Source organism: Quercus lobata, chromosome 5, assembly GCF_001633185.2.
Source record: "Quercus lobata isolate SW786 chromosome 5, ValleyOak3.0 Primary Assembly, whole genome shotgun sequence".
NCBI classification, from domain to species: Eukaryota; Viridiplantae; Streptophyta; class Magnoliopsida; order Fagales; family Fagaceae; genus Quercus; species Quercus lobata.
In genome coordinates this window covers 28,574,624-28,646,712 of record NC_044908.1, presented here as the reverse complement: position 1 = coordinate 28,646,712, position 72,089 = coordinate 28,574,624, and the positions used below count along the sequence as shown (strand labels likewise).

General features: G+C 33.0%; 1 protein-coding gene across 1 annotated transcript; it reads right to left on the bottom strand.

Annotated features, from left to right (window-relative positions):
• Window positions 1-43,982: 43,982 nt before the first annotated feature.
• LOC115990288 (wall-associated receptor kinase-like 1) lies at window positions 43,983-55,962 on the bottom strand. Its single transcript, XM_031114136.1, has 2 exons — window positions 54,883-55,962; window positions 43,983-44,249 (listed from the first exon to the last, which is right to left on the bottom strand). Exons 1-2 carry the CDS (start codon window positions 55,903-55,905, stop codon window positions 43,983-43,985), a joined length of 1,290 nt encoding a protein of 429 aa, XP_030969996.1. The 5' UTR covers window positions 55,906-55,962.
• Between the last annotated feature and the right edge of the window lie 16,127 nt (window positions 55,963-72,089).

The window sequence follows — 72,089 nt, the reverse complement described above, 5'->3', positions numbered from 1 at the left end:
ACTGCTAAGCAATCAGCTCTTTACAAGTCAAAAAAAAAAAAAAAATTAAAAGTGCCAATAGTCTTAGGAATAGTGTGTGTTGGTTTAGTCAAGTTTATTGAGTCATTCTAATGCTACCAAAAAAACTTTCATTGTTATTCAAGGCATTTCGCCAATCTGGTGAGATGGATTTTTTCTTTTCTCAAGTACAAAAATTTGTTTTTGTTTCATTTAATATTATGTTTTCTGTATATAAACAGAGCGAATGCCTTGAAGCAACAATAATTTTGGTTTGTTCAACTTGCATTTTTTCCCCAGCCACTTATTTTTTTGAATGTGCAAAGTTATAGTAGTTTCGCTACATTATTTTTGGTTTGTTCAATTTGCAATGTTGCACAAAATAATAAAATATTGACACAACAAATTGGTACAATATTTTCACAATTGTTGAGGTGTTAATTTCCTATAGGTCAAAATAAAATAACAAAATATCATATTGGAAACAACTACAAGTAAAAATAAAGTTATTTTGTAAAAAAAGTGCTACATCCACAACATTTTTTACAACACTTTTATAACAAACTATAGGTGGTAAATTGTTATTGGTTCTAATTTAAATTTCTAATAAAATTTAATTTTTGCCCACTAGTAACAACGTACTACTTATAATTTGTGATGCAAATGTCGTCGGCTTAACTTTTCTATTGTGAAAAGTTTAAGACATCTTGTTGTCATAACAATATTTTCAAAACTACAGAGCTATCAATTCTTTACAAGTCAAAATAAAATAGAAAAGGGCCATTACACTTAGGAATAGTGTTTTTGTTTAGTCAAATTTTTGGACTCATTCTAATGCTACTAAAAAAGCTTTCATACTTATGCAAGGCATTTGGCCAATCTGGTGAGATTGATTTTTTTCTTTTCAAGTACACCAATTTGTTTTTATTTTCTTTTATATTATATTATCTATATATAAAAAGTGCGAATGCCTTGAAGTTACAGTATTTTTGATTTGTTCACGTTCCACTGTTTCACCAGCCAATTTTTTTTTCTTTAATTGCATAAAGTTCTAGTAGATTTGCTACATTTTTTTTTTTTTGGGTTCAATTTGCAATGCTTCTCAAAATAATAAAATATTAACACAACAAATTGGCACAATATTTTCACAATTTTTGTGGTGTTAATTTCTTATAGGTCAAAATAAAATAATAAAATATCATACTGGAAACAATCACAACTAAAAATAAAGTTATTATGCAAAAAAAAGTTCTACATCCACAAAATTTTTCATAACACCTTCATAACAAACCATAGGTGGTAAATTGTTATTGGTTCTAATCTAAACTTGCTAATGAAATTACTTTTTTTCTCATCAATAACAACCTACTACTTAAAATATGTTATGGAAATGTCGTGCACATAACATTTCTTTTGTGAAAATTTTAAAACATCTTGTTGTCGTCACAATATTTTCAAAACTGCTATGCAATCAGTTCTTTACATGTCAAAATAAAATATTAAAAGTGCCAATAGGCTTAGGAATAGTGTAATCAAGTTTATGGACTCATTCTAATGCTACCTAAAAAACATTCATACTTATTCAAGGCATTTTGCCAATTTGGTGAGATGGATTTTTTCTCTTCTCAATTACAACAATTTATTTTTTGTTTCATTTAATATTATATTATCTATATATAAAGAAAGCAAATGCCTTGAAGCAACAATAATTTTGGTTTGTTCAACTTACATTGTTTCACCAGCTACTTATTTTTTTGAACGTGTAAAATTACAATGGTTTCAGTACATTATTTTTGGTTTGTTCAATTTGCAATGTTTCACAAAATAATAAAATATTAACACAACAAATTGATGCAATGTTTTCACAATTGTTGAGGTGTTAATTTCCTATAGGTCAAAATAAAATAAAATAAATATCATATTGGAACCAGCTACAATTAAAAATAAAGTTATTAGGTAAAAAAAGTGCTACATCCACAACATTTTTTACAACACTTTTTTAAGAAACTATAGGTGGTAAATTGTTATTGGTTCTAATTTAAATTTCTAATAAAATTTAATTTGTGCCCACGAATAACAACCTACTACTTATAATTTGTGATGAAAATGTCATCAACATAACTTTTCTATTATAAAAAGTTTAAGACATCTTGTTGTCATAACAATATTTCCAAAACTACTGAGCTATAAATTCTTTACAAGTCAAAATAGAATGTAAAAGAGCCAATATGCTTAAAAATAGTGTTTTGGTTTAATCAAGTTTTTGGACTCATTATGTTAGGTTCTAAATGTTTAGAATAATTGGCAAATCGTGAACACAAACTTGTCTAGATATAGATCTTAGAGTCTATAGGTATTATTAGACAATGCTCAAGGTGATTCAAGTCAAGATTCAAGAACATACAAGCTGCAGGAAGAAGATTTCATAATCTGTCTGGTTCAATTGATCAAAAGACAGACTCGATCGATCGAAAGTCGTATCTGCAGAATTTTAAATAAGCCTAAACAATAATTCAAGCCCATTAAGGATTAGGGTTTCTAATGTACTTCTCCCAGTATATAAAGGAAACCCTAAGCAGGTTTTTATGTGGCTTTTCAGAGAGAAAAGAGGGTGCATCTTTTGTATTTAGGGTTTTGTTCCTAAAAAGCTCTTTTATGTCTTCTACCGGTGCTATTCCTTGAAGAATCTCAAGATCCGATATTGTAGAAGTTGCTGCCTTCTCTTGTCATCAAAGGTGTTGATGATCTAAACCTTCAAGGGTGGTCTTGGAGTCACAAACAGGAGAGTTTGTATTGCTAAACCTTTGAGTGGGATCTCGAAGTCACAAATGGGGGTGTTTGTGTTTTGCAAAGGCCAAAGAAAGAAGGATTTCGTGGATTTGGAGCTTGCACGTGGTCATGTCAGTAAGTTCTACTGGTAGGTAGCAATAAGAAGTCGAGCGTGGGGGATTGTAAGTCTTATTGTATGAGTTTTGATTCTTTCTAGTGGATTTGCTTTTTACCTTGAGGATAGCTAGGTTATATCCTCCCCAGATTTTTTACCGGTTTGGTTTTCCTGGGTTATCATATCGTTGTATTATTTATCTTTTCGCTGCTATGCATGATATGATTGTTTGATTGTGATAACCTAGACTTGTAATTTGGACTAAGTAATCACTTGGCTAATTACCTAGGTTAATCTAATTGTGTTTTTAAGGAGTTCAAAAACTAACAAGTGGTATCAGAGCTAGTAGCTCCCTTGTTTTAGATCTTTTGATCTAAGAGTTGATCCTTGACCCCTGTTGTCATGGATAATTTGAAATGTCTTTTTGATCATGTTTCTGCTCATGCTTCTGTTGATTTTATTGATGCCTATGAAACTCTTCATAAGGAATTATTGAAATCTTTGAAAATTGCTAAGAAATTCAAGGAAGAGTTAAAATTGGCTAATCTTGAAAAAGAAGAATTGGTTGTTAGATTAGATGAATCTAATAAAAAAATGAATTTTTGAGAAATCAAATTTCCACTCAAGATGAGAAGATGAAAAGCTTGGAACAAGAGTTAGTTGAATCTAAAGCTAAAATTGAAAATTTGGCTAGTACCGAGTTTGTTGTTGATAATAGAAGTGTTTCTATTTCTTTTAAGCCTAAAACTGAGAAAGTTTATATTCCTCCTTTTAAGAGGAATAATAAAGAAAAGGCTTATTTTGCTAGGTTAGACAAAGGTAAAAGTTCTACTGTAGACGCTAAAGTTTCTAAATCTAAGTCTAAACCTACTGTTAGAGAGCATAATAAATCAGTTTTTGTGCCTACCTGTCACCTTTGTGGTGTTGTTGGTCATATTAGACCAAATTGTTCTTTGTTGAGGCAAGAACCAATGCTTGTGATCGGAAACCCCACTAGGAATACTAATGTTCCTAAATTTGTACTTGTCTGCCACTTTTGTGGTATCCATGGTCACATTCGTCCTAATTGTCATAAACTGAAATTTAAGCATTCTATGTTTCAGTGTAGGATTTGTGATGATATTTCTCCTACCATAAGTCCATATAAATTGTTTCATATTATTTTGAAAAATTTAAGCTTGTTGGCTTGTGAAAGGAATTTGCAGGATTTCAGTCTTTCTCAGAAGATTTGTGTAATCCCTCAAATACACTCTGCTTCTCATGGATTTTCACCTACAAAGCCGAAGACTCATGCTATATGAGTGAGAAAAGATTCGCTAAGGTGAGTGTTGCTGACTTGTCCCTAATTTAATTCTTTCAATCATTTGTGGACATGTCTTGTTTTTGTTTTTGGTTGTTTTGTTTCTTTTCGAATTTTTTTATTTAATAAAAAAAAATCCAAAAAAATTGAAAATTTTTCAAAAAGACAAAAATATTTTATTTTGAGTCTTGTTTTATTTTTCTTGAGGATTACATGAGTTATGATATCTCTCTCTTGATTTAGAACATGCTTGACATTGTGGAGAAACTTGAATAGTTTGTGTTATATAAGTGCTAAGCTTTTTCTAATTTTGTGTGAGTATGTATTAGTTTGTACATGTACTCAAGGGTTAATTAAGAAATTGATATTTCTTGTTTGTGTACCTTCTATAGCTTAGTTAAGCACTATCATGCATTGCATTTGCATTGTTCATTTAGCATAATATGTGTTTTTTGTTTTTGGTCATAATTTTTTGAAAACCAAAAAGATTTTTGTGTTTTGTATTTCACATCTTGGATTTATAATCAAGGATTGGCCATATTATCTTTACATAACATGTTTATGTACCTTGTTTAGCTTGGATGAGCTTCTTTTATTGCACTTTACTAGTTTGAGCTTTGTAGTGCATGTTGTGTGGGAGATGTTTATAGTTTTTGATCACTTTGTCTTGATCTTGAAGTCACATGTATTTGATTGTCGGACTTGAATCTTTTGAGAAAGGCATAACTAACATCTCACCACTGTTTACGAGCCAATCATGAACACCTTAGTGCATATCGTAAGATTTTGTGCTCGAGAAAGTGTAGCACATGCACAAAAAGAACATAAGGTGTAGCCTCGGTTTAAATGTTAAAATTGGTGTGTACATTATTTGGCTATAATTAAATCAATCAAATAAAAATTTGTGTGTACAATATGAGGCAAATCAAGAAACTTACATGATTGCAAGCTTGTTTTCTAGGAGATATGAGAGTTATATGATGTAACTCTTTAGGTGGTAGTCTCTTTCAAATTCTATGTGATGAATTTTGTAGACTTTGTGATTGATTTCTATTTACATATCACCTCACATATATCTCAAGCTTTTGCTGGTTGCACACACTACACAAATTACTCTTTGATAAACTTGGTACATTATATTGTGTGTGATCTTGTTGTGGCCATCCAAGATTTTATGTTCCTTGATTTTGATGCAAAATGTGTTTAATGTTTGAGTTTTAAGAACAAATTGATTAAAATTTTTTTGCATAATTTATGTTTAGGGTTCACATGCATTGCACTGTTTTTGTATCCATCTTACAGTTTTGCAATCATATCTCTCATTGTTTTCACACATAACATGCATACGCTTTGCTAAAATGGGTACTCAACTTGATTTAAAAATTGATTGATTAATTTTTGAGTCCTTTTTGTACATTCTAGTATATGCCTTTTTTATGTGTGAACTGTAGAAAATATTTTTCTTAAGAGATATGATGGATAATCAATGTGCAAATATTTTCTCTACTCATGCAACTGTTTGTGGGTCACATAGTGCCATGTTTGCATTTTATTGAAAGAGAGAATATTCTTTTTCATGTGTATCCTCAACTTAGTTTCTTTTTTAAAAAAGCTTGGTTTGTGTCTTTTTATTTATCCCCACCCCCTTTATTTTTCCCTAAAACTGTTTTTCCCAAAACTTGTTTTGTTTTTCCTATTTTTATAGGGGGAGAATTTTTTTTTAACCTTTATGGTTCTTAGGGGGAGTTGTTGCTCTTCATAGGGGGAGTTGTCTCTATTTTCTCTTACTCTGTTACGTATGTTTTCTGTTTACCTTCTGATTATGTAGACTTTGTCAATACGTGACAAAAAGGGGGAGACATAGATGACCTGTTTGTTTTGTTTAGAGGGAGAATATAAAAAAAATTTTGTTGTATCTAACTTAGGGGGAGAGTTAGTTTATTTTTTTTTATATATTCTGTTTCATATTATTGTTTATGTCTTTCTTTCCACACATGTGGTGATGTGTTTGTTGAGTGTTTCAAGAAAGACAGGTGCATTCTGATTAAGACCTTCTACCTCTTCTTGCAACTTCTAGGTTAGGAGTCTTAGATTGGGAATTGTGATGTAATTGGGCATTTTATTGTATTGGGTTGTTCTTATATTTGAGCATTTCATTTTGTATGAAAGTTTTGTCACGAATTGCCAAAGGGGGAGTTTGTTGGGTTCTAAATGTTTAGAACAATTGGCAAATCGTGAACACAAACTCGTCTAAATATAGATCTTAGAGTCTATAGGTATTATTAGACAATGCTCAAGGTGATTCAAGTCAAGATTCAAGAACATACAAGCTGCAGGAAGAAGATTTCATAATCTGTCTGGTTCAATTAATCGAAAGACAGACTCAATCGATTGAAAGTCGTACTTGCAGAATTTTAATTAAGCCCAAACAGCAGTTCAAGCCCATTAAGGATTAGGGTTTCTAATTTACTTCTCCTAGTGTATAAAGGAAACCCTAAGCATGTTTTTATGTGGCCTTTCAGAGAGAAAAGAGGGTGCCTCTTTTGTATTTAGGGTTTTGTTCCTAAAAAGCACTCTTATGTCTTCTACTGGTGCTATTTCTTGAAGAATCTCAAAATCAGGTATTGTAGAAGTTACTGCCTTCTCTTGTCATCAAAGGTGTTGATGATCTAAACCTTTAAGGGTGGTCTTGGAGTCATAAACAGGAGAGTTTGTGTTGCTAAACCTTTGAGTGGGATCTCAAAGTCACAAATGGGGATGTTTGTGTTTTGCAAAGGCCAAAGAAAGAAGGAGTCCGTCGATTCGGAGCTTGCACGTGGTCATGTCAGTAAGTTCTACTGGTAGGTAGCAATAAAAAGTCGAGCGTGGGGGCTTGTAAGTCTTATTGTATGAACTTCGATTCTTTCTAGTGGATTTGCTTTTTACCTTGAGGATAGCTAGGTTAAATCCTTCCCAGGTTTTTTACTGGTTTGGTTTTCCTGGGTTATCATATCGTTGTGTTATTTATCTTTCCGCTGCTATACATGATATGATTGTTTGATTGTGATAACCTAGACTTGTAATTTGGACTAAGTAATCACATGGCTAATTACCTAGGTTAACCTAATTGTGTTTTTAAGGGGTCTAAAAACTAACACATTCTAATGCTACTAAAAAAGCTTTCATACTTATTCAAGGCATTTGGCCATTCTGGTGAGATGTATTTTTTTTCTTCTCAAGTACACCAAATTTTTTTTTTGTTTATATTATATTATCTATATATAAAAAGAGTGAATGCCCAGAAGCTATAGTATTTTTGGTATGTTCAACTTGCACTGTTTCCCCAGCCATTTTATTTTCTTTAAATGCATAAAGTTACAGTAGTTTTTCTACATTATTTTTGGTTTGTTCAATTTGTAGTCCTTCACAAAATAATAAAATATTAACACAACAAATTGGCACAATATTTTTACAATTTTTGTAATGTTAATTTCTTATAGGTCAAAATAAAATAATAAAATATCATATTGGAAACAATCACAACTAAAAATAAAGTTATTATGCAAAAAAAGTGCTACATCTACAACATTTTTCACAACACCTTCATAGCAAACCATAGGTGGAAAATTGTTATTGGTTCTAATCTAAACTTGCTAATGAAATTACTTTTTTGCTCACCAATAACAACCTACTACTAATAATTTGTTATAGAAATGTCGTGGGCATAACATTTCTTTTGTGTAAAGTTGAAGACATGTTGTTGTCATCACAATATTTTAAAAATTCCTGAGCAATCAATTCTTTACAAGTCAAAAAAAAATATTAAAAATGCCAATAGGCTTAGGAATAGTGTTTTGGTTTAGTTAAGTTTTTGGACTCATTCTATAATGCTACTAAATAATCTTTCAAACATGTTCAAGGCATTTGGCCAATTTGGTGAGATGGATTTTTTTTCTTCTCAAGTACGCCAACTTGTTTTTATTATTTTTTTTATATAATATTATTTATATATTAAAAGAGCAAATGCCTAAAAGTTACAATATTTTTGGTTTGTTCAACTTATACTATTTCACCAGCCACTTTTTTTTTCTTCAAATGTGTAAAGTTACAGTAGTTTTGGTACATTATTTCTAGTTTGTTCAATTTGCAACGTTTCATAAAATTATAAAATATTAACACAACAAATTGGTAGAATATTTTAACAATTGTTGAGAAGTTAATTCTTATAGGTTAAAATAAAATAATAAAATATCATATTGGAACCAACTACAACTATAAATAAAGTTATTATGCAAAAAAAGTGCTACATCCACAACATTTTTCACAACACCTTCATAACAAATCATAGGTGGTAAATTGTTATTGGTTCTAATCTAAACTTGCTAATGAAATTGCTTTTTTGATCACCAATAACAACCTACTACTTATAATTTGTTATGAAAATGTCATGGACATAATATTACTTCTATGAAAATTTGTAAACATGTTGTTGTCATCACAATATTTTCAAAATTGATTTACAATTAGTTCTTTACAAGTCAAATAAAATATTAAAAGTTCCAATAGGCTTAGGAATTGTGTTTTGGTTTAGTCAATTTTTTGGACTCATTCTAATGCTACTAAATAATCTTTCAAACATGTTCAAGGCATTTGGCCAATTTGGTGAGATGGATTTTTTTTCTTCTCAAGTACACCAAATTGTTTTTATTTTGTTTTATATAATATTATCTATATATTAAAAGAGCAAATGCCTTGAAGTTACAGTATTTTTGGTTTGTTCAACTTTTAATGTTTCACAAGCCACTTTTTTTTTCTTTAAATGTGTAAAGTTACAGTAGTTTTGGTACATTATTTCTAGGTTGTTCAATTTGCAACGTTTCATAAAATTATAAAATATTAACACAACAAATTGGTAGAATATTTTAACAATTTTTGAGATGTTAATTTCTTATAGGTTAAAATAAAATAATAAAATATCATATTAGAACCAACTACAATTATAAATAAAGCTATTATGCAAAAAAAGTGCTACATCCACAACATTTTTCACAACACCTTCATAACAAACCATAGGTGGTAAATTGTTATTGGTTCTAATCTAAACTTGCTAATGAAATTACTTTTTTGATCACCTATAATAACCTACTACTTATAATTTGTTATGAAAATGTCGTGAGCATAACATTACTTCTGTGAAAATTTGTAAACATGTTGTTGTCATCACAATATTTTCAAAATTGATTTGCAATCAGTTCTTTACAAGTCAAAATAAAAAATTAAAAGTGCCAATAGGATTAGGAATAGTTTGTTGGTTTAGTCAAGTTTACTCATTCTAATGCTACCAAAAAACCTTTCATACTTATTAAAGGCATTTCGCCAATCTGGTGAGATGGATTTTTTCTCTTCACAAGTACAACAATTTGTTTTTATTGCATTTTATATTATATTATCTATATATAAAGAGTGCGAATGCTTTGAAGCAACTGTAATTTTGGTCTGTTCAACTTGCATTGTTTCACCAGCCACTTATTTTTTTGAATGTGTAAAGTTACTGTAGTTTCGCTACATTATTTTTGGTTTGTTCAATTTGCAATGTTTCACAAAATAATAAAATATTAACACAAAAAATTGGTACAATATTTTCGCAATTGTTGAGGTGTTAATTTCCTATAGTTCGAAATCATATTATATATAATAAAAGTTGGGCTTAGACGCTGTGGTTGCGCCACGTGGCTTCACCAAATTGCAGAAATTTTAATAAATTTTTAGATTTTAAGAATAGATATATACATATATTTTGGATAAATATGACAAATCAAGTAATGAAAGAAAAGTAGTATTTGATTTACAACTATAACAGTTGTGTCTATCTAAAGTATTATCAACAAACCCTAAAATTAATAGAATAAAATTACGTAAGGATAGAATTTAAATAAAAAAGAGATTTTTCATCATGATGCTTTTTTGGTGGTTCTAAGCTTTGCTCATTTCAAAAGAATCACAACACAATGACATGGCATCATCCATGGGGCTGGGTTCTATATTCGAAGCATTTCATCGTGAAGGCTAAGCATTGAATATTTTAATCCATTCCACCCCATATATTTTCTATTTTGGTTTTCACTTTCAGTTAGTTTAATCAATCCCTTTTTCCAACATTTCTTAAAAAAATGTAAAAGGAAAAAAAAAATAGAACTTGCATTTTTTTTTTCCTACTTTTTTTTTTTGGATAAATTTACATCTTAAGTCATCTTTTTCCTAATAATAAAGTATAAAAAAAAAAAAAGTATTTGAGTTTCATCTAAACTACTTCTTTTTGTTTATATTATCTTCTTCACAATCTAAAATTCTCACTATATATACAAACAATTTTTTGGTGTTTATTATTTTTACTACGTACTTTACAATTATTTGTTATATACTTCTTTTCTCCTCTCTGCCCTACCTACAACCTTACAGGTAATTTTTTTTTTTTTATTTCATCAAATTGAATAGATTTTGTGTATTTGTTGCCTTTTTATTATATATAATATGATTTTGTGTATTTGTTGCTGAAATTCTATATTTGATCACACCTTTAAGTGTTTTTTTTTTTAGAAGTCAATATAGCAAGCAATATATTTGTATTTTTTAATTTCTTATTACATGATTATTTGTTGTTGGCATCAATATTTTATAATGGAATTAATAATTTTGAATTAATTCTTTTTTCATTTTATTTTTTATTAAATTTAATTATATTATCAAAATATTTTTTATTAGGCCGTGCATCGCATGGGCATATTTATTAAATTTTTAGATTTTTAAAGAATTAAAAAGGAATAGTATTCTATCAAGACTCTAATTCATTCTTATCATTAAATAAAATTAGATTAACTTTTTTTTTTGTTAGGATATATTTCTTAAATGAAGGGATAATATTTAACATACAAAAATTTAATTTAGATAATATTTATCATCTAAATTTTCAAAATTTTAATATTATTAAATTAATATTATTTTATCAGAATATCAAGGTACAAAACTTGATTATTAAGGGATAAGCACAATCCACATTCTTCAAGAGCTGATTAATATAAATTAATCCCAAGAAATAGTATATATCTCCAATAATTTGATAATTTCTATCTATTCCAAAAAACAGTACATATCTCCATTAATTTGATAATTTCTACATTGATGACTTTTAAAAAAAAAAAATATATATATATATATATATATCAAAATTCCTTATAGCTATCAACCACGTTCTCTTTCTCTCCCTTTTTTTCAATTTTTTTTTTTAATTTTTAATTTTTTATATGTTACGTTATGTTGAATCAGCTTTTTTTTTTTTTTTAATTCTATTCATATGACCTTTTTTTAATTCCAATTTTTATGGGATAAAAACAAACACATTGATTAGATATCTTTAATTTCAATAAGATTTAAATGAATTATATTTCAAATGGAACTCTACCAATATATATAACCCTATATATCCTTTTTGGAGTGAAACTTATTTCAATATGTACGTAAATGCCTAAATCCCATGACAATGCAGGTATGTATTCTTTCTTCTTTTATTATTATTATTTTCATTTTTTTTTTAATTTTCTTTAGTGTTATTATTGATTTTTTGTCTTCATGTGATTTTAATTAATGAATTCAAAACATTTGAAAACATTGTCAAGTTTCTAAAGGCTCCTTCTTTATTTTTTTATTTTGTTTTTATTAAATTGATTAGGTTTTGTGTATTGGTTGCCTTTTGTTTAAACTAATTTTCTTAACTTTGATCTAATTTATATGCTTAGGGTTAGGGTCTTAGAATTAATGATTAAATATGGTTAGAATTAATAGATTGATTTTAACAATTTTCTTATTTGATTTTTATGTTACATCAAATTATCAAAATGCTCTACACGTGTATTCTTGAATTATCAACTTTAATTTTAATTTATAATATTATCAAAATTATATTTGTGGGGCCCAATAATTTAAGGGTCAAGCCCAATTGCTCCTGGGAAATCCGAAGGCCCAATCCGAGGAGAGCTGTGGCCCAAGCTCTACAATACAGAGCACAAAACAATTTTTGAAGGCAGCCGAGGACAGTTTGGTCCTCGGTAGATCCAGAACCCCACCAGAATAAAGGGGTAAAACTGGTATAGGGACGAATTTGTAAGGAGATCCAAAATATCTTGGAGAAGTTATCCTTACTACCCTTCCAGATAAGACCCAGCGCCTGACAGAGCCGTACCTTGCAGCTTTATCAAACCATCCCCAACAATTCCGGGATTAGACTGATGGGACAAATATCAGTCTTGTAAAGATTGACCCTACACGTGGACGAAGGACAGTGAACGCAGACGAGTATAAAAGAAGAAAGTAAGTAACTCTATGGGGGGACTCTCAGTCCACCTCCAAAAAAGGGAGACGATCTGGGTGAGAACATCTCAACAACACCGGACTTCACTGAAGAAAGTCCGTCGTTGGATAACCGGGGTAAGGCCTCAATGGTCCTCGGATCAACTCCGAGGAGTCCCATCCCATAGGGTGCGACGTCTTAGGGCTTAAACGTTCAAACCCAACTCCTTTTTTCTACCTGAATTCCTCTAAAACCAGGATCGGGCACCGCCCCGTGACCAGCGGCTAGCTTTTCAAGCCCACTCTCTACAAATCATATTGTGAGGGATCTTTCATGCGCGAGCCCAACATCCTAATTGGCCCGCCAGAGAATTGTGTCCTTACGATTGGCGCCGTCTGTGGGGAAACTTGCGCGTTGGCGTAGGTGGCGGTGGAATTAACTCATTGGCAAGCAGAAATTTCTGGGATCTCCTCCGTCTCCGGCAACATATAGTTGTCGCTCCGACGAAAACTTCTACTAGGGGCTACGCCTCGCAGTACTAAGGGCGCGGGCATCTCTAGGGGCTTCCGGCCTCGAGCCAACTTTCCCCGCCCTGGTGTAGGGGCTTATGGTCGAAAAAATAAATCAAGTAAAAAAAAAAAGAAAAATCTCATAAGTCTTGGACAGAACCAAGGCCTTGCATGGTCCTCGGACTCAAGCCTATGGGGAAACCAAGTACATAAAAAGATCATAAGTTTTGGACAGAACCAAGGCCTTGCATGGTCCTCGGACTCAAGTCTATGGGGAAACCAAGTACATAAAAAGATCACAAGTTTTGGACAGAACCAAGGCCTTGCATGGTCCTCGGACTCAAGCCTATGGGGAAACCAAGTACATAAAAAGATCATAAGTTTTGGACAGAACCAAGGCCTTGCATGGTCCACGGACTCAAGCCTATGGGGAAACCAAGTACATAAAAAGATCACAAGTTTGGACAGAACCAAGGCCTTGCATGGTCCTCGGACTCAAGCCTATGGGGAAACCAAGTACATAAAAAGATCACAAGTTTTGGACAGAACCAAGGCCTTGCATGGTCCACGGACTCAAGCCTATGGGGAAACCAAGTACATAAAAAGATCACAAGTTTTGGATAGAACCAAGGCCTTGCATGGTCCTCAGACTCAAGCCTATGGGGAAACCAAGTACATAAAAAGATCACAAGTTTTGGACAGAACCAAGGCCTTGCATGGTCCTCGGACTCAAGCCTATGGGGAAACCAAGTACATAAAAAGATCATAAGTTTTGGACAGAACCAAGGCCTTGCATGGTCCTCGGACTCAAGCCTATGGGGAAACCAAGTACATAAAAAGATCATAAGTTTTGGACAGAACCAAGGCCTTGCATGGTCCTCGAACTCAAGCCTATGGGGAAACCAAGTACATAAAAAGATCACAAGTTTTGGACAGAACCAAGGCCTTGCATGGTCCTCGGACTCAAGCCTATGGGGAAACCAAGTACATAAAAAGATCACAAGTTTTGGACAGAACCAAGGCCTTGCATGGTCCTCGGACTCAAGCCTATGGGGAAACCAAGTACATAAAAAGATCACAAGTTTTGGACAGAACCAAGGCCTTGCATGGTCCTCGGACTCAAGCCTATGGGGAAACCAAGTACATGAAAAGATCACAAGTTTTGGACAGAACCAAGGCCTTGCATGGTCCACGGACTCAAGCCTATGAGGAAACCAACTATAAAAAAAAAAGAAAGAAACTACTATGGCATATAAACCTCAAAATCCATCCGAAGAGAACTTCTCGTTAACAGTTGGGTCAATCCTTTAATTGCACGGGTTCCCCGATCTACCCTCAGATCCCCAGTGCCAAAGGGGCTGATACGATACGGCACAGTATGTTACCCCAAGGGCACGATCCAAGTCCATCGCTGCTCGGCTGCTCTCTCGGATATTCGTCTAGCGTGCATCACGTAGCGCTGAGCAGCTATCTCGGTTAGTTCCATGAATTCAATCTATTGAGGATTACCATTGTTATACTTGATAATATTTGAGAGTTTAAACTAATAAGGGTTTGTATTAAAGTATTCTTCCGCCCAGAATATTGTTAAAGGCAGGCTTAGACTTAATATTCAGACCCAAAGTGGTTGTTGCAAAAAAAAAAGTATGTATAAAGAAATAAACACATCTTTTATTAAGACAAAATAACAGTACAGTGTACAATAAAAGCTGAAACCAGCTTACATTAGAGTTAACTGCGTAAGCAAAAGAAAAGTACAAAAGAGTGAAGATGATGCCGAGGAGATATCTCAGAGGAGAGGTTGGCTACTGTTCCAAGATGTCGTCTAAGGAAACTATTCCTCGACGCTTCTACATGCCCATAACTCAGGCAGCCAAAGAACCTGACCTCAGGCTAACACCATCTACAGAAAAGATGCAGGGAGCCGGAAGTTGGGAAGCCCCCGCAGAAATTTGCCTGCTACAAGGCAGACGGCGCTGATGGCGGAAATTCCTTCTTCGGGCATACCAAAAATCTGGCATGACCAGAACCTGCTTCGGATTTTGACTAAAAGAGGGAGAAACATCCTTTCCCCTCTCTCGAACTGAAATATTCTCTTGAGTCTACGCCTCCTTGGCCCGTACCTCACTATCTGGAGTCTCAGGAAGACACGGCGCTTTCGTGGTGGAGAGAGCTCCTTTGCCTCAATCCTCGCCTCAAACATGATGTACTAAGAGAGGAGACTGAAGAATTCGTGCGAAGGTAAAGCAACTTTCTCTCCTATTTATTTAAAAGATGAGGTGATGGCATTTAATTCACGCAGCGTCCCAAGGAACGCTACAGACAAAATGACTCCGGCTCGATTTCCAATGCCGTCTGCAACCCTGAGATTAAAGGAGCCTCGTGAAGGCGCACCTCGAATACTGGGACGCCAAAAAGTACCGCGTGACCAAAGACTACGGAAATGCCTCTAAATCTATGGGCCTAATAAATTCGCGGCCCAGGCCCGTTCTGCATGGAAGCCCACGGACTATGGCCCACACCAAGGAGTAACCGTTGCCGAGGACAACTTCCTGCTCGGCAACTTATGAGACACCTGAAGAAAGACAGGTGCAAAAAGAAAAAGGGAGGGCATAAAGTTTTGGACAGAACCAAGGCCTTATATGGTCCTCGGACTCAAGCCTATGGGGAAACCAAGTACAAATTATTATTATTACAAGTTTTGGACAGAACCAAGGCCTTGTATGGTCTTCGGACTCAAGCCTATGGGGAAACCAAGTACAAAAAATTATTATTACAAGTTTTGGACAGAACCAAGGCCTTGTATGGTCCTCGGACTCAAGCCTATGGGGAAACCAAGTACAAAAAAATTATTATTATTACAAGTTTTGGACAGAACCAAGGCCTTGTATGGTCCTCGGACTCAAGCCTATGGGGAAACCAAGTACAAAAAATTATTATTATTACAAGTTTTGGACAGAACCAAGGCCTTGTATGGTCCTCGGACTCAAGCCTATAGGGAAACCAAGTACAAAAAATTATTATTACAAGTTTTGGACAGAACCAAGGCCTTGTATGGTCCTCGGAATCAAGCCTATGGGGAAACCAAGTACAAAAAAATTATTATTATTACAAGTTTTGGACAAAACCAAGGCCTTGTATGGTCCTCGGACTCAAGCCTATGGGGAAACCAAGTACAAAAAATTATTATTATTACAAGTTTTGGATAGAACCAAGGCCTTGCATGGTCCTCGGACCCAAGCCAAGGGGGTAAGTATTACTTTTTATTGGTCTGCCTTATTATGCCAAGCACTTCCATTAAAGTTATGGCAACATCTTTTTATTATTAAGTATTTTGGTCTTAGTCGTCATTGATTTAGATGCTATATTATTGTGCCGAGCAGCGCTTACAAATTTATAAAACAGAGACAAAACATGCAAAATGAAATAGAAACAACTTTTATTAATATGAAAAATCATTGCAATGTACAAAAAGGGGCTTCAACAAGCCTATACAAAAGAGGGGCTGCCGAAGCAGCACTAACATCCACAGTACAGATAAGCAAACGGTCAAGCGCCTTTTAAACTTGTCTTCAAAGTCTCTCCAATCTCTGCCTCACTGTTGCTCATACTAAAAGAAGAACTTACTTCAAAGAAAAAAAAAAAGAACGAAGAAGAAGGAAATAGTAAGGAAGAAATCAATGAAGAAGATGGAGGAGATGAATGAAGAAGATGAAGGACATGAGTAAGAGAAGGAGGAGAAGAAGAGGGGGAGAAATGAAAGGACAAAGAGAGGAGCAAAAGAGGGAGAAGGACAGCACCAGGGCGGAACTGGTGCTGGGAAGACTATAAGAGGAAGACGAGGGAGGGCACCAGTGAGCAAAGAGAGGGAGAAGTAGAAGCACTTCGCCCCTGCCTCAGCCCTGACTCCTAACACACTAGTGCCATGTTAGGTACGCTCGTGAGGAGCCGAGTGGTGCTGATATTGGGTGTTCTCGACTCAGTCACGCCGAGAATTCGACATGACGAGCCCCTGCTTCGGATTTTGGCTGAAAAAGAGGCGGGACAGATCTTAAGTCTGCGCCACCCTTGCCCCGATCGAGCCATTTCAAGCTTTATCGGAACATGGTGTTTTGAGGAGGGGCATGGTTCCTTCATCGTTCGTTATGGTAGGCGTGTACTGATATGGTGTATAACAAACGGGCTAAGCAGGCGCTAAAGGAGGCTACGGGTTTCAGATCTCAGAAGGAAGGAGAGGAGTCTGCACGAAAGTGATGGCCTCCTACTTGCCTTCTTATAGGAAGGGCAAAACGGAGGGTATTAAATGCATTCAAGTTTCCCAAAGGAATCTGAAGAAAAAAGAGGCATCCGTTCCATTTCCCCACCTTATCAGATGAGCCGCCGGACATAAATGAGCCTCGTAAAGAGGATTCATTAAGGGCGCGTCTGGGACAGCCAAGCGGCAGGAGTAGATCACGAGCAGATTAAACGGAATCCCTTGAAAACCGGCTAACTTCCTGGATAGGTGGAAAACCGCTCACATAAATGCGGGGTTGAACTAAACAAGCCATATTAAGGGCCCGGGTTTGCCAAAACCCTCCTTTCCAACCCGGAAGTCGGATAGAAGGGTTTTGAGGGGCTATTGTGGGGCCCAATAATTTAAGGGCCAAGCCCAATTGCTCCTGGGAAATCCGAAGGCCCAATCTGAGGAGAGCTGTGGCCCAAGCTCTACAATACAGAGCACAAAACAATTTTTGAAGGCAGCCGAGGACAGTTTGGTCCTCGGCAGATCTAGAACCCCACCAGAATAAAGGGGTAAAACTGGTATAGGGACGAATTTGTAAGGAGATCCAAAATATCTTGGAGAAGTTATCCTTACTACCCTTCCAGATAAGACCCAGCGCCTGACAGAGCCGTACCTTACAGCTTTATCAAACCATCCCCAACAATTCCAGGATTAGACTGATGGGACAAATATTAGTCTTGTAAAGATTGACCCTACACGTGGACGAAGGACAGTGAACGCAGACGAGTATAAAAGAAGAAAGTAAGTAACTCTATGGGGGGACTCCCAGTCCACCTCCAAAAAAGGGAGACGATCTGGGTGAGAACATCTCAACAACACCGGACTTCACTGAAGAAAGTCCGTCGTTGGATAACCGGGGTAAGGCCTCAATGGTCCTCGGATCAACTCCGAGGAGTCCCATCCCATAGGGTGCGACGTCTTAGGGCTTAAACGTTCAAGTCCAACTCCTTTTTTCTACCTGAATTCCTTTAAAACCAGGATCGGGCACCGCCCCGTGACCAGCGGCTAGCTTTTCAAGCCCACTCTCTACAAATCATATTGTGAGGGATCTTTCATGCGCGAGCACAACATCCTTATTGGCCCACCAGAGAATTGTGTCCTTACAATATTAATTTTAGATTTATCAATTGTTTAGTACGTTTTTTTAAAAATAATTATCAATTTAAAATTCAATTTGGAATTATCAATTTAATTTAGTTTTTGGAAGAAATCTTACCCCTTATTTTAGTGAGACAATTATTTACACTTGATAATTTTTTCTTTTATCTTTATTGAATCTATTAAAATATATAATTATTTATACATTTATTTTATAAACTTTTTCATAAAACCGTGCAACGCACGGGCCTATAACTAGTAAAATAATAAAATATCATATTGGAACCAACTACAAGTAAAAATAAAGTTATTATGTAAAAAAAGTGCTACATCCACAACATTTTTTACAACACTTTTATAACAAACTATAGGTGGTAAATTGTTATTGGTTCTAATTTAAATTTCTAATAAAATTAAAATTTTGCCCACTAATAACAACCTACTGCTTATAATTTCTGAAGAAAATGTCGTCGACATAACTTTTCTATTGTAAAAAGTTATTGTAAAAAGTTTTTGACATCTTGTTGTCATAACAATATTTTCAAAACTACTGAGCTATCAATTTTTATAAGTCAAAATAAAATATAAAAGAGCCAATATGCTTAGGAATAGTGTTTTGGTTTAGTATATATATAAAAAGAGTGAATGCCTTGAAGTTACAGTATTTTTGATTTGTTCAACTTGCACTGTTTCACCAGCCACTATTTTTTTCTTTAATTGCGTAAAGTTACAGTAGTTTTGCTACATTTTTTTTGGTTTGTTCAATTTGCAATGCATCTCAGAATAATAAAATATTAACACAACAAATTGGCACAATATTTTCTCAATTTTTGAGGTGCTCATTTCTTATAGGTCAAAAATAAAATAATAAAATATTATATTGGAAACAATCACAACTAAAAATAAAGTTATTATGTAAAAAAATTCAACATCCACAACATTTTTCATAACACCTTCATAACAAACCATAGATGGTAAATTGTTATAGGTTCTAATCTAAACTTGCTAATGAAATTGCTTTTTTTTATTACCAATAACAACTTACTACTTATAATTTGTTATGAAAATGTCATGAACATAACATTTCTGTTGTGAAAATTTGAAGACATCTTGTTGTTGTCACAATATTTTCAAAACTACTAAGCAATCAGTTCTTTACAAGTCAAAATAAAATATTATAAGTGCCAATAGGCTTAGGAATAGTGTAGTCAAGTTTTTGGACTCATTTTAATGCTACCAAAAAAACTTTCATACTTATTCAAGGCATTTCGCCAATCTGGTGATCTGGATTTTTTCACTTCTCAAGTGCAACAATTTGTTTTTGTTTCATTTAATATTATATTATCTATATATAAAGAGAGCAAATGCCATGAAGCAACAATAATTTTGGTTTGTTCAACTTGCCTTGTTTCACCAGCCACTTATTTTTTTGAATGTGTAAAGTTACAGTAGTTTCGCTACATTATTTTGGGTTTGTTCAACTTGCAATGTTTCACAACATAATGAAATATTAACACGAAAAATTGGTACAATATTTTCACAATTTTTGAGGTGTTAATTTCCAGGAGGTCGAAATAAAATAATAAAATATCATATTGGAACCAACTACAAGTAAAAATAAAGTTATTATGTAAAAAAAGTGCTACATTTACAACATTTTTTACAACACTTTTATAACAAACTATAAGTGGTAAATTGTTATTGGTTCTAATTTAAATTTCTAACAAAATTTAATTTTTGCCCACTAATAACAACCTACTAATTATAATTTGTGATGAAAATGTTGTCGACATAACTTTTCTATTGTGAAAAGTTTAAGACATCTTGTTATCATCACAATATTTTCAAAACTGTCAAGCTATCAATTCTTTACAAGTCAAAGTAAAATATAAAAGAGCCAATATGTTTAGGAATAATGTTTTGGTTTAGTCAAGTTTTTGGACTCATTCTAATGCTACTAAAAAAGGTTTTATACTTATTCAAGACATTTGGCCAATCTGGTGAGATTGATTTTTTTTCTTCTCAGGTACACCAATTTGTTTTTATTTTCCTTTATATTATATTATCTATAGATAAACAGAGCAAATGCCTTGAAGTTACAGTATTTTTGATTTCTTCAACTTGCACTATTTCACCAACCACTTTTTTTTTTCTTTAATTGCGTAAAGTTACTGTAGTTTTGCAACATTATTTTTGGTTTGTTCAATTTGCAATGCTTCTCAAAATAATAAAATATTAGCACAACAAATTGGCACAATATTTTCACAATTTTTGTGGTGTTAATATCTTATAGGTCAAAATAAAATAATAAAATATCATATTGGAAACAATCACAACTAAAAATAAAGTTATTATCCAAAAAAAGAGCTACATCTATAACATTTTCACAACACCTTCATAACAAACCGTAGGTGGTAAATTGTTATTGGTTCTAATCTAAACTTGCTAATAAAATTACTTTTTTGCTCTCCAATAACAACCTACTACTTATAATTTGTTATGGAAATGTCGTGGACATAACATTTCTTTTGTGAAAAGCTTAAGACATGTTGTTGCCATAACATTATTTTCAAAACTCCTGAGCAATCAGTTCTTTACAAGTCACAATAAAATATTAAAAGTGCCAATAGGCTTAGGAATAGTGTTTTGGTTTAGTCAAGGTTTTGGACTCATTCTAATGCTACTAAAGAATCTTTCAAACTTGTTCAAGGCATTCGGCCAATCTGGTGAGATTGATTTTTTTTTCTTCTCAAGTAAACCAATTTGTTTTTGTTTTGATTTATATTATATTATCTATATATTAAAAGAGCGAATGCCATGAAATTACAATATTTTTGGTTTGTTCAACTTATTCTGTTTCACCAGCCACTTTTTTTTCTTTAAGTGTGTAATGTTACTGTAGTTTTGGTACATTATTTTTGGTTTGTTCAATTTGCAATGTTTCGTAAAATTATAAAATATTAACACAACAAATTGGTATAATATTTTCACAATTGTTAAGATGTTAATTTCTTATAAGTCAAAATAAAATAATAAAATATCATATTGGAACCAACTACAACTATAAGTAAAGTTATTATGCAAAAAAAGTGCTACATCCACAACATTTTTCTCAACACCTTCATAACAAACCATAGATGGTAAATTGTTATTGGTTTTAATCTAAACTTGCTAATGGAATTACTTTTTTGATCTCCAATAACAACCTACTACTTATAATTTGTTATGAAAATGTCATGGGTATAACATTTTTTTTTGTGAAAATTTTAAGACATGTTGTTGTCATCACAATATTTCAAAATTGATTAGCAATCAGTTCTTTACAAGTCAAAATAAAATATTAAAAGTGCCGATAGGCTTAGGAATAGTGTGTTGGTTTAGTCAAGTTTTTGGACTTATTCTAAAGCTACTAAAAAACCTTTCATACTTATTCAAGGCATTTTGCCAATCTGGTGAGATGGATTTTTTCTCTTCTTAAGTACAACAATTTTTTTTTTTTTTTATAGTTTTATATTATATTATCTATATATAAAGACAGCGAATGCCTTGATGCAACAGTAATTTTGGTTTGTTCAACTTGCATTGTTTCACCAGCCACTTATTTTTTTGAATGTGTAAAGTTACAGTAGTTTTGCTACATTATTTTTGGTTTGTTCAATTTGCAACATTTCACAAAATTATAAAATATTTACACAACAAATTGGTACAATATTTTCACAGTTGTTGAGATGTTAATTTCTTATAAGTCAAAATAAAATAATAAAATATCATATTGGAACCAACTACAACTATAAATATAAGTTATTATGCAAAACAAGTGCTACATCGACAACATTGTTTACAACAATTTTATAACAAACTATAGGTGGTAAAGTGTTATTGGTTTTAATTTAAATTTCTAATAAATTTAATTTTTTGCCCACTAATAACAATCTACTACTTATAATTTGTGATGAAAATATCGTGGACATAACATATCTATTGTTAAAAGTTTGAGACATCTTGTTGTCATCACAATATTTTCAAAACTACTGAGCTATCAATTCTTTACAAGTGAAAATAAAATATAAAAAAAGCCAATATGCTTAGGAAGAGTGTTTTGGTTTAGTCAAGTTTTTGAACTCATTCTAATGCTACTAAAAAGGCTTTCACACTTATTCAAGGCATTTGGCCAATCCGGTTAGATGGATTTTTTTTTCTTCTCAAGTACACCAATTTTTTTTTTTTTTTGTTTTATATTATATTATCTATATATAAAAAGAGCGAATGCCTTGAAGCTACAATATTTTGGGTTTGTTCAACCTGCACTGTTTTACTAGCCACTTTTTTTTTGAATGCATAAAGCTACCTTAGTTTTGCTACATTAGTTTTGGTTTCTTCAATTAGCAATATTTATCAAAATAATAAAATATTAGCAAAACAAATTGGCACTATATTTTCACAATTGTTGAGGTGTTAATTTCTTTTAGGTCAAAATAAAATAATAAAATATCATATTGGAACTAACCTGAAATAAAAATAAAGTTATTGTGCAAAAAAAGTGCTTACACAACATTTTCATAACAAACCATAGGTGGTAGATTATTATTGATTCTAATTTAAACTTGCTAATGAAATTAATGTTTTACCCACCAATAACAACCTACTACTTATAATTTGTCATGAAATTGTCGTAGACATAACATTTCTTTTGTGAAAATTTTAAGACATCTTGTTGTCGTCACAATTTTTTCAAAATTGTTGAGCTATCAATTCTTTACAAGTCAAAACAAAATATTACAAAATTATAAAGGTATTATGAAAATGTTGTGCCATTTGGTTGTGTTTCTATAATTTTTTTATTCGTTTAGTCAACGTCGTTGCATCAAAATTCATTATTTCAGATATAATTTTCTTGGGTTGACTTTTTGTATTTTTTTTCTTTATGCACCATTTTAAGTAAAAAACATAGATTTACACACACACACGCGCGCACACACACACACACACACAAAACTTATGATAAAAACACTTTTTATCCTTTATGTTTAGGGTAGTTTACAATTCATCCTTTAACTTTAAAATCAAGTAAATTTTCCCTTAATATTTTGGAAAAGAGAAAATATGTCATATTGTGATTCTCTCAGTTAAACTCTAATGAAAGTTTATGATTCTTAAAATATTTTATTGTATAATGTCTAAAATACTCTCACTAAATTTTAACATTCCAAAAGTTTTCTTCACGTATATTGAGTTTTAGATATGGTAGTAATGTTTAGAAAGTTGGAATGATAATATAGAGTGTTTTATATGTTATCTAAAGAACATTGATTTTCTAGATTTAAATTTTCGACACTTATATATTATCTAATGGAAAATTCGATGACATATGCCTTTTGTTATCTTTTTTTTTTCTTAGCAAAACTTAGTTGCTTATTCTTAGAAGTTTTTATTGAGTGGATATGTTTCCTTTAGCAAATAGGTACTAAAATACTATGATAGTAAAACAGATATTTATATGTTAAATAACTACCCTAACTTTGTGTGTGATCAAAATTCTTATACGAATGAGATTAACTTTTTATGACATAATTATCAAAATTTTTAAAATTAATGTCTCTTTTGATTAATGTAAATCTCTATGTACTTTAAAAATCAAATGATTTATATCTTTGTTTTGTAATATAAATAAAATTTAGAATTGACCTTAATCACTACTCTTATTGCACATCAAGAACGTGGAAGCCCTAACTAGTAAATTACCAGAAATTTGTAAAGATACCGCTCACGAAATTGCTGGCACTCTACTCGAACTTTGTCAAAATTATATTTACATTCTGTCCCACAATGCTTTTGCTTTACACTGATTTGATCGTCATGTTGTTATGCTGCTATTTGGCCATGATAGAGTATTGCCTTAAGCAGGTACGCTATCCAAATTTCACCACACCATGACATGACCATGCATACATACTGAAAGCTCGAAAATGTGTTAAAAACACAACAACTGTTTAGACCCTCAAATTAAAGTTACGGTTCGATAGATTTTACACTAACTTAATTCTAAGTGCGGAATAGTGTAAATGCAAGCGGATAAACAAACAAGCTACTCTAATCCATAATCAAGACAACACAACAATAAAATGGAATGTAAAAGAGTAGGGAAGAGAGATGCAAACACAAGATAACATGCCGATGTGTTATCAAAGAGGAAACCGAAGAACTTGGCGAAAAATCTCTCTGTCGCCCTCCAAGCGGTAATCGATCCACTAGATAATCAGTTGGGATACATGGGTTAGCAAGAGACCCTCCAAGCCTAATCTACCCAATGTACCTAAGCCCTCCAAGCTCCTACTCCAACAAGGCTTCTCAGAACCGTGTCTTGTCTAGCTCTTCGGATCCCGCAACAAGCTCCATGTTACATCTGCCATCCTTGGCTTCTTCCAATTCTTCCCAGTAGCACCAAAACCTCACTTGACACTCTGAAAGGGTGTGGCAAGTGTTTGGGCTATCAACCTCTCAATGGTATGGAAATGGAGAGGTAGGAGTTAAGGAAAATCCACTAGCAATTATGTAGAGGATTGTGAGTATAACAATCTCTAACTTTCAAGGTGTTTGGCTAGGGTTTTCTCTCAAAAGTACTCCTAAAAATTTGTGGGTAATGTGGGTATAAATAGTGTAGGCACATAAAGTGTGTATCAGAATTAATAGTTTGGCAAAATAGAATGTCTCGCGGGTGTCTCACGGGAAGGCCTTACCCGCGAGACACTTGCAAGACACAACTGTCTCCATCCTGTCCTGACTCTTCGCATTCTAGCATGTGCAAGTCACATGGGTCACTTCGCGGGATGCTTAGTCGCGAGATACCCGCGAAAACTCTTCAGTCTTCAATTGCTTAAGTCTTCACACTCTCTCTCTCTATCACACAATCCCTACAATCAAAACCCACAATAAATACAGGGTACAAAAGATTGAATAAAAATACAATCAAATTTGGCATGGAATTAAAGCCAACAAAACACATAGTTGTAAATTAAAACTTCACACGTATATATATTTAAATATTGTCATGTTGTTGGACAGATACTGGCCAGGTACACTCCCTTACACCCATAACATTATAGTATTGCATACATGTATCCTCCCCTTTCTCATGATCTCTTTAGCCAATGATGAAATTCTACAGCTATGCTGCAAAAATTATGTCTTAACCCCGATTTCCTGATTTTCCATTAAAAATCAAGTTTTCAAAAACTCTCTCTCTCTCTCTCTCTCTCTCTCTCTCTCTTTTATTTTTTTTAAAGTAATTATATTGCCAAAATCTTGTCTTAAAATTGATTTCCTGATCTCCATTAAAAAAAATACGATCTTCTAAAACTCTCTTTTTAATTAAAGTAATTATGTTGCCAAAATCCTATCTCATTAAACAATTTTGATCTTCCAAAACTCTCTTTTCAAAGCAGAAATTTTTTTATTAATTCTATTTTAATTCCAGTTTTAGGTTTCCCTTTTTTCAAAAATCCCATCGACTAATGAAATCTTGAAGGAGGCCCCCCTTTGTGTAATCACTTGATTCAAACCTCATCAATCAAAGAACCACATTATTCACAATAGAATGATGGGATCTTGAGGATGGTTAGGACTTCCCATCATAACGTGGGAAACATTGAGATTTTCAGTTTTTTTCAACATTAATTCTTGCAAGTCATGGGCCTCTCAAAAAGGTTTTTAATGTAAAACCATTTCTTCCTTTAAGACCAAAGCCATAAATATTTAAACACATTTATTATTCTCAATGTATGCAAGATATCATGGGAGAAAGTATATTTTTTATATTTTGCACTGCACATATTTTTAAGGGATAAACAAAATTATGATACCAACTATGGTCAAGCATAGTGGAGTGCTTAACACCTTCCCCACGCTTAATCTAACCCCTGAACTTGTTTTCTGGCTCCAAACAATTTTATCTTATTTGATTATAGAAACTAAATTTGGAAAAGCCCACTTTTTAAATTTTAGATGATCAATCACACCTTTAATAAATCCTAATGAATGATAGCAACTCCAAATACTCACTTTCCACACACTAGCACCGCGAGCGCAATTAGTGAAAGCAATGCACACATGAGATGGATCGTGAGAGAGAGGGACTAATATTTTGTCTCTCACACATACATTGTCTTACCCACTTTCAAAAAATTCATCATTAAAACCCTTGGAGTATGATGTCAGGGTTTTCTAGCCTACATTGAGTTGTCAACAATTAGAACTTTTCTTGTTTATAATGGACATCTCTTTGGGGAAGAATTATCTTGTAGTGGTTTTCCTTTTGGAGTGTTCTCCATCAGTTTTCTATTTCATCTCTATATTGTGCATCTATTGCTTTATGAAATAGTGCATGTTGGTATACAATAAATTAATCTACTGCATAATACACAACTAGGGTCTAAACTACCTATTCTATTTCTTCTTATAATTGAACCTAATTCCCCAAATATGACTCATTACATAATTTCTTACCCAATATTTTAAAATGAACCTGTACATTTACTAGTATATTGTCCACATGCCAAAAAGAAGTTATAATAGTTTACAACAAGGGAAAAAGTGCCAAAATAGATAGTTTATTAATCAATGTGAGATAAAAGTGGAAGGATAAATGATGATGAAGGTTCACCTATTTCTAAACTTGAGCTTGATAAAATAGAAATGTCATTCCAAGGCCCCATTTCTTCATTTCTAAGATAATCAAGCTCTTCAAAATTTGGTTGATCAGGGGAAATTTTTTGAACTCCCTTTAACTCCATCATGACCTCTGTCATCGTAGGTCGTTTCTTTCCATACAAGTGCAAACATCTTTGTGCAAGATTAGCAATTGCCATGATTTCATGTTTATTACCGTCCTTCCTTACTTGAGTATCAATTATGTCAAAGTGACGGTTCGCTTTTACTGAATGAATGAAATATGTAGATAAATTTCTATCTTCTTGTGATCTTGTTAAAAAAACTGGCTTTTTCCCAGTTAGAAGCTCAATAAGGACTACTACAAAACTATAAACATCACTTTTTTCTGTAAATTGGCTTGTTTAAAAGTATTCCGGATCCAAGTACCCAAAAGTACCATATACTAGTGTGGTTACATGACTTTAGTCAATGGCCACTGATCGTGAAGTTCCAAAGTTTGCTACTTTTGCTTTGTATTTGTCATCGAGGAGCATGTTTGAAGATTTTATATCTCAATGGTAAATGGGTAGTGAAGCTGTTGAGTGTAAGTAAGAAAGAGCTACTACAACTTCTGTGGCAATCCTTAAGCGCATATCCCGTGTTAGTAATGGAAACTCTTCATTCTCTTCATGAATGTACTAAAAAAGTGTCCCATTGGGAATGAATTCATAAACTAACACAAGAACTTCTGTCTCTAAACACCACCCAAGCAGTTTGACCACATTTCTATGGTTGATTTGGGAAAGAATGGTAATATCATTAATGAATTTTTCAACATTCCCTTATCCACTGTGTTACACTTTTTAATTGCCACAATTCTTCCATCGACTAACATTCCTTTATAAACTGTACCTTGCCCACCTTTACCAAGTATTCTATTTTTGTTAAAATGATCAATCACATTTTTCAACTCCTTTGAATTGAATAATTTTGTCTTTTGAACATTGTTGTCATTTGAAGATAATTGTTGTTGTAATAATAAACCACCATTCTTTTTGAAGAATTTTTTCTTGAGCTTGATTTTGTTTCTTTTCTTTATCTTTCTGTACAAGCACCATATAATAGTGAATAGAAACAATGCCCCAAGGCTTGAACAAATAACTGCACAGGTCAAGAAAATTAAATAGAAATATCACATCAACCTAAATTCATATTATATAAAATTATGAATAAGTGTGAAATAGATTTGAACAAGAGTACAATGAATTGTAAATATCTTTCTCATGTTTTAAAAGAAGTTACTAATTTTTTTTCTTCCTTTTTTACATTAATATTTCTCATAATATCCTAGAATATAAAATGGTGTTAGCTACTAATTAATTTCTTAGGAAGAATAAAATTTATTATTTTGCTTTATGGAAACATTTTTTATACATGAAATTTATTTTTAGGTACTTGATTTTTCATGCAAGTCTATTCTGTTTTAAGGGGCTTATGAGCCCAACAAAAATTTCTCTGTTGCATGGCTCTAGCTAACCTTACAACATGTACCTGGCAGTCCTACCTTACATGAGCTTAAACACCTAATTGGCGAATTCTTATTATAGATTATAAAATTTACTACCAAAAGAAATTGTTAGGATTGAATTCAATGGTTTTGTTGTATAGCTGGATTCGAGGTCAGCTAGGCCCCAAGAATTGAGGAAAGGAAAACAGAGAGAGAGAGAGAGAAAAGGAAAAGATTGAATTGAGAATACACTTGCTTGATTCGTTACTCTACAGCAAATTGGTCCCTTATACCTCACCTTACAGCTGTCAATGACCCACAATTCTCTAACTATCTCTAACTGTCTCGCACCATCACTAACTAACCCGAATAGCCATGCCTCAATTGACACTATACCCTACAATTCTGATATACAAGTCTCATATAGGCACTTAGGCACTTATACTACTAATACACTATCATAGCACTTAGGCACTTATGCTACTAATACAACCATACCACATACCAACATACAGAATTATACAACATACAAAACTATGCCTAACAATAACCCCCCCCCCCCCCCAATTAAAGCACCTTGCCCATAAGGTGAGGGAATTGTTGCTGTAGCTGGTACAAGTTCTCCCAAGTAGCATTTTTCAGGACCTTCCCCTTGCCACTGAACAAAGACTTGAGTAACAGTCCTATTTCTCAACTAATGAGACCTCTCCTTTTTCAAAATCTAGAAGGGTCCATAGTACTTAGGAGACAATTTACCCAACTTGTTCTGCCTCAATAACTTCTGTTTGTAAGGCTGTAACCTTAAATACACCCAATCTCCCTCAGCACAATCTCTTTCAGATCTGTGCTTGTTAGCATTGAGCTTCATCCTTTCCTGAGCTGCTAATAAGTTCTGCTTCAGCAATGTCAATAGCTGCTGTCTGGTTCTCAAATGCACATTAACAGTGTCAAACTTAGTTGTGCCTGGTATATAATCCAATAACCTTGGAGGAGGATAACCAAATAAAGCTTCAAAAGGGGTCAACTTGGTGGAGGTGTGAAAGTTGGTATTGAACCAAAATTCTGCAAAGGGTAACCAATCAACCTAAGAGTGGGGTCTGCCAGCTGCAAATGCTCTCAAGTAGTGCTTTAAGCTCTTATTAACCACCTCAGTCTACCCATCTGATTGAGGGCGGTAGGTTGAGGACATGGCTAACTGTACCCCTTGTAATCTCATCAACTCTTGCCAAAAATGTGAAGTAAACACAGGGTCCCTATCACTCACAATTAAGGCTGGCATTCCATGCAACTTGAACACATATTGCAGGTAAATGGGTAGCTACTTTAGCAGCAATATAAGGATGGGACAATGGACCAAAATGAATAAATTTAGTCAACCTATCCACTACAACCAAAACCACATCCTTAGATTGAGACTTGGGAAGACCCTCAACAAAATCCATGCTCACATCAAGCTAAGGCTTATCAGGTACAGGTAGAGGTTGCAACAAGCCAGCTATATTACAAGTCTCGGCCTTAAGTCTTTGGCAAGCATCACATTCCCTAGCATGCTTCCTCACATCCTCCCTCAAACCAGGCCAAGGAAAATCCCTTTTAACCTTAGGAAAGGTCTTAAGGAAGCCTGAGTGCCCCCCCCCCCCCCAAAGGACTATTATGGACCTGTTAAAGAACAGCACCCTTTAAAGCATCATAAGAACCCAAATAAATTTTACCTTTATGCAAGAGAAGTCCATTCTATATTGAAAACCCTTTAGGAACTTCCTTTCCCAATTGAGAAGCTTGGAATATAATCTGGACTAGCTGGTCAGTGGCACAACTAGCCTTAAGGTCAGTCAACCAAGCAGGAGTTGGAAATGAAATCATGCATAAAACTCCACTAGAATTCTCACCATCAAGATCAATGTCTTCAGCTCCACCTTCCTGGACAAAGCATCAGCCACCAAATTATCGTTACCCTTCTTATATTCAACCATAAAATTATATCCCAATAACTTAGCAAACCACTTCTGTTGAGCAAGAGTCCCAATTTTCTGCTCCAACAAGTACTTTAAGCTTTGTTGATCAGTCTTGACAGTGAAGGGTTTGCCCACCAAGTAAGCTTTCCATCTCTTGACAGCAATTACCAAAGCTAAGAGTTCCTTCTCATCTGTGGATAAAACCAAATTCTTACCCTTAAGGGCTTGGCTGTGATAAGCAATAGGCTTGCCTTGCTGCATCAAAACAGCACCTACTCCCCTCCCTGAAGCATCACACTCCACCACAAAAGGCTTGTCAAAATCTAGCAAGGCCAAGATAGGTGGGTTAACCATAGCCTCCTTAAGCTGTTGAAAAGCAAGATCAGCTTCCCTGGACCAACAAAATGAGTCTTTCTTCAATAATGTAGTCAAGGGAGATGCAATATTCCCATACCCCTTAACAAACTTCCTATAATAGCTTGTAAGACCCAAAAACCCCCTTAAAGATTTAATATCCTTAGGAAGAGGCCATTACTGTATAGCTGCAACCTTCTTTGGATCAATATGCACTCCCTCAGTAGTAATCACATGACCCAAATGCTCCACTTTTGTGCAAGCAAACATACACTTAGATCTTTTAGCATATAATTGGTTAGCAACTAAAGATTCCAAAACACTCCTAAGGTGGATGACATGTTCAAACACAGATTTGCTATAAACCAAGATGTCATCAAAGAAAACTAGAACAAACCTCCTTAGAAAAGGCTTAAATACCTGGTTCATCAAGGATTGGAAGGTGGAAGGAGCATTGATTAAGCCAAAAGGCATTACCAAGAACTCACAATGACCCTCATGTGTCCTAAAGGCTATCTTGGGTATATCTTCATCCTTCATTCTGATTTGGTGATACCCAGACCTCAAGTCAAGCTTAGAAAAAATAGCAGCCCCATGCAATTCATCCAACAACTCATCAATAATTGGAATTGGAAACTTATCCTTGACAATGATGGAGTTCAATGCCCTATAATCAATGCACATCCTCCATGAGCCATCAGCTTTTCTAACCAACAAAACAGGTGAAGCAAATGGACTGCTACTGTCTCTAATTGATCCCATTAACAATAACTCCATCACAATCTTCCTTATTTCATTTTTTTGATAAAAGGGATATCTATAAGGCCTTTGGCATGCAGGCTGGGCACCCTCCTTAAGAATAATGGAATGCTCATGACCCCTCAGTGGAGGGAACTCAGGAGGAGTCTCAAAGATTTGGCCAAACTCTTGCAACAATGAATCCACTTCAGCAGGAATTCTATCTTCTAATGCAGCTGTTTCCACTCCAGCAATTTGTAACAATAACCCTCTCTTCACTGAAGCTATAAAGAATTTCTTACAATCCACAAAAGAAGAACCTGAAACCGAACTTATACCTTGCAGAAAGACCTACTTATTCCTATACCAAAAACTCATAGTCAACAGCTTGAAATTCCATTGGATTTCACCTAAGGCTTTTAGCCACTGAATACCTAAAACTGCATCACAACCTCCTAATGCCAAAACAAGAAAATTGATGCAAAACTCCACTCCTTGGACTATCACAGGCACCTCACTATAGAATCCTTGAGTCTTCACAATTTAACCATTAGCTACCTTGACCTCCAACACTTTTGAAACATCCACCCTTAGCTGTAAACTACTGATCAAAGATGCATCAATAAAATTATGAGTGCTACACTTGTTTATCAAAATTACTAACCTATCACCATTCACTCTTCCGTTAACCCTTATTGTACCAGGTGTAGGTGTTCCTGTGAAAGCATACAAGGTAATCTCCATCTCTTTATTTTGATTAGACTGAACACTCCTATCAAATTAATGAACCACCACACTATCCACCTCTTCATCTAATTCAATTATCTTCACCCCAGAATTTTCCCCATGAACCAGTTCAATCCCTTCCAAAAGGAAAAGATTGAATTTAGAATACACTTGCTTGACTCCTTACTCCACAATAGATTGGTCTCTAACTATCTTGCACTATCACTAACTAACTCGTATAGCCTATGCCTCAATTGACACTATACCCTACAATTCTAATATACAAGTCTCACATAGGCACTTAGGCACTTAGCCACTTATACTACTAATACACTATCAGGCACTTAGGCACTTATACTAATGTTATGATCCTAGTATCCCACATTGGTTAAGTATAAGTTTAACCATGTGTTTATAAGCTCATGAGCACCCTCCCTTTGCAAGCCGGTTTTCAAGGGTGAGTTTTACCTATGGGTTTGTAACATTTGGCATCAAAGCCAACCATCACCTCGATTAATTAGGTGCAACTCATTAAATATGGGATCAAATGAGTTGCGACTTTGTGGTCGGATCCTGGAAGGAGCGACCTAAAGGTGGACTAAAATTACTGATAGTTGAGTGGAGCCACCAAAAAGAGAAAGGGCTACCAATGGGTTAGTGTTGCTAGAGTGAGCTGTCATGGACGTCGACTAAGGAGCGTGGTGGTATGTTATGATTCTAGTGTCCCACATTGATTAAGTATAAGCTTAACCATGTGTTTATAAGCTCTTGGGCACCTTCTCCTCGTAAGCCGGTTTTCAAGGGTGAGTTCTACCCATGGGTTTGTAACATTAATTGTATAGTAGTGCTCATCAGTAAAATCGGCCTTCACTATTTTCTAAGACTAACCAAAATACTTCACTCATTTCTCCTTTATTTTCTTCCATTATTCAAATACCTCACATCTCCTGTTATATGTTGACTTTGATCAAAGTATGATGTCAAATTATTTTCTTTATCCCTTTTTAGTGAACAATGACTGAAAAAGATGAGCTTGTCCCCTCTTCTAACACCACATTCAAGTTTACTGTAAAATCTATATCATAATAGATTAAAATATCTAAATTGAAATGAAGAATTATGCACTTTATAGAGAGAAATTGTCTTTTAAAGATAGATTTGTAATCTATATATAAAATAATAGGTGAAGCAGAGAGAAAATCAAATTAGAATTCCTAATTAGAGTTCTAATTTTGTGCCATGTGTCTAGATTTATCTCCCTAATTGTTTAATTCAAATATGAAATTGGAGTCTAATTTCACCTCCCCTTCTAGAAATCTGCGTTTTACATTTAAATGTTGTGCTCTTTTTTTTTTTCTTTTTTTTTGGTATTTTGGTATCAGACACACCTGTTTTACAGGTTCACCTCCCCTTCTGCCAAAGCCAACAGTGACAACAACACCAATCTCTTCACCTCCTTGATCTCAGACATCAAATCCTACTCTGGCAACGACCCTCTTCTCCCATGGCTCCGGTATGCCTCTCTCTTTCTTTGTGGGTAGCTCTTTTAATGGTTTTAAAAAGTAAGATTGTTTGGCATTTTGTATATACAGAGGGATCAGAAAGATGAAGGATTTGCTACCTTCGCAAGTATTGAATGATAAGCTGCCACGGTTCTTGCAGAAGTGTGCGCAGACCTTCGATTCTGATCGTCGTTACAAAAATGACTTACGGTACCTCCGCGTTTGGTTACAGTTGGAATTTTACTAATCCATCGATTTTTTTTCTTTTCTTTTTTTCGTTTTCTTCTTGATGATTTCGATTCTGGGTCGTTGGGTTTCTTAGAAGTTGTTTGGTTCCTATGTAAATGAAGGGGAAAGATGTGAAAATGTAGATGGGTTTTTGTGGATGGTCTGAGAGCGCTTTTTTTTTTTTTTTTTTTTTTTTTACATTTTCTTATTGTTGATTTTAATGCTGGGTTATTCGGTTTTTGTTCAATTTCATAGCCTTTGTTTGGTTCTTGAGAGAAAATGAAGGAAAAGTTATGAACATCAAATTTGGAGTTTTTTCCAAAATTTTTGGTTTAACCTCTCTAATGTGTTTGCTTGGTGAGTTTTTGTATGATGGTATTTGCTGAATTTATATGGGGCTTTGTGAGGGAAAAGAGATATGGGTTATGTAATATTTCTGTACTATTGTTTGAGTTTGAATTGTGCTGTTGGTATATGAGTTTGTGGATTTGAAGCTATGGGCAATCCCAAGTCCCAGAGGGTGGAGAAGGAGGTAGTGGTCTTAGTGTTACCACACGGAAACTAAAAAAGACTGATGCCTTAACCTATCTCAAGGCGGTGAAGGACACGTTTCAAGACCAAAGAGAGATATTACAAGTGCTGGTCGTGATCTTAGTGTTGAACACCTTGAGTTAAACAAAGGCAAAAGAAAATCTGCCAGGAAAGTTGAAGGTTTTGGAGTGAATGCAAATTTGGCTTCTTATGATGACAAAGATACCTTAAAGAGTGAGTCAACAGTTGAATTTCTAGGTCCTCCACAAAATAAAGTTGAATTTCAAGAAGCTATCAGCTTTGTGAACAAGATAAAAGTGAAGATATTGTTTTGCTTTGTTGAATTTCAACTGCAAATGTTGGTTCCTTGCAGTTTAATGTTGAATTTTTTTTGGTACAGAAACGCTTTCAAAATGTTGAACATGTTTATAAAGCATTCCAAGACATTATGAATGTGTGCTAGAAGGAGCACAAGGGCATAACAATTAAGGCCTACAATCAAGTTAGCGTGTCATGGCTCTTTCCTTTTCTTTTTCTTTTTTTTTTTCTTTTTTTTTTTTTTAAAATTCTAAAGTTTTCTTATTCATGTAACTTTTAGTAGTCTTAGTGGGCTGGATTTTAATATTCTTAGTGGTTTTTGTTTTACAATTTTCAGGTTGCAACTCTTTTTGATGATCATCCAGATTTGCTTTATAATTTTTCAAGATTTTGGGTTGATTTTTATTAATTTAGGTATTTGGGTTATTGGTTTTGATTAAGCTTGAATGACGAAGAAATAAAGGGCATGATCAAAGACTTTTGAAACCCATTTAGCTTAGGGTTGACAGCCATTGAAGGTATTGCCGAGAAACAAGGAATTTTCTTTGGTTAAACGTGGTTTGGTTGTCATCTATGTGATGTTCTTTTCTTTTTCTTCTTCTTATTTCAATTCATTCTCTGAATTTTATTTCATTTTATTTATTTTTTTTTATCATTTTTTTTTTAATTCCTTTTGATTTTGGTGTCTTTTTTTTCCTTCAAATTTTCATATCTACTGGTTTGGGTGTCAATGTTAACTTTCTAATTTAATGAATACTCCAAACTGGATTGAGTATTGCATGCCAACTATTTGATTTGTATTACCCTTTTCTTATTATAATTATGATTGTTGTTTGGAATGTAAAATTGTATTATTTTATTTTTCTATTTGTCTACAGGGGACAAGAACGAGGCACTCCATACATATAGAAGAACTCTTGCAAAGGTCTATTTCTACCCTTTTTTGTGAAACTTTATTTCTTCTGCCGTCGCACCACCAAAGCCATTATTGGGTAGGTTCCTTTGACTCTCTGTTGATTTGATTTTAATATCATTTATCATTGATTTATTTCAAGTATAGATTCCCTATGAGATCTCGACTGCACTCTTTGTTAATGTTTCTTTATTTATTTCTGGGTTTGTAGGTGGAAAGGCCAAGCCTTTGAGGCAACCCAAAGTCCAAGAAGAATGGGTACGGTTAGGTCTATTTTTCCCTTTATTGAAATCCCTTTCAATTTGTGTTTCAAAGTTTGTAGTTTTAATGGATTGGTACTTTGGGTATCCATCTACTGATTACAATAACTTCATTTCTTTTGCATATAAAATTTTCGGTTTTATTTAATATTTCAACTCTATCATGTTATGTATCAATTATTTACACTTTTACAGAATCCTCATATGTACGGTTAATACTTTAATTTTTTTTTCATTATACTTTTTATTTTTGCATCTATATTCTACCACAATTGGTTCTCTCTTTTATTTAGAAAGATGTGGCGGGTGATGTTGAGGGCAAAGGAAAAGGAAATGAAGACCTAGACAATTCATTGCAAAATAGGTATGTTCCTAAATTCTTGGTAGACAATAATTCATAATGTATTATAATGAAACTTGAGTTCTTTTAGCAAAAATAGTATCAACAGATTGGTAATTGACATAAAAATTGGCATTCATGATTTATGTTAGAAAAGCATTAGACTTAATAGATGACTTGGTCAATTAGGAATCACACCAAAGCTCTAAGTGTTGCTACTCACACTAGGTGAATATTGAACATTATTCAAATTCTTTATTTATTTTTGTGTGTGTGTGTGTGTTACATTGGTGTTTCAACATTTGATAGCAGTACTATATGCTTACAAAAAAGTTATTTTTTGTGTTTGATTTACTTAAAAGATATGTAACTATAAACCTTTATTTTTTTGATGAACTATAAACCTCTATCATAAAAATTTAGTGGTTTGTCATGATAAATTTTAATTTAGGAATATTAGACTTTATTTTAATTAATTGAGAGGGGAATAAAATTATTTGGTTTTGCTGTGATAAAGTTTTGGTACCTCCCTAATATGGTTCTTTGGCTTATTTCCTGTTTGGATTATTCATATTATATGATTTTCTTGATATGGATGTGTTTCTGATGGATTTGTTGAAAAATTGGCTTTATGCAAAGAGTTTGGCTGCATAAAAGAACGGGTGGTGTTTGTTTGTCCATTGCTTCAAAAGGGTTAGCAATCACCGGGATAGGTGATTGAAGATATTGGAATCATATCCCAGTTGAAGAATCTAGGTGAGATTCGTTCAATTTTTTAACCCTCTTTTTTTAGTTTTTATGTATTGGATTTTCAAATGGAAATGGGAGAAAAATTGTATTTTTCTTCCCATGTATGTTTTAGATGGACGATCGAAACTCCAGCCAACTGTGGAATTCCCTTGCTGGAATTTGTCTGAGTAGGTTTTTTTTTTTTTTTTTTTTTTGGTGATCTTTTCTATCAATTATGATTGAAATTTTAAAATTTATTGTGTGATGCTATCATAATTGCAAGTGGTTTCATAAATCATAATAACTTTATTAGCAAGTTTTCTTAAATAATAAATACGGGTCATTTGAAGGATGTGGTCATTTCAAAGGATGTCCAATACCATTGAGTTTGTTTGGAAGTTCTTAATGTTTAAGGCAGTTCTTATTGGTAATAAAATGACCATCATATTATTGAACTTGAAGTTATGCTGTCTTTGAGTTGGACTAACACATTTGATCCTTTAAAAACTAATTGCTATGAGAATAATCATTACAAGCCTGAAAATCATCCCTTCAAACTTTCCATTTTCCCTTTTCTTACATTGTTGTTGTGCTGATCCAAAAGTAGGCATTTATAGTCTCTCAATTGCTATTAAAAGTGAGGAAAATTATTAAAATATAATAGGATGCTAACTTTTGTTTTTTTCTTGACTTTTTCATTCATTAGATTGATTAGAAAAGCTTTGAGAAATTAAAAAAACTTTTGTTGGTTTTTGAAGTGGTGCTTCAGTTTCTCAATAGTGGAGAACTGCAAAGCTTTTCATATGTTCTGGTGCTCTTTTTGCAATTGTATTTGCTAGAATATGCTGCCTTATTTCTTGGACAACTTTTCTGCCAAATTTGTTTGAAGGAATCTCTGCCAACCAATTACATTACATAGTGATTTAGATGACCACCTACATCTATTAAATCGTTCTATTCATTAAATCATCTACACAAGGCACATGAATACTAAATATATCATGATTAAATACATGTGAATAGCTGTTTTTTATCATTTCTTTTCATGTTTTACTAAATATGCCATTAAGTACATTTTTGTTGTGAATTGATGTGGAATTGCCGACCAGTTATGCATGGCATCATAATTCAACTTCCAAATCGGTTTGTAACAAAATTGCAGTAGAACTTATAATACCTAGAGCAATTTTCATGTGAATTGGAATTACAGGAGAGGACACATTATATGAGTTTGTAATAATACTATTAATACTGAATAGAGATGAGTCGAAAGAGACTATTCTTTATAAAGGTTTCCTTTTAATATATTTTCTTGATGGTTTATATATTATCTAAATTGAAAACCCATTATCTTGCCATTATGTAATCATTGTGTTCATTTTTTGTGTTTGGTTTCATCAAACTCTTAACAAATTCGGTGCTATAACTATTTTTTACAATGATATTTTGGATTTGCTTAATTTTCAAGTGGCTTATTAGAAATAGGCCCTCAAAGATTAAGAACAAATGTCTCATCATAATATTATTTACAACAAACCCTTGATGAATATCCTCTTCAATGTACTGACTTGACTTTGAAGATTAGTCCCAAATGTTTAGACAATGATGTTATACAAACTCATTTGAATATATTTGCACTATTTTCTAAATGATTTCCACTGTAATAAATTGTTATTATTTTTTTTCCCTTATTTCTAAGTAAGTTATGATATCAAAGTAAGTCAAGTTTTAATTGCTTTAAAGATATTGCATTTTTGCATGCACAATAGAGAAGCATTCTAGAAAATTCCCTACATTCAAACTCATTTGAACGCAATGGAAGTAATAAAAGTGGTGGTTGCTCATTTCATATGTTCCTCCAAATGGTCTATTGGAGAATAGAAGTACATACGTGATGTGAAAACTGAATTAAGGTATAAGCCATATCATATAAGGTTTGCTGGCCTGCTCGACTAAAATTGTGCTTAATTATCATCTTCTCTTCCCCTCCTCATTTCATCTACTCTATTTTACTCCACAACTCATTCTCATCTACAACTTCCATTTGCACATAAATATCATTTTCAAACCACAAAAATGGAACAAATAATATATATATACTACTAAGTTTTGTTAATGAAATTTTCTGGTCAATAATATGAATTTAGACATAACTAAGTCTTTTAAACCTAAATAAACTCATGATTAATAATATATCCATTCCCGTGCGGTAGCACAGGTTACATACTAATATTATATAATAGACAATCATATTATGATTTAGAACATTTTTAAGGTAAAAAAAAAAAAAAAAAAAAAAAAAAAAAAAGAAAAGAAAAGCATGTAAGAGAGATGAGTAATGCAATTCAGCTAAAAGTTTGAAACTATCAAATTACAAAATGCATGATTTATCTTTAAGTGATAGATTATCAAAAGAACAAAACTTAAAAGCTAATGTACTTCTTCATCTTCTAAGCGTACATAAATTTAGTAAACTAAAAGTGTATGAAATATAGTTTTTTTATCCGTTCTAGCTCAGAGAAAGGTAGGATACCCAAGTGGCTTAGTCATTCCCTTCCATGATCCATTGAACTGAGTAAAACCAATAAACTAAAAGTACAATTCTATTTTCCAAGTAAAAAAAAATTAATCCATACAAAAATTTAACTAAAAAAAAAAATATATATATATATATATATATGCGAATGAATGGATGTTAGAATTGTGTATCACCATAGAATTCCAATAATGGATGAGAATTTGTGTATAGTCCCTCTTGTCAAGGACTTATGGTATAGCACCTCTCTCTCACATAACTATGGTCTTGTTTTTATTTTTACTTTATTAATTTTTTAAATTTATAGTCTATAATCTATGCCAAGTGCCTTCCAACTCAATTGGTTGGCATTATTTTATGTTATAAAGATATCCAAAGTTCAAATTCCCTTTCTCTTGTTGTAAGTACCGAATTATCAAAAACACTATAGACATTTAACTTTTGATAAACGTCATAATATTGTGCCATATAGACTTTTGAGACCTACAATTTTACACATAATTATTTTAATATATACTTTTTAATTGATTTTGAATTCTATTCTATATTTAAACCATCCATTAGAATTTCCGCACATTATATCTTCTATAAATGCTAGAATATATAATTTAACAAATAAATAAATTTACAATAAATTCTGATTCCTAGAATATATAGTTCACAAACACAATCATAAAATAAATTCTAATTGAGATCCACTATAATTATCAACTTTTTTACTAAAAAAAAAAAATTTTAATTATCAACTTTAATAGTTAGAATAAAAATATATATCATATTATATAAATTGTTATATGCATTACATAGGTTACCGACTAATATTTATAATATTGAAGGCATTTGAATTATGGTCCCACCTCAAATATTTTGCCAAATATACTTTTGAGACCACACAATTTTACACTTCATTATAATTTTTTTTAATTGAATTTAATTTTTTTTTCCTATATAAATCTAAACCCATCATTTGAATCATGGTACATTATATTTTATTTTAATGGTAGAATATATATAGTTGTATATACAAATACAATAATAATAAATGTCTATCAGTAACTATCATGATTATCAAAATTTCATATTTAGACTAAAAAGTGAAAAAAAAAATATTATACTTTAATATTTTTCGTGCATCACATGAGTTAAATCAGTATAAGGCATACCTATAATGGTTTAAAAATTGACATACCTATAATGGCCATTTTCACTAGAGATTTTGGCTTCACTGGAGATTCTGGCTTCACTGGAGATTTTGACTTGTTGCAAAGGTAGCTACCTTATATATTCACACAATCCAACTTGTTGGGACATTGATTGAGTGTCTTGCTTTCGCATTCGTTTATATCTGATTGAAATATATAAGAAATCAAATTACAAATCAGAATCAGCAGCCAATAGATACTTTACAACTAATTCCCCTGCCTCAATTGAATTTGAATTTTTTTTCTTATTTAATTTTTGCGTGAATTTCTTTTATGTATTTTTTTAATTAACATAATAACTTTTATCACACCTATAGTGATTACACTATTATCTCCTCTATGTTTTCGAAATTCATTCAAAAAAGAAGAAAAAAAAAATTTCTTATTTAACCAATATATTTTAAGATTCAAAACCTATAAAAAGTAAATGGCACGTGAACAAAAGGAAAAATAAAAGTAAAAAGTAGGGCTGTCCATCTCACCCGCCCACTTGCCCAACCCCCTGTACCTGACCTGCTACAACCCGATCCAACTGCTCCAGTGGTTGAACACGGGTCCCAAGCTCCAAAACCCAACGCTGGCGGTTCGGTTTTGGGTCCCCTCCTTCAAAAACCGCTCAACCCAACCCGCCCGAAGAGAGAACGACCCGTTGTGAATTCAAGATTTTCGACGAGTTTTCTCGCACAATTTGGCAGATTTAGGTGACCAAAACACCAGATTCGGTGATTCTTGGCACGATTTGGGGGAAAAAGCATTGGATTTGGTGAAATCTCTACCAAATTCGGCTAGATCACACCGAATCTTGGAAGGATGGGGAGAGATCTCGCCGATTTTCTCATTTTTTTCGATGGTTTCCGGCGGGTTTCAGCTTCACCCGAAATCGATGCTCACCCGACGGGAAACCAACCCATAAAACCCAATCTCCGACGGGTCGGTTGCGGTTGGGCACCTGCCTACCCAATCTCTAATGGGTTGGTTACGGGTTGGGCATAAACCTGACCCGCCCAACCCATGGACAGCCCTAGTAAAAAGAGAAAGAAAGAGCATTGTTATTAATTTCAAAAGCAATATTAAGAAAAAAAAAATTTAATATGACATTAAATTCTTTATTTAGTAATTTATTCTTCTTGATAGGCCAAGAATGTATTGATCCCTTATGATGAATTAACCAATTAATTAGCCAAATTAATTAATTAATTCAATTTGCATGCAATAAGAGTGGTAGCACAAACAAATCACCAAATAACTAAATGTAGTGAAAATTAAATTGACACAATGATTTGTTTACGAATGGGAAAACCTACACAGCAAAAACCCAATTGGGTGATTTTAAGGTCACCACTCCCGAGAATTTACTATTATCACAACAAGCAGTTACAAGTAAAGAAATCCCAGTACCTTATACCTACCTACAATTGAACCCTTACCCCAATACCCAATTGGACTTGTTTTGTAGTGATAATCTCTCCTTGTAATGCACTGCTCCCAGTATGTGACTAACCAATTCGATGCGTGAATCCCAGTACGTGGCTTACTCACCAACTTAAGAAAGATGTTAGCTGCAAAGTTCTTCAATTCATCACATGATGAAGATCATGAAGCTCCTTGGTTACAAAATCCTACAGTGTATAAACACATCAGCTTCTTCAAGAAAAAGATGAATTAGGGCAAATTCTGTCTCCGGTCACAATTAGCATGAACACAACTTTATGTTGGTTTTTAGACCCCTTAAAAACACAATTGGATTAACCTAGGTAATTAGCCAAGTTGTTACTTAGTCCAATTTAATAAAACTAGGTTATCACAATCAAAACAATCATATCATGCAAAGCAGCGGAAAGATAAATAACACAAAGATATGATCACCTAGAAAACCAAACCGGTAAAAACCTGGGGAGGATTTAACCTAGCTATCCTCAAGGTAAACTTGAATCCACTATCTTGAAAGAATCAAAGTTCATACAATAAGACTTACAAGCCCCCACGCTCAACTTCTTATTGCTACCCACCAGTAGAACTTACTGACACGACCACGTGTAAGCTCTGAATCCACGGACTCCTTCTTTCATGGATTTACCACCAGATACAAGCACACCCGCTTGTGTTTCTTTAAGTTTCAATGGCAGCAACTGAGTTGATCATCAAGGTGTAGATAAAATCTCCTCCTTGAAAACCCTAAGTTTGTGTAAAGGAAAGCTCCTCTAGATCTCACAAGAGATTTACACAAACAGCAATATGAGCAACACTAAAACGTGGTTAGGGTTTTCCCTTTATACTTAGGACAAATTAGAAAACCCTAAATGTTTAAACAAACTAGGGCTGAGTTGGAAATCTACAGAAAAATGCATTCTACCTGAGATTCGATCGATCGAGTCAGGCCGAAATGCACAGTAACTTCTGCATTAGCTCGATTCCAACTTTACTTAAAAGAAACAACTTTGAGCAAGACTAAACACTTCTCAACATATTGTTTTGATCATGGTTTGCCAACAATACACATTAGAGTTCTAAATACATAAAAACCTAAGTCTTTAGAACCTAACAAACTCCCCCTTTGGCAATCCGTGACAAAACACAACTAGAAGTTCAAAGTTTACAAAGAAAAGCCCTTTACACAAATAATGCTCATAAACAAATTCAATCCTAACTACTATCCATCAATTGCAAGTGTAGACAGCAGCTCAATTGAATCAACCTATATATTTCCTAAAACACTAAACAAAATGTATAACCGCATGTGTGGAAAAAATACAAGTAAACAAAATAAATTCTTGATTTCAAAAAACACACAATAAAGACATATATCAATGAAAAACTCATAAATATAAATCAATAAACAGTTGAAAACAAGAAACATGTAAAGCAATAAAAGTAACTCCCCCTGACATGAATATCCCAACAAAAATATGGCAAGAGATAAAATACAATGTGAAGTACCTAGATACAATCTAAACTCCACAAGCTCCAACCAACAAAAATACTCTCCCCCTTAAAACAAAAACTCTACAAGCTCAATAAGTACTCCCCCTTTTTGTGACGGAATGCCAAAGGGCAAACAAAATCTATCATCAAAAGGGAGGTGGCAGTGAAGATCGTCTAAACTATGCCAACTCTGCGCGCAAAGCACGGATCTCATCGAGCACATCCACCAAAATCTGTCTATGAGCCACCTGAATGGTCAAGACATGATCCAACGTAAGTCGAATGTCTGAATCATCCAAAGTAGTTGGTGGAGGAACATCAGCATCAGTAGCAGCAGCACCAGACGTCTCAGTAGCATCAACACCTGTAAAAGAGGGAGGAGGGGGAACAGTACCAAATGATGCACCTTTAGGACGCGAAGGAGCAACTCTCAAGTGAGCAGCCCTCTGCCAAAGAAAGGTAGCACCTATGGGAGCAACAATATGAACAGGCTCACCAGAAGGAAAACCATCTAGACCTAGAAACAGTAAAATCCTATGAATGAAAATAGGATGGATAAGTGCATGCCCTACGGCAGAACTCCTATGAACCTCGTTCAAAGAACGAAAGAACAGATGAGAGAAACTGATAGATGCACCAGAAACAAACGAATACAAAAACACACATCACTCTAGAGGGATGATGTGGAGATGAGAAATAGGTCACAATGAATGACACGCTATCTTAAAGAAAAGATAAGCAGTCTCGGTAAGCTCAGCGAACGTGATTCGAGGATTAGAACCCCATTGGATAAAAGACCCAGTGATGTATGACATGACAACATCTAAGGGAGGAGACTCATCATAGGGATAGTCAGGCTCCCGAGCAACCGGAACCCCAAGAGCTTCAGTCACTACCCGAGGGGTAATGGTGAACTCAATACCTCGTATCCAACTCCTAATAAGGGTGTTGGAATCATAGACGTGGCAAGAGAGATTTGAGAAGAACTCTCTAATCAGGGCGGTCAGGGGTGGATGATCTATCTCTAAGAGAGACAACCAACCTCTAGACTCAAAGTTAGCCCTAATGGCCAGATCAATCTCATCTAAAATCACAGCACGCTCAGTCCAAATCTTATGCTTACAGTTTAGAGTCTCAAAGGCCTCTCTGCTTTTATCATTCCTAAACACCTCACCCCTAGAGGGAGACTCAGAGGAAGTGGAGGGGGTCCTTTGGGCTCTAGTTTTCCTAAGCATGGTGCTAGGATAGGACTAAGACACAAAGCAAAGGAACAAAACAAAACAAAACAAAACACCAAGGGCAGACTGCAAGTTAGCACAAAAAAAATATAGAACAAAAATCTATATGATGCATGAACAAATTAAATGGCATGATGCACGTCCTAATGCAGTGCAATTAAGTTCAAATTAAGTTCAAATTCACAAAATTGGCTTGAGCATAGAGTTTCTCACACAAAAACCCCTATGATCAATTACATCAAATCAACAAGCCAATTTCATCAATTTAACCAAATTTGAACAAAATCCCCAATTCAGGTTAATTACAAGCCCTAGAATTTTCAATTCCTCAAAAACCACAAAATTGATCAAATTAAACCACAAGGATCATGATTATAACATCCTAGAACAAAAACCCTATGTTTAATTTCACAAAATACGGTTTGCATCATCAAAAACCCCAAAATATGCTAAGTCTAAAAATAACCCTTCAATGCATGTAAAACTGAAAATAAATGAAAAAGAGAGGGGAATATGGACATACTGGCTTATGGAGAGAAAAACCTTGCAAAAAGACTGGCCGAAAACGACAAAAAAATCTCTGTGAAGCCTTGCCAAGTCGGAGAGAGAGAGAAAGTTTTGAAAAAGTTTTTAAAAAGTGAGAGGAACAAGTCAAAACTGATATTTTTAAAAACCTGATTCACGAGTTTCGATTGATCAAAAATCAATTTCGATTGATCAAAACAGACAGAGGCTCTTTAAAAAATTTAAAACAATTTCAAAACAATTTCGATTGGTCGAAAATTAGGTTGGATCAAACGAAATGGACAGAGGCTCACAAAGTTTGAGGAAAATAAAACACAGTTTTTGAAAAGACATTTAGGAACAACTCAAAGCATTGACATTGAGGAACAAAATGCATGAGTATGTGATGATATGATTTTCAAAAACAAGAATTTAAGCCCAAATTTCCCAAAATTAAAATTTCTTGCATTCTCCATAAATTTTCAAGCATCAAATCAATTTTGCACAGAATTCAAAGTAATTGTAAACTTGGTTGGTCAGACCAAAAACACACACAATAACATATACAATGTTTAGCAAAGAGTAACTCGTGTAGTGTGTGCAACTAGCAAAAACTTGAGATACATGTGAGATGATATGTAAATAGCAATCAATCACAAAGTCTACAAAATTCATCACATAGAATTTAAAAGAGACTATCACCTAAAGAGTTACATCATATAACTCCCACATCTCCTAGATCATAAGCTTGCAATCATGTAAATTTCTTGAATTTTGCCTCATAATATACACACCAATTTTAATTTATCTAGAAACTTATTAAAAAGTCAGGATAATGTACACACCAATTTTAATTATGTGATTTGGCATCAAGCCTAATAGTACACACCAATTTTAAGTATTAAACAATTAAACTGAGGCTACACCTTATGTTCTTTTTGTGCATGTACTACACTTTCTTGAGCACAAAATCTTACGATATGCACTAAGGTGTTCACGATTGGCTAGTGAACAGTGGTGAGATGGTTATTTATGCCTTTCTCAAAAGGTTCAAGTCCGATAGTCAAAAAACATGTGACTTCAAGATCAAGACAAAGTGATCAAAAACTATAAACACCTTTCACACACAACATGCACTACAAAACTTCAACTAGTAAAGTACAATAAGTAAGCTCATCAAAGCTAAACAAGTTACAAAAGACATGTTATGTGAAAATAAATTGACCAACCTTGTTCTCAAAAACCAAGAAACTAGTACAAAACACAATTTGCTTCCTTTTTCTTCCCTTTTCCTTTTTATTTTTTTATTTTTTTTATATTAAAAAAAACACCTAGAATGAAATGCATGAATGTTATGCAATGCAAATCCTAAAAAAAAAAAAAAAAAAAAAAAAAACCAAAGAACAATGGTCACAAAGGGTAGAGCAATGAAGCACAAGGACCATGTCAGAAAGACTCAAATAGTTCGAGTCTTTTGCATCCAAAACTTTTTAGATGCACCATGAGCATTTGAGTTCTTATTCACATGGGAATGATTACCAACTCCAGGATTGGAATAAAGGTTTAATGTCTTTACCAATTCACCAATGAGTACCATAGGGTCTTGTGCTTGAGGCACAGGTACCTTTGGTTTGTTTGCTCTCTTTGCAGCTTGTAGCTTGTAACAGCTTGGACGAATGTGTCCAGAATTTCCACAAAAATGACAAACCCATGCAGGTTTATCATGTGACTTGTCCTTAGACAGGGTAGGCTTCTTAGGTTTAGACTCTTTCAGATCAACCCTAATCTTCCTAGATGATAAAACTTCTATGGGTTTGATAACCTCACTCATAGGGGGTTTGACAATTTCACTCAAAATCTCACTCACAGAAGGTTCAGAAGAAGATGAAGGGACAAAATTTGTGGAATGGGGAGCAGACACAGAGATGCTTTCAACATAACCTAGTCCAGATTTGTCAAAATGAGACTTTTGAAAACTCAGCATTTGATCAAGTTTAGAACTAGCAGATCTAGCAACAGATAAATTAAGTTTCAGAGATTTAACTTTATCAAGTAATAGCATATTCTCAGTTTTCACATTGTTCAAAAGTTCATTAGCATTAAACAGTTTACAAGCAAATTCTTCTTATCAAGCTCAAGAGATTCAATTTTCTTCAGACCAAGTTCAACATTCATAGCATCCTTTGTATCAACTTTGCAAAGTTTATTGTAGGCCTCTTGAAAATCTACATCCTCAGAGAGTTCCCCATCAGAAGGGTTCTCTTTAATAGATATGCTCTCATTGACTATAGCAGTAGCAGTGAAAGCAATGAAGTTTCCATCCTCATCACAATCAGACTCATTATCAAAAACTTCATCATCACTAAGGGTTACAGCCATAGCCTTACCCCTAGACTTCAAATAGGTAGGACATTCAGATTTCATGTGACCATACCCTTAACATCCAAAACACTAAGGACCCATAGAATTATTAGAAGATTGATCTACTTTTTCTCTAGGTTTATCATTATTGTTAGCCTTAGTGGGATCATTCTTCCTAAAGTTTCTAGGTTCAGCAGTGTTCGTGCCTCTTGCCTTTCTGTTACTATTCCTGAGAAAGTTTCTAAAGTTCTTGGCAAGGTAAGCAATCTCTGTAGCAGAGAGCTCATCATCAAATCCACCAACCTCAACATCATCAACTGACTTAAGAGTCATTGATTTGGATTTGTTAGTTTTGGGTAGGTCCAACTCATAAGATTGAAGAGATCCTACAAGTTCATCAACAGGGATGGAGTCCACATCCTTGCTTTTAGTAATGGCAGTCACCTTGAGTCTAAAGTCTTTAGTTAAAGATCTAAGAATCTTCCTAACAATTTTAGGTTGATCATAGATTTCACCCAAGTTAAAAGCAGAATTAACAATATCATTCAATTTAGCATAGAATTCATCAAAATTTTGAAGTCATCAGACATCCTAATGCTTTCAAATTTTGAAGTCAATTGCTGCAATTTATTGATTTTGACAGCCTTTGTGCCTTCATGCATAGTTTGGAGGATATTCCAAGCAGTATGAGCAACCTCAACATTAGAGATTCTCTTAAATTCCTCCATAGAAACAGCGTTAAAGATAGCATTCATAACCTTGCTATTAAACGTGACTACTTCTTTTTGAGAAGTTTGCCACTCACTAATAGGAGTAGTGGGCTTCTCCCATCCGTATTCAATGGAGTTCCAGACTCTCTCATCAATCGATTTCAGGAATGCTTTCATCCTTACTTTCCAATAAGCATAATTATTCCCAAAAAAGTGAGGAGGAATAACAAGAGAGTGTCCGTGTTCCATGACAACTGGGGTCAAGAATCAACTCAGTGATCAAAAGATCAATAACAAGAGAGCAACCCACTTTGATACCACTTGTTGGTTTTTAGACCCCTTAAAAACACAATTGGATTAACCTAGGTAATTATCCAAGTTGTTACTTAGTCCAATTTAACAAAATTAGGTTATCACAATCAAAACAATCATATCATGCAAAGCAGTGAAAAGATAAATAACACAAAGATATGATCACCCAGGAAACCAAACCGTAAAAATCTGGGGAGGATTTAACCTAGCTATCCTCAAGGTAAACTTGAATCCACTATCTTGAAAGAATCGAAATTCATACAATAAGACCTACAAGCCTCCACGCTCGACTTCTTATTGCTACCTACCTGTAGAACTTACTAACACGACCATGTGCAAGCTCCGAATCCACGAACTCCTTCTTTCTTGGATTCACCACCAGATACAAGCACACCCGCTTGTGTTTCTTTAAACTTCAATGGCAACTACTGAGTTGATCATCAAGGTATAGATAAAATCTCCTCCTTGAAAACCCTAAGTTTGTGTAAAAGAAAGCTCCTCTAGATCTCACAAGAGATTTACACAAACAGCAATATGAGCAACACTAAAACGTGACTAGGGTTTTCCTTTTATACTTAGGACAAATTAGAAAACCCTAAACATTTAAAAAAACTAGGGCTGAGTTGGAAATCTGTAGAAAAATGCATTTTGCCCGAGATTCGATCGATCGAGCCTAAGCTTCGATCGATCGAGCCAAGTCGAAATGCACAGTAACTTCTGCATTAGCTCGATTCCAACTTTACATAAAAGATACAACTTTGAGCAAGACTAAACACTTCTCAACATATTGTTTTGATCATGGTTTGCCAATAATACACATTAGAGTTCTAAATACATAAAAACCTAAGTCTTTAAAACCTAACACTTTACTTCAGACTTGCACAACCTTCGATGGCCCTTAAAACAATCCTTATATATGTTTAGGGTGGTGAGAAAAGAAAGCCCAAACATGTACTCACAGATTGAAGTGAAATCAGCTCTAAAAAACTGATTTTCATAAACCCTAATAGATAGCTTATCTATTGAGAAGCTATCGAGTATCGGGCTTCAGTAGCCTTTTAAACCTCGATAAATACTAGCTGTTGAGCTTTAAAATCCAGCACTTCTTCACTTGTTTCTTGGACAGACTTGCATGGTTTTAACACTTGATCTTGAAACATTGTTCCTTGAAGTATTAAACACATCCTAGATCTACCAAATTACAAGTAAAATGCATTTTGTCAAAAGATTAGCCAATTCTATATTGACATATGTTCCTAACATTGAATCACATATCTTCTAACACTTCTTCATAAAAATTTGTGTGATAAGAAATCAAATTTGGGATAATTACCTAATAACATTGTTTACGTAAGACGTACTTGGTGTTTAATCTAACTATTAAGAATATTTGAGTCATTAATGGAACTTTAATAGCTTATTCAGTCAAAATATCCTTAACAGATTATATATATAATGAATATACAAATTTTTAATGAGTTTTCTTTCAAAAAAATATCATTTAACCACCGTGTACCATTGGTGTGATGATTACATCATAAGTATAAAATTTTTATGGGGTGTAGGGGGACAAGAGTCAAGGTTCAAGTCTCTAGAATGAAACTTCACACACATATATATTTAGATTAAATTAGAGTAGAATTTCTACCTTATATAATATAATATATATATATCATTTAATATACAGAATTTAACTCTCCCTAAAGTCAAATCCTAACTTAGCCATTGTTTGTATTGATGTTTCCACTTATTTCATAATCGAATTCCGTTAATAGCGAAAATAGCTCATAAAGAAATCACAAGTGAGGTAAATGGTTTATAAAGTAAACTATAAGAAAGGTTAGTGTCACAAAATAAAAGTGGTATGTGTAATTTACCCTAATAGTAATTATTTAATATGTCAACTACTTGAACGGTCCTCTAGTATGCCAAAAAAAATAATAAATAAATAAAGTAAAAGGTAAATTAGAAAAATAATTTATTGGACTTTTCTTTCTTTTAAAAAAAAAAATCATTTTGGGACATCCTAAAATTGAATAGAGAACGATTTTTTTTTTTTTGTTGAGAATATAGAGAACTAACAATTTCAAAAGGAGAATATATATATATATATATATATGTGTGTGTGTGTGTGTGTTTTATTTAAAATCACATATCATTCTTGAATATAATTTTATATAAAGTGATACTATATATATTTTTAGATTTAAAAAAAAAAATTAAACTTTTATCGTGAAATGGATCTTTCTATTTTAAAGATCAATCATAGATCTTGGACATCATCTTAGCCTCCATTCATTTTTATATTTTTTTTTTCTACTTTACTAATGATCGGTTTGGATTGAGGAGAAATAGAGTCGAGTTGGCTAGAATTGGTCAAAAATTAGCTTATTTTCAATTAATTTTACTCTACTTCTCTTCACTCCCTCTTTCTCCCTCTCAATTCAAATGGCCCCCAAATCTTCACAACATAATCATCAAACGTAATTGCATTTAGAGTGCGTTTGTTTCCAGTGGCTGCATTTGCATTTGTTTCCTTGCGTTTTTTTTGGCTGGTCCATGGCACTGTTCATGGACCAGCCAAGTGCTAAAAACAGGTGAACAATAATTTGTAGTAATAAAAAATATTTTGCTACAGTGTTTTCAGTTATAAATTTTCAGTTTTTAGCAAAATTAGCGGTATTCAAACGCACATTTAGTATATTTATTTGTTTTTGTAACAATTTCAACATATCATACCAAAGGTTATTTTTCATAAGAATATGTTCTATCAAAATTTATTTATTTAATTTATCCAGATTCATACTACTTGCAATAGTCTTGCCAAATGCAATCTTAATCAAAATTAATACTATCCCGTTTAAAAGAAGAGAAAATAAATAAAAACACATGTTATATTATAATATATTAAATATATACAAGGTGCCGCAACCGCACGTGTACATACTACGTACTTACATAGTACGTAGACCATATCCATGACTTTTTTTTCTTCTTCTTCTTCTTGAAAAAGAAAAGGTTGTGACGGACTATTAATCTCTCTATTATATTATGTTTAACGTTTAGCAAAAAAAAAAAAATATATATATATATATATATATATCTATTAAAATATGAATTCTTACAGTTGGATACATGCAATGATGACATATGTTTCTTTCTCAAATCATTTCTTCTAAGCTAAAGCTTCACAAGGAAAATATGACTCAAAAAACTATTTATCTACACGTTAGGATATGACCACATGTTCGTATTCTAACGTGTCTAATGCATCAATGCATTGAACACAAACTATACACACACACATATATATATGTGTGTGTGTGTGTGTAAAAATAGATGATGAATACAATAATGACACATGAATGTCCTTTTGTGAAAGCATACAATAATGATATATGTCAAAACTCCTTCCATTGTCGTTTGAATCTCCGAATATGCTATTATTATTTATTTCCTACTATAGTATGAAATAATAATGGCAATTTAATCTCCTAAACATTTCATAGTATGGGTCATGGGCGGATACCCATTCTCAAATTATTATGACTCGACTAAAAAATTTAAATTATTATGATTTGCAAATACGTCCATGAATCCAAATGTATGGTTCTAAATTTCTAATGATTTTTATTTTTTATTTTTTATTCTTTTTTGGGGTAGAAAGGATAATAATGCATTAAACAGAAGACCTACATGGCACGCTTATAAAAAAAATTAAAAAATTAAAAAAAATAAATTTATTTTCTTTGTTTGTAATTAATAAAAATTTAAATTCTAGGATTATTAAAATTTGTCTTAGGTACTTTTGGACAAATTTTATCTTTGTAACTAAGTTTCTAGTGCTTAGCGCCATATGTGATTTTTTTTTTTCTTTTCTTTTCTTTTTAAAGCCTCCATGTGTGACTTTCAAGAAGCCAATATTTTTTTCCACATTGCCTATATGATTTAGAAATTCATATAATACAACCAAATACCAATAGTTCATGTGACTTATTAATTCTTAAAGAAATAAAGAAGTAAAATCCACTTGAATCCAAAGAAGAACAAATGCAATATTGTTCAATTAATAATTGGAGGGAAAATTAAAACACCACACAAAATTTAAAAAAATATAATTAACAATGAAGTATGTCATGTGACAACTGACAACATTCCAAGAGTTATATGTAACTGATCGTAACTGACAAGAGGGAATAAAAAAAGGGTTATTCAAATTTTCAAGCTATGAGATGAGATCTAATATATAAAACATATTAACTTCCGTTTGTTATATGAATTATACCTTTATTGTTCAATGAGTTTTATTTTTGTGTAAATATATATTTCATAAATTTTAGAAAAATATTAAATACATTTTCGTGATATTATTTCAATTTCAGTTATAAAAGTCCATTAAATATAATAGAAAATCTAAATTGAGTTTGAAAAATATGTTTGCTAAGTACTTTTCAAAGGAGCATGAAATGAAATTTCATTTCATTCGTATATTTACAAATAAATAAATAAAATTAAATAAAATAAAATGAGTGAATTAAAGTAGTGAAAACTATACGCACATGAAAAGAATCCCAACATGGAAAGAATCTCGTAATATACGCACATCTATGGGGGTCTTCTTCATAAGGAAAACATCTTCCTATGAAAGAAATGAATGTCGGTTCCGTACTACTATAAAAACCCAAATCCCTTAGAAATCAAGGTATGCATAATTTACCCAGCTCTATCACCCTAAAGTTGTGAGAAGCTTTCTAACTTAACCTTCATAGGGTCTTTGGCTGGTACCATGCTGGTACTCTTCTAAGGTCTTCTTGTTTCGTGTTGTGCAAGTGTTATCTTGAGCACGTGAGGACTGTGTGACTTACTGACGATTTTCAGCATCATCACTCATGATCTCTTTAGCCAATGATGAAATTCTATGGAGAAAATGGGCATTTGCCCCTTTCGCCAAAACTTTTCAGCAAAATGCCCCATATCTTAAATTTTATAGCCATGCTGCCAAAATTATTTCTTGACCCTGGTGTCATGATTTTCAATTAAAAATCAAGTTTTCAAAACTCTTTAAAAAAAAAAAAATAGAAGCAATTATGTTGCCAAAATCCTATCTCAAAATTGATTTCCTAATCTCCATTAAAAAAAAATCCGATCTTCCAAAACTTTCATTTTAAAGCAATTATGTTGTCAAAATTCTATCTCATTAAAAAATTTTGATCTTCTAAGACTCTCTTTTTAAAGCACAATTTTTTTTTTTTTCCAAAAATTCGATTTTAATTATGGTTTAAGGGTTTCCCCTTTTTCAAAAAGCCATCGACTAATGAAATCATGAAGGAGGTTCTCCTCTATGTAATCACTTGGTTCAAACCTCATCAATCAAATAACCACATTATTCACAACAGAATGATGGGATTTTAAGGATGGCTAGGACTTCCCATCAAAACATGGGAAACATTGGAATTTTCATTTTATCTTAACATTAATTCTTGTAAGTCACGGGTTTCTCAAAAAGGTTTTTAATCTAAAACCATTTTTCCCCCTTTAAAATCAAGATCCCTCAGTTTTCTACTTCATCTCCGTATTGTGCATCTATTGCTTTATGATATGGTGCATATTGGTATACAATTAATTAATTTGCTACATAATACACAATTAGGGTCTAAATTACATTTTCTATTTCTTCTTATAATTGAACCTAATTCCCCAAATATGGCTCATAAACATAATTTCTTACACAATATTTCAAAATGAACCTATACATTGACTAGTATATTGTGCATATGCCTAAAAGAAGTTATAATAGTTTACAACAAGGGAAACAAAGTACCAAAATAGATAATTTATTAATCAAAGTGAGATAAAAGTGGAAGGAAAAATTATGATGAAGGTTCACCAATTTCTAAACTTGATCTTGATAAAATAGAAATGTCATTCCAAGGCCCCATTTCTTCATTTCTAACATAATCAAATTCTTCAAAGTTTGGTTGATTAGGATAAACTTTTTGAACTCCCTCCAACTCTTTCACAATCTCTGTCATTGTAGGTCTTTTCTTTCCATACAAATGCAAACATCTTTGTGCAAGGTTAGCAACTTCCATGACTTCATGTTTATTACCGTCCTTCCTTAATTGAGTATCAAGTATATCAAAGAGACGGTTCTCTTTTACTGAATGAATGAAGTATGTAGATAAATTTTGATCTTCTTGTGATCTTGTTAAAAAAACTGGCTTTTTTCCAGTTAAAAGCTCAATAAGGACTACTCCAAAACTGTAAACATCACTTTTTTCTGTAAATTGGCCTGTTTGAAAGTATTCTGGATCCAAGTATCCAAAAGTACCATATACCAGTGTGGTTACATGAGTTTGGTCAATGGCCACTGATCTTGAAGTTCCAAAGTCTGCTACTTTTGCTCTATATTTGTCATTGAGGAGTATGTTTGAAGATTTTATATCTCGATGATAAATGGGTAGTGAAGCTGCTGAGTGTAAGTAAGAAAGAGCTCCTGCAACTTCTGTGGCAATCCTTAAGCGCATATCCCATGTTAGTAATGGAAACTCTTCATTCTCTTCATGGATGTACTGAAAAAGTGTCCCATTGGGAATGAATTCATAAACTAACAATGGAACTTCTGTCTCTAAACACCACCCAAGCAATTTGACCACATTTCTATGGTTGATTTGGGAAAGAATGATAATCTCATTAATGAATTTTTCAATATTCCCCTTATCCACTGTGTTGCACTTTTTAATTGCCACAATTCTTCCATCAGCTAACATTCCTTTATAAACTATACCTTGCCCACCTTTACCAAGTTTTCTATTTTTGTTAAAATGATTAGTCACATTTTTCAACTCCTTTGAATTGAATAATTTTGTCTTTTGAACATTGTTGTCGTTTGAAGATAATTGTTGTTGTAATAATAAACCACCATTCTTTTGGAAGAATTTTTTCTTGAGCTTGATTTTGTTTCTTTTCTTTATCATTCTGTACAAGCACCATATAATAGTGAAATGAAACAATGCCCCAAGGCTTGAACAAATAACTGCACAAGTCAAGAAAATTAAATAGAAATATCACATCAACCTAAATTCAGATTATATAAAATTATGAATAAGTGTGAAATAAATTTGAACAAAAGTACAATGAATTGTAAATATCTTTCTCATGTTTTAAAAGAAGTTACTAATTTTTTTTCTTTTTTTACATTAATATTTCTCATAATATCCTAGAATATAAAACGGTGTTAACTACTAATTAATTTCTTAGGAAGAATAAAATTTATTATTTTGCTTTATGGAAACATTTTTTATACATGAAATTTATTGTTTGATACTTGATTTTTCATGTAAATCTATTGTGTTTTAAGGGGCTTATGAGCCCAACAAAAATTTCCCCGTTGCACGGCTGCAGCTAACTTTGCAACATGTACCTGGCAATCCTACCTTACATGAGCTTAAACACCTAATTGGCAAATTCTTATTATAGATTATAAAATTTATTACCAAAAAAAAAAAAAATGTATAGTAGTACTCATCAATAAAATCAGCCTTCACTATTTTCTAGGACTAACCAAAATACTTCACTCATTTCTCCTTTACTTTCTTCCATTATTCAAATACCTCACATCTCCTGTTATATGCTGACTTTGATCAAAGTATGATGTCAAATTTTTTATCCCTTTTTAGTGAACAATGACTGAAAAAGCTGCTTGTCCTCATTTCTCACACCACATTCAAGCTTACTGTAAAAATCTATATCATGCATAATAGATTAAAAAATCTAAATTGAAATGAAGAATTATGCAACTTTATAGAGAGAAATTGTCTTTTCAAGATAGATTTGAAATATTAGATAATAGACTATCATATTATGATTTAGAACATTTTTAAGGTAAAAAAAAAAAAAAAGCATGGAGTAATGCAATTCAGCTAAAAGTCTGAAACTGTCAAATTGTAAAATGCATGATTTATCTTTTAGTGATAGATTATCAAAAGACCAAAACTTAAAAGCTAATGTACTTCTTCATCTTTTAAGCGTACATAAATTTAGTAAACTAAAAGTGCATGAAATATAGTTTTTTTTTTTTTTTTATCCGTTCTAGCTCAGAGAAAGGTAGGATACCCAAGTGGCTTAGTCATTCCCTTCCATGATGTTGGGCTTTGTGGAGTCTAGTTGTGTTTGATCCAGATGACGACCCAACCCGAAATGATGTTTCATGGTTTTTAATGGGAGGCTTTTTAAGGCTTAGTCCATGGAGCAGAGGCTTGGGTCGATAGGCCCAAGCCGTAGTGCTCATGGACAAACCTCTTGGGGGTCCGGGGGCAACGCTCCCAGGAAAATAGAAACTGAGGGTGCAGGATATAGAAACCTGTGCGTAGGATATAGAAACCGTTGTTTTGGTGATCAGGGTTTTCTTGTGGTATTTTTTGAGAGAAAGAAAAAAAAAATTCTACTGCTGCACTTTGTATTTTTCTCTGATAATAATGAAATCCCTACAACTCCGTGAACGTAGGCAAATTGCCAAACTAGGTAAATACTGTCTTGTGCGTGTGATTATTTTTCTTTGTCATGTGTTTTCTCTTTTTTTTTTTTCCTCGCAGGTTTGGAAATTTCATGTTAATTCCCTACACATGATCCATTGAACTGAGCAAAACCAATAAACTAAAAGTACAATTCTATTTTCCAAGTAAAATAAAAATTAATCCATACAAAAATTTAACTAAAATATATATATATATATATATATATGCGAATGAATGGATGTTAGAATTTTGCATCACCATAGAATTACAATAATGGATGAGAATTTGTGTATAGTCCCTCTTGTCAAGGACTTATGGTATAGCACCTCTCTATCACATAACTATGATCTTGTTTTTATTTTTACTTTATTCATTTTCTAAATTTATAGTCTATAATCTATGCCAAGTGCCTTCCAACTCAATTAGTTGGCATTGTTTTATGTTTTTAAGATATCCAAAGTTCAAATTCCCTTTCTCCTGTTGTAACTATCAAATTATCAAAAACACTAAAAACATTTAACTTTTGATAAACCTCATAATATTGTGCCATATAGACTTCTAAGACCTGCAAATTTACACATAATTATTTTAATATATACTTTTTAATTGATTTTGAATTCTATTCTATATTTAAACAATCCATTAGAATTTTTGCACATTATATCTTCTATAAATGCTAGAATATATAATTTTATAAATAAATAAATTTACAATAAATTCTAATTCCTAGAATATATAGTTCACAAACACAATCATAAAATAAATTGTCATTGAGATCCACTATAATTATCAACTTTTTTACTCAAAAATAAAATAAAATATCAAATTCAATAGTTATGTAAAGTTGTGATTTACAAATATGTATTTTGTTGGCTTTTATTCCGTGCCAAATTTGATTGTAATTATATTCAATTTTTAGTACCCTGTATTTATTGTGGGATTTGATTGTAAGGGTTGAGTGTTAAAGAGAGAAAGTGTGAAGACTCAAGCAATTGAAGCCAGAAGAGTTCTCGCGGGTATCTTGCTACTAAGCATCCCGCGAAGTGAAGCATGTGCCTTGCACATGACTAGAATGCTAAGAGTCAGTACAGATAGAGACAGCTGTGTTTCGCGATAGCTCGCAGGTAAGGCCTTCCCACGAGACATTTGCAAAACATTCTATTCTGCCAGACTGTACTATCTGATATACACTTTCTGTACCCACACTATATATACCCACATTACTCACAAATGATGAGGAGAGTTTCTGAGAGAAAACCCTAGCCTCAAACCTTGAGAGTTAGAGATTATCATACCCATATATCTCTACACATATGCTTGTAGATTTCCTCAACTCCTACCTCTCCATTTCCAAACCATTGAGAGGGTGATAGCCCAAACACTTACCACACCCTTTTAGAGTGTCAAGTGAGATTTTGGTGCTATTGGGAAGCATTGGAAGAAGCCAAGGATGACAGATGCAACATGGAGCTTGTTGCAGGATCCGGAGAGCTAGACAAGACACGATTCCGAGAAGCCTTGTTGGAGTTGGAGCTTGGAGGGCTTAGGTACAGTAGGTAGATTAGGCTTGGAGGGTCTCTTGCTAACCCATGTATCCCAACTGATTGTCTAGTGAATTGATTACTGCTTGAAGGACGGTGAAGAGGTTTTTTGTCGAGTTCTTCAGTTTCCCCTTTGATAACACATCGACGTGTTATCTTGTGTTTGCATCTCTCTTCCCTACTCTTTTACATTCCATTTTACTATTATGTCATCTTGACTATGGATTAGAGTAACTTGTTTGTTTATCTGCTTGCATTTACACTATTCTGCACTTAGAACTAAGTTAGTGTAAAATCTATTGAGCCGTAACTTTAATTTGGGGGTCTAAATAGCTCTCGTATTTTTAACACATTTTTGAGCTTTCAATTGGTATCAGAGTGGGTACACTTGATTTGGTTTCATTACCTAAGTGTGATCCTTAACCCTTGTGTGTTTTGCCATGGATAATGCTTTGTATGCTTTTATGGATGTTGTTGATTGTAACATGCCATGTGTTTGTGAAAATGCCTCTATGAGTGTTTATCCTCGTGATTGTGATGCCATGTTACATGAATCTATGAGTGTTGTTGATAATCCTAACATCAAACTTTTGAAGAAAGATTCTAAGAAGTTTCAAAAGAAGTTGAGCAAGTTATTTTGTGAAAATGATGATTTGATTGCTAAGCTCAATGAATCCAACAAATTGGTTGAGAAATATAAGAATCTTGCTGAAATTTCTTTTGAAAAGCTAAAAGAGTTTGAATGTTTGAATATGGACTTGGATGCTAAACTTGTTTTGTCTAACAAACTTGTTGATGATCTTAAATCTGAAAATGAATCTCTTAAGATGCATGCCAAGTGTTTGATTGTTAAACCTGTTGCTAAAATGGAAGAAAATATATTTTGCAATCATGTTGTGGTACCCGATTGTTTGCCTATTGTGTGTTCTACCTCAAAGGACAAATCAGTGTACATTCCTCCACACAAAAGAAATCAAAAAGTGGAGAGAAAGGCTCTTAAGCCTAAGCCTTTGTTTAGGTCCCATCCTAGGGAATTGAGTGGATCTAAGTTTGTTTCTACTTGCCACCATTGTGGTGTGATTAGTTGCATAAGACCCTAATGCCCTAAGTTAAAGAGAGAACAAACTCAAGTTACTAAATCCCTTCTCAAAAGGCCTAATGGACCTAAAAACATTGTTTGTCACCATTGTGATGCCTTTGGTCATCTAAAACCTCATTGCTCTAAGTTTCAAGCTCTTAAAAGAATTAAAAGAAAAGAGAAACTTGAGCTTCTTAGAAGTTGTGCTAAAAAGGATAAACCGGATTTGAGTGATAATAGCATATTGTTAAAGAAAGTGTTTAATACTCTTAACTCCTTGTCTATGTGCATCTCCGGTTCTCATTCTCCCAACCCTCGTCTCACTTCTCATGAGACATTCATTCCAAACAATCGTTGTGTTTGGATGAGGAAGGGTTCCTATGGTTAAGCTTTTGCTCTTTCAGTCCTTGATCTAATTCTTTCGATCTTTATAGGACCCTTCATGCATTAAATGTCATATCTTCATGCATTTTGTGTATCTTGCATTTATTTGTATGCATTGCTTTTGTTTTGATCGTACTTTTAAGTTTTAGTTTTGAGTGTGTTCAAAAAATTCAAAAACCCATGAAAATTGAAAAATCTTCAAAAAGTTTGATCGCTTGTGTTGTGTATATCACATGTGAGTTTGGCCTATTACCTTCGTACTAATGACGTAGTGCATTTACGAGCTTAGCTTGTTATGTATGCACATATATCTTTGTGCGAGAAATCTTGATATCTATGTGTGATTGTTGTAAATAGATCTTCAAGCTTGTCATGAATGATTGGTCAATAGTCTTGATGGTCTTGATACTTGCATAGACTTGTGCCTATATCTCTTCCCACTTTATTTTTATGTTTTTGCAATAGAGCTCACCAAATGTAAATCTCCAAATGAAAAGAGATAATGAGCTGCAAAAGCCTATCTCACATATAGTATTTGACTTTGACTAGGAAAAAGGAAAGCGACTTTTGTATTAAAATGTATGGTGCTCAAAATGGCAAAGGCTAACTCTACATGTTGAAATATCAAAAATTTCAAGCACTGATCTCAAAAATAGATGTATTATCCAAAAAGGATCAATTGTTATGATTTATGCAGAAGCCAAATGAAAAGCTTCTAAGTTTTGTAATCATTCTCTTGTGGGAGGTCATATATGTTCATTTCTATAATTGAGATAGTCCACTTGATTTCGTACCAGTTGTGTATGACTTGATTGAATTGATCATTGAAACTTCACTCTGGTTTAAGGACTATTCCACATTTGATACTCACCCATAACACACAAGAATTCGATTCAATCAATGCTTATCTCATTTGTGTGATTGTACATGTTCAAATGTGATGTGTATGCTCAAGTACTTGCTGATCAAACCCAAAAAGATTTTTGAGTGTTTTATATGTTTTTTAAAGTGATTTTATACTTTCGGCTTTTAGTTTTTGTTCAAAATGCATTTTTTGTGTTTTTCTTCAAAAAATTGGTTCAGAGGTCTTTTCGCGAGAATCTCGCAACTTAGAGCTTCCCGCGAACTATGCTCAAAGGAAATTAAAAAGTCACATTTTCATACAGAAAGTCTTGCTACTGCCTAGCGAGTATTTCACGACTAAACTCTTATCGCAAAATTTTTTTAGACAAAAACTGAACTTTTTCAAGTTCATGCAGAGGCTATCGCGATTGTATTGCAACTGTTTTGCTACTAAGAGCTTCTCGCGAAAGCTTCGGTATGTCTCGTGACTAATCTCGTGACTTTATAACTCACGAAAAATGTGTGTTTTCAGTTTTATAAGGCAGATGTGACCATTTTTCTTTTTTTTAAAACATTCTCATTTCCCTCGCTAAGCTTCTCTTGAACCCCCTTCAACCCAAAATCATTTTTCACTCAAACCCCATCATTTTCAAGCTAAAATCTCTACAAAATCACTTCAAGGTATGTTTTCCTAAACATTTTCTTTATGTTTGTCTTAGATTATGCTGATTTTAAGTTAGGGTTCAAAAATTGGGGATTTTTCAAAAATGGGTTGGAGTTCTTAGTTTTTGTGAAATTTTTTCAAAATCTTTGATTGGGCTGAGTCCCATTTGATGTTTGTGTATCTGTGTTGGCTCCCTATGGTAGTTTGTGCATGTATTGAGGCAAATTTCATTATGGTCATGCATTTTACATCATCTGTGTACTTTGTTGCATGTTAGGTGTTTGACAAAATGTCCTAGTGACATTTTTGTGTTGAATTGGACTCAAGTGAGTTCCAATGCTTGGATTTTGTCTTGACTGATCATGTTTATCATGTTTTGGTTAGTGTTTGTGTGTTTTACACACTATGTCCATTTTGTGCCTTAATGCTATGCACACACCACATACATCTCATGCTGCATCCCCATGCATCACATGCTGCACACACATGCATCAACATATGCTCAGCACAGACACACACATGCACAGTGACTTACTTCATGCACTTTGCTGTTGTTTACATGGTTCAACTCTTATAGCATGCAGTTTTGTGTTTGTTTGCTCTGTTTACATGTTTATGATGAACAGCTAGACAACATCATGGTTACTCTCCACGAGATTACTACCAAAATATCTGGACTAGCTACCATCATGCACTCCCAACACATTCATTTCGAAACCAAGTTCACATCTCTTCAAACTTAACTGGACCAAATTCAAAGGAAGCTAGAGGAACATGAAGACTAGCTATTCTATGACAAAAAGGGGGAGATGGTGTCGGTGTTAGGGGGAGTGTAGTGATAGGGGGAGTGCAGTGATAGGAGGAAGAGAAGATAATAACTACTATTTGGTTTACTATTTTTACTGCTTTCTGCTTTCATTTAAAGCTTTAGTACTCTGTTTTTAATTTCAGTTTATATTCACTACTTGTGTGTTGGTGTTTACCTTATTGCTTTGTAGCATTTTTTTAGTACTTTTAGATATTGATATTATGTTTTGAGTACTTCACATTTATGCCCTAGTAGGATCTTATTCCTAGATGCATATACTTCATGTATTGTGCATTGGTCGTGTGTTGGACATACAAGTAATCATAAGTGATTGCTCTTTACTTGCATGTCCAGATGAACACTTACTTGCAAAATGTTCATTGTAGTCATTCTTTAATGACTGAACTTGTTTGATCAAGTTTTTGTTTACATGATATCCAATGTTTACAAACTTGATCACACTATACTTGCTCATGTACATACCTTGTATTCAACTTGTCATAAGCTTAATGAAAGTTTTTTTTGTGTGCGAGTGTTTCAGGTTACAAGTATAAACGTGCAAGTGCTTCACAGTTTCTAGATTAGGAGTGAGTAAGTTTTGCCAATGTTCCCAAACTCATGTTTAAGTCTAGAGTCTGTTTTAGGGGTATTGTCATGGAATAGCCAAAGGGGGAGATTGTAAAGTTGTGATTTATACATATGTATTTTGTTGGCTTTTACTTCGTGCCAAATTTGATTGTAATTATATTCAATCTTTTATACCCTGTATTTATTGTGGGATTTGATTGTAAGGGTTGTGTGTTAGAAAGAGAGAGTGTGAAGACTCAAGCAATTGAAGCCAGAATAGTTCTCGCGGGTATCTCGCGACTAAGCATCCCGCTAAGTGAAGCATGTGCCTTGCATATTACTGGAATGCGAAGATTCAGTACAGATGGGGACAGCTGTGTTTCGCAAGTAGCTCGTAGGTAAGGTCTTCCTGCGAGACACCTGCAAAACATTCTATTCTGCCAGAATGTACTATCTGATACACACTTTCTGTACCCACACTATATATACCCACATTACCCACAAATGATGAGGAGAGCTTCTGAGAGAAAACCCTAGCCTCAAACCTTGAGAGTTAGAGATTATCATACCCATATATCTCTACACATATGCTTGGATTTCCTCAACTCCTACCTCTCCATTTCCATACCATTGAGAGGTTGATAGCCCAAACATTTACCACACCCTTTCAGAGTGTCAAGTGAGGTTTTGGTGCTGTTGGGAAGCATTGGAAGAAGCCAAGGATGGCAGATGCAACATGGAGCTTGTTGCGGGATCTGAAAAGTTAGATAAGACACAGTTCCGAGAAGCCTTGTTGGAGTAGAAGCTTGGAGGGCTTATTGGAGGGTCTCTTGCTAACCCATGTATCCCAACTGATTGTCTAGTGGATCGATTACTGCTTGGTGGGCGGCGGAGAGGTTTTTCGCCGAGTTCTTCGGTTTCCCCATCGATAACACATTTGCGTGTTATCTTGTGTTTGCATCTCTCTTCCCTACTCTTTTACATTCCATTTTACTGCTGTGTTGTCTTGATTATGGGTTAGAGTAGCTTGTTTGTTTATTCGCTCACATTTACACTATTCCACACTTAGAACTAAGTTAGTGTAAAATCTATCGAGACATAACTTTAATTTGGGGGTCTAAACAGTTCTTGTGTTTTTAACACATTTTCAAGCTTTCAAGTTAGAATAAAAATATATATCATATTATATAAATTGTTATATGCATTACACAGGTTACCGACTAATATTTATAATATTGAAGGCATTTGAATTATGGTCCACCTCAAATATTTTGCCAAATACGCTTTTGAGATCGCACAATTTTACACTTTATTATAATATTTTTTAATTGAATTTAATTTTTTTTCCTATATAAATCTAAACCCATCATCTAAATCATGGTACATTATATTTTATTTTAATGGTAGAATATATATTGTTGTATATACAAACACAATAATAATAAATGTCTATCAGTAACTGTTAGGTTCTAAGTACTTAGGAACTAATGTATTAGAACTCTAATTTGTATTGTTGGCAAACCATGATTAAAACAGGTTTTTAGTCTTGTTTTAGACTTGCTCAAAGTATGTGTTTTATGTAAAGTTGGAATCAAGCTACTACAGAATTCATTGTGCAATTTAGTCTGGCTCGATCGATTGAGAATTAGACTTGACTGAACGAAATTCGGGCATAATGTTTTTTCTGCAAAATTTCCAACTCAGCCCTAAGCCCATATGACGTGTAGGGTTTTATGTTTTGCCCTAAGTATAAAAGGGAAACCCTAGCCACGTTTTTGAGGTTGCTCTATTTTTTTTTGCTTTATGTTTGAATCTCTTGTGAGATCTGAGAGGTGGTTGCCTTCACATATGCTTAGGATTATCAAGAAGGAGATTTCATTGAGAGCTTGATGATCATTTAGTTATTGCACTAAAGAGCTTAAAGATGCACAAGCAGTGTTTGTACTTACTGGAGAATACAAGAAAAAGCAGTCCGTGATCTCGGAGCTTGCACGTGGTCGTATCAGTAAGTTTTCTACATGAGGTAGCAATAGTATGTTAGTGGTCTAAGTCGCTATTGTAAAACTTTGATTCTTTCATAGTGGATTCAGTTTACCTTGAGGATAACTAGGTTAAATCCTCCCCAGGTTTTAACCGGTTTGGTTTCCTAGGTCATCATATCTTTGTGTTCTTTATTTTCCGCACTTTACATTGATATGATATATGATTATGTTAACCTATATCTAAAATTTTGGACTAAGGAATCACTTGGCTAATTAACTAGGTTAATCCAATTGTGTTTTTAAGGAGTCTAAAAATGTACAGTAACTATCTTGATTATCAAAATTTCATAGTTAGACTAAAAAAGTGAAAAAATATATATTATACTTAAATTTTTTCATGCATCACACGAGTTAAATCAGTATAAGGCATATCTATAACGGTTTAAAAATTGACATACCTATAATGGCCATCTTCACAGGAGATTTTGGCTTCACTAGAGATTCTGGCTTGTTGCAATGGTAGCTACCTTGTATATTCACACAATCTGACTTGTTGGGACATTGATTGAGTGTCTTTCTTTCGCATTCATTTATATTTGATTGAAATATATAAGAAATCAAATTACAAATTAGAATCAGCAGCCAACAGATACTTTACAACTAATGCCACTGCCTCAATTGAATTTGATTTTTTTTTTCTTATTTAATTTTTGGGTGAATTTCTTTTATGTATTTTTTTTATTAACATAATAATTTTTATCACACTATAGTGATTACACTATTATCTCTTCTATGTTTTCGAAATTCATTCAAAAAAGAAGAAAAAAAATGTCTCTTATTTAATCAATATATGTTAAGATTCAAAACCTATAAAAAGTAAATGGTACGTGAACAAAAGGCAAAATAAAAGTAAAAAGAGAAAGAAAGAACATTATTATTACTTTCAAAAGCAATATTAAAAATAAAAAAAAATTAATATGACATTAAATTCTTTATTTTGTAATTTATTCTTCTTCATAAAAATTTGTGTAATAAGAAATCAAATTTGGAATAATTAACTAATAACATCGTTTACGCAAGACGTATTTGGTGTTTAATCTAACTATTAAGAATATCTGAGTCATTAGTGGAACTTTAACAGCTTATTCATTCAAAATATCCTTAACTGATTATATATATATATAATGAATATACAAATGTTTTATGAGTTTTCTTTCAAAAAATATCATTTAACCACTGCGCACCATTACCTGTGATGATTATTTCATAAGTATAAAGGTTTTTGTGGGCTATGGGGGGACAAGAGCCAAGGTTCAAGTCTCTAGAAGGAAGATTTACACAGATATATACTTAGATTAAGTGAGAGTAGAATTTCTACCTTATAATATATATATATATATATATATCATTTAATATACAGAATTTAACTCTCCCTAAAGCCAAATCCTAGCTTAGCCATTGTTTGTATTGATGTTTCCACTTATTTCATAGTCAAATTCTGTTAATAGTGAAAATAGCTCATAAAGAAATCACAAGTGAGGTAAATGTTTTATAAAGTAAACTATAAGAAAGGTTAGTGTCACAAAATAAAAGTGGTATGTGTAATTTACCATAATAGTAATTATTTAATATGTCAACTACTTGAACGGTCCTCTAGTATGCCAAAAAATAATAATAATAATAATAATAATAATAATAATAATAAATAAATAAATAAAGTATTACTGTTTACTCAAAAAAAAAAAAAAATAGGGATGCTCATCCCACATTGGTTGTGTGTGTCTAGTTTCTACTGTTTATAACCCTAGTCTATAACTACAAAGGTAGGCTCTTTTGTAGTTGTACTCTGGTTATGTAATGTATTATAAACTCGGTTTAAAACACTAATATTACTATTTTCGTGTATGTTCTATTAAGTATTAATGGTTACTAAAAAAAAAAGTAAAAGGTAAATTAGAAAATTATTTTATTGGCCTTTATTTTCTTTTAAAAAATATCATTTTGGGACATCCTAGAATTGAATAGAGAACCTTTTTTTTTTTTTGCTGAGAATATAGAGAACTAACAATTTAAAAAGGAGAATATATATATATATATATGTGTGTGTGTTATTTAAAATCACGTATCATTCTTGAATATAATTTTATATAAAGTGATACTATGTATATTTTTAGATTTTTTTTTTAAAAAATAAACTTTTATCATGAAATGGATCTTTCTATTTTAAAGATCGATCATATATCTTGGACGTCATCTTAGCCTCCATTCATTTTTAGATTTTTTATTTCTTTTTGTTCTACTTTACTAATTGTCCGTTTGGATTGAAGAGAAATAGAGTCGAGTTGGCTAAAGTTTGATCAAAATTAGTTTCTTTTCAATCAATACTATTCTACTTCCCTTTACTCCCCTTTCTCCCCCTCAATTCAAACGGCCCCGAATCTTTATGACATTATCATCAAACATAATTGCATTTAGTATATTTATTTGTTTTTGTAACAATTTCAACATATCATACCAAAGGTTATTTTTCATAAGAATATGTTCTATCAAAATTTATTTATTTAATTTATCCAGATTCATACTAGCAATAGTCTTACCAAATGCAATCTTAATCAAAATTAATAGTGTCCCGTTTAAAAGATGAGAAAAAAAAAATTAAAGACACATGTTATATTATAATATATTAAATATATACACGATGCCCCAACCACGCGTGCACATACTACGTACTTACATAGTACGTAGACCATATCCATGCCCATTACTATTTTTTTTTTTTTTTTTCCCTTGAAAAGGCTATGACAGACTATTAATCTTTCTATTATATTATGTTTAACGTTTAGCAAAAAAAAAAAAAAAAAAATCTATCTATTATATATATATCTATTAAAATTTGAATTCTTACAATTGGATACATGCAATGATGACATATGTTTCTTTCTCACATCATTTCTTCTTAAAGCTAAAGATTCACAAGGGAAATATGACTTAAAAGACTATTTATCTACATGTTAAGATATGAACATATGTTCATATTCTAACGTGTCTCATGCATCAATGCATTGAACACAAGCTTTATATATATATATATATATATATATAAACAGATGATGAATACAATAATGACACATGAATGTCCTTTTGTGAAAGCATACGATAATGATAGATGTCAAAACTCTTTCCATTGCCGTATTTATATAAACAGATGATGAATACAATAATGACACATGAATGTCCTTTTGTGTAAGCATACAATAATGATAGATGTCAAAACTCTTTCCATTGCCGTTTGAATCTCCTAATATGCTATTATTATTTATTTCCTACTATAATATGAAATAATAATGGCAATTTAATCTCCTAAACATTTCATAGTATGGGTCATGGGCGGATACCCATTCTCAAATTATTATGACTCTAGGGGTGTCAATGTTTGACCCAACCCGTGAACACGACACGAACCCAACACGAGTTTTTTTGGATTAGGGTTAGGGCTTAATGGGTTTGGGTCATAATCGGGTCAACCCGAAAGCGACACAATAAGAAACGTGTCATAAGCGGGTCAACCCGTGTAACCCGCAATAGACACGTTTGACACGCCAATTTTTTTTTTGTCAACCCGAAATGACCCACTTAACACAACCCGTTTAACTCGTATAACAAATAAATAATTATTTTATTTTTGATTTGTCAAATACTTTTTATATCCAACATATATTTTAAATTTAAAAAGCAAAGTGAGTAATTACAAAAATTTACAAGGGATATAATTAGAAATTGAAACTTTCAGATCCTAGAATTACTAATACCTTTTTTTTTTTGGCATAGAACTTGCACAAATAAAATTGGATGAGCTTGTGGAAGATGTTATGAATTTTGACATCAACAAAGAATCTATGGATGATAATCGTGGTCATAGTCAGGATTAGTCTACTGTTTGTTCAAATTCTTTCAGTATTGATACTTAGCATCTGGCGAGTTCTAAGGATATTATATTTTTGTTGAACTATATTATTTTATTTTTGTTAAACTTTGTTATTTTGAATTTGGGTTGAAGTGTATGCACTTCTTTTAGAGTGTAAAGAACTTATTTCTAGATGAATGTTATATTTTTGTTGAACTATATTATTTTGAATGTGGGTTGAAGACTTGAGGTGTATGCACTGCTTTTTGGGATGTAAAAGAAAAAATTTCTAGATGGATGTTATATTTAATATTATGCAGGTTGAAATGGGTTGTGCTACATTCGTGTCAACCCAACACGACTCGATTATTAAGCGTGCAAATGAGTTGGGTCAGGTCAACCTACTTTATTAACAGGTCGGGTTAGGGTTGAAGGATCATGACACGATTATTAAATGGGTTGGGTTAGGGTTGAGTCATTTAGTCGAATACCCCTATCTCGACATGACACGAACCTGACACGCTAACCCGAATTGACACCCCTATATGACTCTACTAAAAAATTTAAATTATTATGATTTGCAAATATGTCCATGAATCCAAATGTATGGTTCTAATGATTTTTTTTTTTTGCTAGAAAGGATAATAATGCATTAAACAGAAGAAGAACTACATGGCACGCTTATAAAAAAAACTTTTAAAAAATAAATAAATTCATTTTCTTTGTTTGTATTTAATAAAAATTTAAATTCTAGGATTATTAAAATTTGTCTTAGGTACTTTTGCACAAATTTTATCTTTGTAACTAAGTTTCTATTGCTTAGTGCCATATGTGATTTTTTTTCTTTTCTTTTCTTTTTAAAGCCTTCATGTGTGACTTTCAAGAAGCCAATATTTTTTTCTACATTGCCTATATGATTTAGAAATTCATAAAATACAACCAAATACCAATAGTTCATATGAGTTAATTCTTAAAGAAATAAAGAAGTACAATCCACTTGCAGCCAAAGAAGAACAAATGCGATATTGTTCAATTAATAATTGGAGAGAAAATTAAAACACCACACAAAATTTTAAAAAATATAATTAACAATGAAGTATGTCATGTGACAACATTCCAAGAGTTATATGTAACTGATCGTGACTGACAAGAGGGAATATAAAAAAGAGTTGTTCAAATTTTCAAGCTATGAGATGAGACCTAATATATAAAACATATTAACTTCCGTTTGTTATATGAATTATACCTTTATTGTTCAATGAGTTTAATTTTTGTGTAAATATATATTTCATCAATTTTAAAAAAATACTAATACATTTTCGTGATATTATTTCATTTTCAGTTATAAAAATCTATTAAATATAATAGAAAATCTAAATTGGGTTTGAAAAATATGTTTGCTAAGTCACTACAAAAAAGATTGCTATGCGACGAAACTTTTTCGACAACTACAAAAAGCCGTCAAAAAAACTAGCTTTTTCGATGGCAAGTCTCTTTCGTCGACAATTACGTGTCAAATATTAAAACATCTGTGACGGCAAAATAAGTCTATTGAAAATGCCTATTATTTTTGTCGAAAATATGATTTTTTTTGGAGGGAAGTGTTCCTGCCTTACTTTTTGCGATGAAATAAAAATATTCGTCGCTAATAAAGTATTATTTATGACGACTGAAGAAAATCCGTCGGAACTATTAACACTTGTGACGGCTTTCATGCGACGAAAATACCAAGATTTTTATTTTATTTTATTTTATGGTGTTAGTATTTGTGACAAACATTCTTCCATCATAAATATAAAAGAGTATATTAGCGATAGACATAAAGCCATCGAAAATGGTAAAATATTTTGGAGGGAAAATCCCCCCCTTAGTTTTCACATTTGTGATGACATTTATCCATCACAATTATTATTTTTTATTTTTCTAATTGAGTTTGTATTTGCGACAAACATGTTGACCGTCGTAAATAGTTAATTTGTTTTAAAAGAAAGAATGCATTAGTGATGGACTTGAATCCCTCACAATAAATAAGATTTGCGATGTACCTAAGCCATCAACAATGATAATTTTTTTCAAAGGGGGAATTCATGCCCTTATTTTTCATGTGTTTAATGGTTTTTTTTTTTTTCCATCACTATATATTGCATTTGTTATTTGCGACAAACATGTTGGTTGTCGTTAACAGTTAAAAATTTCTTAAGAAAAGAAAGTACTAGTGATGGTAAGGTAAATCCGTCACAATAAAGGTGATTTCCAACATACATATGGCCATAAAAAATTGTTATTTTCTTTGAATGGTGAATTTTCCTCAATTTTAATTTTAAAAGCTGCTCAAAAACATCTTTCAAGACCCTCCAAGTACTGAAGGGCTATTTTGGTCATTTTAGAGGTAAAAGGTATTTTGATCATCTTAAAGGTTTGAGGGGCACTTTGGTCATTTTGTAGGTTTTGGTTGTGTTTTGGTTATTTTAGAAGTTTATGGGTATTTCGGTCATCTCCTAGCTTTGATGGCGTATTTCAGCCATTTTGGATGGTCGGATTGTGTCAATATGATTAATCAAAGTTTCCCATTAGATGGGTACAACAATATGTGTCCATCATGCAACCAAATAGAGATCCAAAATTTGACCATTGGATTGGAAGAATGTGGTGAAATATTTGTGTTTGTAAATTTCAGTGACAATCAAACAGTCAAATTGTGAGAACAGAGTAGTCAAATCTTGCAAAAATTCATCAAAGACTATTAAACTTGTTCAATCTTTGGTCAAACTTCAAAGTTGGTTCCAGGACCACTAGATTTGATCAAATTAGGTTGATCAAGGAGGTTTTAATTGGGTTTTGGGTATTAGTCAGTGTTTTAAGGTTTTCTTGATT

Coding starts and splice junctions, on each gene's coding strand:
- LOC115990288 (XM_031114136.1), bottom strand. CDS start 55,905: ATGATAAAGAAAAGAAACAAAATCAAGCTCAAGAAAAAATTCTTCCAA. Junction 44,250..54,882: donor ACTTTGAAGAATTTGATTAT/GTTAGAAATGAA, acceptor TTTCTTTGGCAG/AGGGCTGCTCACTTGAGAGT.